Source organism: Silene latifolia, chromosome 7, assembly GCF_048544455.1.
Source record: "Silene latifolia isolate original U9 population chromosome 7, ASM4854445v1, whole genome shotgun sequence".
Classification (NCBI taxonomy): Eukaryota; Viridiplantae; Streptophyta; class Magnoliopsida; order Caryophyllales; family Caryophyllaceae; genus Silene; species Silene latifolia.
Window position 1 is genome coordinate 7,665,506 of NC_133532.1, and position 72,089 is coordinate 7,737,594.

At 41.9% G+C, this 72,089-nt stretch overlaps 2 protein-coding genes across 3 annotated transcripts; both read right to left on the minus strand.

Annotated features, from left to right (window-relative positions):
- Positions 1-2,980: 2,980 nt before the first annotated feature.
- LOC141591579 (protein trichome birefringence-like 25) lies at positions 2,981-35,888 on the minus strand. 2 transcript variants are annotated; one of them, XM_074411960.1, is made up of 3 exons: positions 35,593-35,888; positions 4,616-4,953; positions 2,981-3,841 (listed from the first exon to the last, which is right to left on the minus strand). In XM_074411960.1, exons 1-3 carry the CDS (start codon positions 35,828-35,830, stop codon positions 3,068-3,070), a joined length of 1,350 nt encoding a protein of 449 aa, XP_074268061.1. In that variant the 5' UTR covers positions 35,831-35,888; the 3' UTR covers positions 2,981-3,067. The 2 variants fall into 2 exon arrangements, with proteins under 2 accessions (XP_074268061.1, XP_074268060.1); XM_074411959.1 differs by lacking the exon at positions 35,593-35,888 and adding an exon at positions 7,576-7,876.
- LOC141591581 (protein trichome birefringence-like 25) lies at positions 31,936-34,418 on the minus strand. The gene is made up of 2 exons (XM_074411961.1): positions 34,087-34,418; positions 31,936-32,899 (listed from the first exon to the last, which is right to left on the minus strand). The coding sequence occupies exons 1-2, from the start codon at positions 34,381-34,383 to the stop codon at positions 32,126-32,128; spliced, it is 1,071 nt and encodes a 356-aa protein (XP_074268062.1). The 5' UTR covers positions 34,384-34,418; the 3' UTR covers positions 31,936-32,125.
- Positions 35,889-72,089: the final 36,201 nt, after the last annotated feature.

Below are 72,089 nucleotides of genomic sequence, written 5' to 3' on the forward strand. Positions count from 1 at the left end.
AATACACCAAATCTTTAGAATTAATCTTTATAAAATTACCGTGCTGTAGCACGGGTTGCTATACTAGTATCATAGTAGTAGAATACGAGATCCAGGTCAAGGCGGGTAAAAGGTGACCAGTGAGTTTAGGATGGGCCAGCGCGGGTCCGGATTGGGACGGGTCGGGCTTGATATTTGGGGACCCAAAATCGACCCATATAGAGGCCGAGTCGGGCCGAAAGTGACCCGATGGGCGAGTCAGGCTGGACTTACCCGCACTTTTTATGGTTCGGATACAATAACTTTTACATGCAACAACCTCAAGGCAGCAAGACGTTCTTGTTCATCAAATTATCCCAACCATTTTTAAAAGTAAGAATTATATCCAATACGTGGGTCTAAAAAAAAACTCATTTTAATTTGTGCCATGGAAAATTCTTGTTTAAGACCGAAGATATATGATTTGTACCTTGTCCCTGTTGATACCACCATGGAGAATTTATTGAACAAGAATTGATCGGATTCCGTTTTAACTTTCAATCAAACTAAAAATTAACTCACAAGCTAATAATAATGATGCGCATTAGTTAACAATTTATTAATGAGTATAATGATTCACATTAAAAAAACTACGGAGTAATATCTAATTTGATAATCTTAACTTAAATAACTGATGGCTTGATGATATTCGAATTATAAAATTGTCAATTCCAATTAAAATAGACAAATAAATGTCATAAATTAAACTAATTATCCGTACCAAAGTCGTATTTACGAGGGTCGAGTTGGCTCTATAGTCATTGGTAATCCAATACTAAACGAGTCCGAATTTTCTGTTCCATTTCTGTGTCCCATCTTATGTCCACTAGTTCTACATTTGACAAATATAAGCATAACTAAATAATAAGAGGATTATGAGCTAAAAGAAAAATGTAGTAGGATACCAGAAGAGACACGAAAAATGAAGAAATTAAGATAAAAAATTCTCAGATAAAAAATTAGTGCAAGATAAGAGTGCTTAGATTTGATGTGAAGAAATTAAGATAAAAAATTCTCAGATACATCGAGTGTGTCATATTATTCTACTCCCGAAACAATAACATGAAACACACAAACTTCTTTTTTTTTTTTTTTTTTTTTTTTTTTTTTTTTTTAATTCTGCTTGGTTATTTTGTGGAATTAATCACTTACACAAATTCGGAATATTTGTGGAATTAAACTCTTACACAAATTCGGAATATTTCACTTAATTCTATGACACAAATTCTCATAGATCCTATATAAAAATAATCCTATCCTATTTCGATATATTAACCTTCATCAATTAGGAGTAGAGTTTATCATACGTCCTTACCAAACACTATATAAACCCTTTCAACCTCAATCATAAACTCACAATTCTCTCAAATCAAGAAAAAAAAAAAAGAAAGAAGAGAAGAACGATGAAGTATTTTGCATTCACTTTCCTAGCCTTGTTTTTGGTCATTGTTACCGCCCAAGCACAACCCCAAGCTCAAACCGAACCCGGTTCCGAAAACGAAGACCAAGCATGGTCGTTGAGGCCACATCACCCACAATTATTCCCCGGAATTCACCCTTTCCCACATGAACCACACCACCCAAACCCGAATCCAAATCCAAACCCTAACCCAAACCCAAACCCAAACCCTAACCCGACCCCAAAACCAAAATCGAACCCAACCCCGAAACCAAAACCGAACCCAACCCCGAATCCGAAACCGAATCCAACCCCGAATCCGAAACCGAACCAACAACCAGGAATCCACTTCCCATACCCATTCCCTACACACTTCCCATACCCAAACCCTAACCCAAACCCTATCCCTAACCCAACCCCGAAACCAAAACCGAACCCAACACCAAATCCAAAACCAAAACCGAACCCAACCCCGAATCAGAAACCGAATCCAAAACCGAACCAACAACCAGGAATACAGTTCCCATACCCATTCCCATTCACACATATACCACCAATGCCATCAATACATTTCCCATACCCATTCCCTACACACTTCCCATACCCATTCCGTACCCAACCTCCTTCCTCCCCCGCCACCGCGGAAACCGTTAACACCCAAGACGAGGCGCTTTCCAACGACGAGGCGGTCCATAGTGAAGCCATGAAGGCTTGTTTGAGTGACCTACACTCTTATATTACGACTCACAAGATTAGTCACTCGTTACCAATCTTGGAAACTATTATCACCCATTATTGTTCTGATGCTGCTGCTCCATCGCCATCGCCATCAAATTAATTATTCGTTAAGTAGCATTTAGTTACAATAATTTTTTTTTTGTTTTAGAAATTTTTATATTTTTAATTAGTGATAATTTATGATTAGAAGGGTACGTATATATTATAGTTCGATGGAATAATGATCTGCATGCATGCATGCATAGTTTTCACTGTTGTTTGTATCGAACTTTTATTATAGTTTATTGATTTTTATATCTTTTTGCGTTTACAATTTTATTTTATTGTCGTTTTATTGCTCTGCCTTAATCCAAATTTTTATATATGGTAAACAATGTTCTACAATCAAAGTTTCTTTGTTGGTGTGAGCTCTAAAAGAGAACTTAGTAGCGCACACTACTAGGGATCTATAGCCCGATAACACGTCATAATTTGCAACACAACTACGGATTATTATACGGAGTACTATGCAATTTAGGATTTTAAAAATCAAATATAATAGGTGTTGATAATATGTAATTCGCTCCGTTTCACATAATCACAATACTTCCTCCGTAATTACATGTTCTTCGTGTTTGACTTTACCCAGTTTCGAGGAGGACACTTTGACCATGTTTTTACGCCTTCATATATAATTGTGTTTTGTTGAAAATACATCCTATTTTTTTTTTCTTTTTTTGCAAAATGTACATCTTTATAGCAATTGTACATATATTTTAATTTGTAACATACATTAATGTTTCATGATTTTCTACATATTTACGGGTATAGGAGTAGTTCTCAAACTTTTACCTCAAAAAATGAATGTTACCGAAAGATTTCCCATCACAATGAATAATTTACACATGAATTAATTTGGTGATAGTTGGGCTTTCAAATGTTGGTTAACATTTTGAACATGATTTCATTCCAAGTGTCTATAGGGCCAGGCAAACACCAATGCAAGCAATCATACTTATCCTTGGCCAAAGGATACGCGTACTTAGCCGGGTGGCCGTCCGGTCTCAGTGAACTCAGAAAGGTAGAGTCGAAAAGCCTCAACGTAACCCTTTTATCCGCCGTCACCCCCACCCGGCTTATTGCCTTATCAAATTCCTGCTTTTCAACCTGGTACAATATTCTGTCCGATTCACTCAAACTTATCTGATCACGCTTCTCGAAAACCGGCACTTTTCGATCACAACGGCCACCCTCGTCCCACTTCCCAGACTCGAAGTGACTCGGGGTGACCGTCCTGAAAAACACAGCCTGCGGTCTGTGACTCGAGCTTGTAATGAACTCCAAAGCTAAATTGAGTGCCTTGTGATACGAATAGGCGAGGCCAAGTTCGGTCAAGTTCTGCCCGGCCGGGCAGTTATGACATCCTATAACTCGGTTGTTTTCGTGGTATATATTAGTTCTCGTAAACCATGGGCCGCTTCCAATCATGACGTAGTCGAAGTCTCCGTATTTTGTTGTCCATGTGTTGTCTAGCTTGTCAAGATGAAGCTTGACATCGGTTTTTGCGACACCATTGCTGTCGTCGTTGATTTCGGCTTTTATGAGGTAGGGAGTCCAGAAGCCTTGGAGGGTGAAATTGTATGACGGAAAAAACCATTTACTTGCCTTTTTGTTCTCATCTTCCGAGATTAAGGTAGCCTCTTCCACCTGTTGAATAAGGTAGCTAGATATAAACCCGATATTTTATAAGGGTTTTTCTAAAATATGGCGTTGCAATTTGAAAGTGTAAATATTTCAATTCTTCATGATATTTGTTGTCAAACTTTCCATTTAAATTATCTTATCATGAGCCTTTAGGCTCATTTTAGAAAAACCCATTTTATAATGATAACATACGACACATATTTTAATACCGGGTAATTCTTATGGTATCTTGAGGTTTGCGCTTTTCTCCCAAATGTCCCTATTTTTCTCGAGAAAACTTTGAGGATTCATATCTATTAGTCACGAGTGTAGAAAGCCACGATATTTTTGTTTTAAATTATAGATCTCGTAAAGACAATTATTTGGAAAAAAAAATCATTTTATGAATGCAGGTCGAAAATTATAGTTAATCAAACTTCACTGAACGAATAAGCTTTGACTGGTCTTAACTATATCCCAAGATACTAGAAACCGGCATTTTGTTTTTAAATTATAGATCTTGTAAAGACAATCAACATAGAAAAAAATATCGTAGCCTTTTGAACTCGTACTAAGAGATATGAATTGTTTTAAAGTGTAATTTTATTTTATTTTTTAACAGAAAAACAGGTTATTTGGAGAAAACATTTAATGTGCAAGCGTACGTCCCCATTAGCACAAGAATTATCCATTTTAATATCCTGATCATCAATTCTCTTTTGTCTCAATTATTTGTTTACTTTTTTTAATTCCGCATTAGGACCATAGGAGCAATGTGCAAATGAAGAGGAAAATAACCTGTGAGAGAAGGCAGAGCAGGGATTTCATTTGATTCCGCAAAATAGAATCACCAATGAACGCAAAACCCTTATTTCTCATCAGATTAAGAAATTTGTCGGAATCGAACCCGGACAACTCACACTCCTTAGGCTTCCATCTCCAAAATTGATAACCATTGTCCGGACGTCCGTTTTTCTGGCAATTTAGAAAAAACTCGGTAAACCGGCATGTGTTATTGTATGTTGGACCATTTGGGTTCGGAACCCAATCTCCTTTGAACAAATCGCATTTTGGTTTCGCCTCGTGTTTAGACACTTCTTTTGAAGGTGATGGGGATGGAGACGAAGATTGAGATCCTACAATGGTTGAAACACTCGCAAATAAGATAAAAAATAAACGTAATTTATTTTCGCAGTACGTTTTTTACTCATTTCAGTACTTTTTGCGCAATATTTTCCATTTGCTACCCTTCCCTTCATTTCTTCAATATCGCTCTAAACCTAATTCTTTCAATTAGTACTAATAATACATCTTAAATTAATCATATTTTTTCAATTATGGATGATAATTTGAACATAAAACATGTATTTAACTTGTTAGTTGTATAATTATGAATCAAATTAATGTTCTTTATGTTCTTTTTAGAATTTTTTGGGTTTAGCTTAGGGTTTGTGGTTAGTCATAAATTATATATTTGGGAGATTGGTTGTTGTGTGGCGGTGGGTTGGTGGTGTGGGTAGAGGACGACCGGTTGGATGGCCCGGCGGTGGTCGGCGACGGTGAAGGGGTAGGGGCGGGTGGTAGAGGAGGAGGGTGGCTGGGCAATTGAAGGCTTTACAAATTTTGGTTCCACCATTGTTAGAGGATTCACAAAACTTTTACGGCTGTAGAATTGCAAATGAATAATTGCTTGTGATTTCCAATTTCTCAGATTTGTGACTATTGTTGACTTGTTGGGTTGATGGTGGTTGTCCATGGTGGTTAAACGTGAATGCAGTGCAACATTCTTCTCAATTTTCTTTTTCTTTTTTTTCTCTTGTTAGGATGCAGTACACAAGGGGAAGAAATGAGAGGGGTAAAATGGGAAAAAGCGTACTATACTGAGTAAAAAATGTACTGCGAAAATCAACACCCAAAATAAATAAGCTAAGTTTAGCTAATAAAGTCATAAAGCTTGTCAAATTATGACTCGCTTTATAACCCTGCCAACCTAAAACCTTTACTTGTAGTTTCGTTAGGCCTAAGAAACTTCACAAATCATCAACGTAGCGGGTAGCGGATGTTTGGTTAGACATTCAAAATCGAAAGGAACTAACATATTCTCCCTCCTTTCCAATCATTTATTTACCTTTGATTAAAATATCTCTTAGTTCAGGGGCGATTCTAGAATTTGATCATAGGGTGCAAGTTTAACAATGATTTCGGCTAGGGGAAGTCGGGAACTTAAATTTAAACACAAAAATTCGCGAGGGTAAAGTAAAATATTAAATTAAAATAAAATTGTATCCAAATAATTCGAGTAGTCTAATAATATGATATTTTTCTTTATGTGAAATGCAATAGATATTTGAATACATAATATTTTATGTAATTAAATAAATACGAGGATATTTGAAAGTCACGATATTAAACAGTTAACATTACAACCAACTTTAACTCTTGATTTCCTTAACTTAAATTTTATATAAAAATTGATGAAACTACCAAAAAACAATAGAACAAATTTATAACTAACACAATTCTGAAAATGAAAGACTATAAAACTAGGCATTAAAGACACAAATTATAACTAAATGAAATAAAATTGAAAAAATGACAGCCATAGGGGTTGAGAACTCAGGATCATTGGATTGAAGATTAAGTTTGCAACCACTAGACCACCAAACATTTAATGTTCCTTATTGAAACAAACTTCTACATATTTCTGAACAAGGGGATGCAGGTGAATCCCCTGCACCCCTTCAGAACTGCCCTTATCCTTCACAATATATAAAAAAGGTAAATAAAGGAGTGAAACGGAAAGAGTAACATTTTAATAAAAGAACATACCGTTGTTAGCATTAGATACAAGGAGATCGATTCCCTGAGAATTATTAGCAATCGATGTCCGAGACGAAAATGGAGATCCTACAATGGTTGAAAGTCAAAACACATGCGAATAAGTTTAAAAAATAAATAAGTTTAGCTCATGAAGTTATGGAACAGTCAAAATGTCAAATTATGATTTTGGAATAAAAGCCTACCAACTTAAAAACATTACTTGTAGTTTCAGTTATGCCTAAAACACTTCACAAATTATCAACGTAGCGGAAGTTTGGTTGGATGAGTTAGGTAGTATTTTATTGTTAAAAATACTAACTACTTCATTTGTGTTTTTCTATGTTTTTCTTCATTTTATTTTACAAATTATTCAAGACAATAACTTTTAATTGATCTTTTGATAATAAAAGTAAGTAAATATTTTAATTTTATAAATAATAAATTAATACGGAATATTTATATTTTTGAATTTTCTTGTCATATTTTTCAATTTTGAAAAAGACGAGAAGATAGTAAAAATGGAGGAAGTACTACTACCGAAATTACATCAATCTAGTTTTCTTACCTTATCAAAAAAAAAAAGAAGGAATGATACATCAATGCAATAATACTCACTTTTATGACAAATACTTTCCATATTATTCAGATATACCCCCTCCAATCCACATCAGAAATAATTTGTAATGAGGTTAAACTTGACAAATTTGAAATTTTATAAGACAAAACTTGTATTATTTTGGATTATTCAAATTTATTACAAAAAAATTCTATAAAATTATTCAAAGTTGACTAAAAAACAACCATTGCATACACAAATAGTTTTTACAATTGGTGTGGATGGAAGGGAGTATATGACAGAACGTATTTTCATTACTTTTACTCGATCATATTCTAAGAAATTCAAAATCGAACTTTCACATTTGAATAAAAGAACATACCATTGTTAGCATCGGATACAAGGAGGTCGATTTCCCGAGAATTATGAGCAATTGATGTCGGAGTTTGGAAAGGCGAAGAAGATGAATGATCAATAGAAAAGGTTGAGTAGAGAAAAATAGTGAGACTCAACAATAGAATTAGATATAAAAGTTGAACGTAAATTGGGTTGTTTTGATTGCTAAATGATGAAGATAATGATAATGGCTGCTTCACTAATGGTGTTGTTTCCCTCTTCATTATTTTTCTTACGTACTTTTAATTTCTTTGTTTGTTTAAATGGAAGAAGACTTCCTAAATAAGGTGTACTCTCTAAAATGAGATGCGTAAAAGTCAGCTTATAGATGTACTATAAATAACTTCAAGAGGGAATAAAATAATACTCTTACGATTTCATTTAATTATTTACTTACATTTTTTATTTAAAGATTAACAAATACTATTGATTGGAGCACATAACTTCAATAATTGAACTTCAATAATTGAACGTAGAAATTATATCATAAACTTAATACGAGAAGTGTAATGTTTAAACTTTATTTTTATTTCGACAATAGATTATAGAATTACGATGTTATTGGGTAAATAAATCATTACACTAACGTGAACTCGGAACGGTACCTTACTAATTGATTAAGCTCCACATATAAGCGGTCACGTAGTCACTTGTCAAGCAACAACCAAATATGAACAAATAATGAAGTATAAAATAGATATGTTTCCATCTTTTATTTATTTATTTATAAATTAGCATAAATTAAAATAAGGTTAATTTGACCAATACGAGTAAAATATTTTCAATATTGGCTTTTAATTTTACCTAAATGGAGACCAGTAGGTAGGCAGTACTATCAAGTAGAAGCATCGACCATTCATTATAGTACATGAATAATAACTTAAGACAAGTATTTATCGTGTGCAAATAAACTACTCTCTTGGACTTTTGGTGGTGATCGAAGAAATAAAATTTTGTGAAAAATATCTTCAGAATAAATCTAAATATGTCAATGTCATATTTGAATTTTTCACATTTTCTATAAAAAAATAAATAAAGTGCTAAAATTTGACAAAGTTGATTTCAAATAGTGACTGGGCAGGTTGGACTGGATTTGAGAGAACACAAGATATGAAGTTAATATTCATTTAAATCATCATTTCAATCACATCTGCTCAAATACTTAGCCCACCCTGTCAAATCCCAATTTTTTTATTTTTTTATTTTAAAGTTGTACATAGAATAACTTACAATATTGCTCATTGAGCAAGAGCATGAGCTATTCTATTAGCTCCCCTAGGATAAAAGCTAAGAGAACAACAATGGTTGATATATACTCCCTAGTCCCGATAAAATAAAAGCTATGCACTTCCATTTTGGAGTATATATTAGTTACGCATAGATATTATTTTCATATTTGGCAAGAAGTTGCTTTTTTTCCGCAAAGTGACATACCTGTCCAAAAACCATCTTAAACAAAAACTTAAACTGATAATTGGAGTTTCAATATCGGTTTTATATTTAACACACCCCCTCATACGAATACCCGTTAGACTTGAAGTGTGAATTCAAATGCAGGCCCCCTCCATACCTATAGCTGATGTTTAATATTCCACTTTAAAAATAGAGACGATGAGATTTAAACCCATGACCTTTTTACACATGAACTAAATTCTTAAGCTCGTGATTGTAGTCGGTTTTATATTCTAACAATACCCTTTCTAATTTACTGATTTTACAACCTTTTTTTTTTTTTTACTTCTTCCGCAGATGGAGGGAATAGGAGACAAAGAGTCAGAATGTTTGTGAAATGCTTGGCAAAAGTGTCTTGGCATTAAGTAGTTCCACCACATATATGGATGAGATAAACTCAAGAACATTTTGGAAAAATAGAATTATTTGCAAATCCAGCAGTTTTTTGTAGTGTAGTCATGTGGGACAAATCAGCTGAGTTCATAACAGAAGAGTCACGTTTTGTAAGCATCTCCAACTTATTTGTTGGTTACGCGCGCATGTTATTTTACAACTCATGGTGGTTGCCATTTCCCTATTTGGAGTAGTTAGTGGCGAAGCCATAATTTCTCGTTAAAAAGGGCGAAAAATCTCAACGAATGCGAATTTGTAATGTTGTAAAGTAAACCTTGAAAAAAAAATCGAAATTTTTAATATTTAGCAAGAGCGAGCGCCCTTGCTAACCCTCTTAAAGGCTAAATCCGCCACTGGGAGTAGTCATTTTTTCTTTAAATGATTAGGGAATTTGTAATAGTTATTTTTATTTACGGGCGAGTGGTGACAGGTGTGTACTGGTTAAGCCCTTAGACTTACGTAATATTTCGTTAAGTGTAAAACACAAATCATGAGTTATCAGATCAGGTTATCTACCTTTTTTACCAGCGTGATAAGTTTGAAATTTACAAGGCAAAGCCTCGGACCACACAACTCGCACAAGACTACTCTTTGTAGTAATATTTGTTTTATTGATCGAAGTCATATTTTTTGTTTCTAGATTATGTATACTATAATGGAATAAATTATGATGGTTTTAACTTCCGAGAATCCTTAACTCCGTAGCATTTATTAAAAATTGTCATGGAAAACCCCTCAATATTTTAACAAGGGGTAGAATCAAATACATTTGTCTTCCTTTCCCGTTTCTAAGTCTGTAAGACATATCAAGAATCTTAAATTACAAATGTAACACGTATAAATATGTTGTCTTAAATTTAAAACGAATCAGGTAAGATAAATGAAAAAAAAAAAAAGAAAAAAAAAGAATGTTTAGAACTAACTAAATAAATTGTCTCCTCTGTCCAGGTAAGATTTTATTTAACTCCTTAATTTCAAAATAAATATATTTATCTTAAAAGAGATCAATATCTAAAATACCGTAAATGTTGTTGATAGTAGATTGGTGTTTGGTAGTTTGGTAACTGGTCAATTGATGAAACTTAGCTCTCAACAATCAAATGTGGACTTCACAACAAACACATTACTTTTGTATTACTTACGACTCATTAGTCACAAGCGTAAACATTGACTACAATCAATCACCAAGATGATTAATTCTTCTGTCAAATGGTTTTACGATATAATATTATAAAATTATATAATAAAATATCTTAATTCCCATATAAAATACTCCATACTTTCTCCATTCCAATCAATTCTATACATTTGCTTTATACACGCATATAAAATGCTCGTTTTCTTTTGTTTACTGTATATCTTTAGCTCTATCTTTTATGTTATTAGAAGTTATATCGAAGATTTTCCTCACAGGTGAATAGTGCCCAAAAAGCAAATGTTAACTAGTGGGAAAAAAGATTATGCATCGGATGTATTACATCATACACCTTCTAATAATTGAGTTTATATGTATTTTTTTAGCTTAATGTTTAAGTGAACGAGCTTAAAAATTTTATAATAAAAACTTATATTCTATAAAATAAAACTCAAAAAGTTTATTATAAAACTCAGAAAATACGCAGCAAGATGTATTACCTTTGATGTATAATCTATGAACTGCAGCTAGTGAGTATGATACGTGTCTTTAACACTTGCATAAATACGCGGGCATATAAAGAATCACCTCAGTATAAAGGCCAGAAATAAAAATCATATGTATCTAAAAATAAAAAATGGGTGATTAAAATTTTTACTTTTTCTTTTAACGAGTCGATAATTATACATGTACTCCGTATATCTTAATACTCATACTATTATAATTTAATGTCACTTTTTGGACCAAATATAATAAATCCTGAGATGGGACTTTGTTGACCTGTGGAGTACTGTGCTAAATTGTTTGATTTGCAACTATTTCAACTACTATATGAAGGTTAGGAAAAGGAAAATAACAATTTTTTTAGTTGGCTATACACTTATACGTCGTATGATTATCTATTGCATGCACACTACGTACAGTAGGGTAATATATATGTTCTGTTTGGTATATGACATATTGGCCAAATTTCAGCATATTGGAGATGTTTAACATGTTTGACTTACGAATATGTTATTTAGAGCGTTTGGTTAATGGCATTGAAATAGCATATTGAGGTCCAATATGCTATTTTGCAATATGCTGCTCGTACTAGCATATTAGGTTAGCGGATTGGAATGAAAAAATATTGTTGAGGCTTTTCGACTCTACCTTTCTGAGTTCACTAAGACCGGACGGCCACCAGGCCAAGTACGCGTATCCTTTGGCTAAGGATAAGTATGATTGCTTGCATTGGTGTTTGCCTGGCCCTATAGACACTTGGAATGAAATCATGTTCAAAATGTTAACCAACATTTGAAAGGCCAACTATCAACAAATTAATTCATGTGTAAATTATTCATTTTTTGAGGCATAAAAACATGTAGAAAATTATGAAACATTAATGTATGTTACAAAATATATGTAGAATTGTTATAAAGACATTTTGCAAAAGAAAAATTTTCAACAAAACACAATTATATATATATATATATGAAGGCGTAAAAACATGGTCAAAGTGTCCTCCTGGAAACTGCGTAAAGTCAAACACGACGAACATGTAATTACGGAGGAAGTAGTGTAGACAATTGTGTGTATACCTTCCAAAAACTAAAGAGAATAATAACTTAATATGAAAAAAAACTGAAAAATTAGATCAAAAATATTGATAGGCTTATTGTAGTCATTCACATATATGTACGACTACAATATATATGTGATTATTTGAAACGGACTGAATTACACATTATCAACACCTATTATATTTGATTTTTAAAATCCTAAATTGCATAGTACTCCCGTATAATAATCTGTAGTTGTGTTGCAAATTATGACTTGTGTTCTCGAGCTATAGAGCCCTACTCCCTAGTAGTGTGCACTAAGTTCGCTTTTACCGCTCACATCAACAAACTTTAGTAAAACACTGTTTGCCATATATGAAAATTTGGATTATGGCCGCAATAAAATAAAATAAAATAAAAATAAAATAAAATAAATTAAAATTGTAAACGCACAAAGATATAAAAATCAATCAATCAATAATAAAAATTCGATAGTCGATACAAACAAGAGTGAAAAACTATAGTGTCATGCATGCTCGAGCATGCATGCACATCATTATTCCATCGAACTATAATATATACGTACCCACCCTTCTAATCATAAATGATCACTAATTAAAAATATAAAAATTTCTAAAACAAAAAAAAATTATTGTAGCTAAATGCTACTTAACGAATAATTAATTTGATGGCGATGGCGAGGGAGCAACAGCATCAGAACAATAATGGGTGATAATAGTTTCCAAGATTGGTAACGAGTGACTATTCTTGTGAGTCGTAATATAAGAGTGTAGGTCACTCAAACAAGCCTTCATGGCTTCACTATGGACCGCCTCGTCGTTGGAAACCGCCTCGTCCTGGCTGTTAACGGTTTCCATGGTGGCGGGGGAGGAAGGAGGTTGGGTACGAAATGGGTATGGGAAGTGTGTAGGGAATGGGTATGGGAAGTGTATTGATGGCATTGGTGGTAGATGTGTGAATGGAAATGGGTATGGGAAGTGGATTCCTGGTTGTTGGTTCGGTTTCGGATTCGGGGTTGGATTCGGTTTCTGATTCGGGGTTGGGTTCGGTTTTGGTTTCTGATTCGGTGTTGGGTTCGATTTTGGCTTCGGGGTTGGGTTAGGATTAGGGTTTGGGTTTGGATTTGGGTTTGGGTTTGGATTCTGGTTTGGGTTTGGGTGGTGTGGTTCATGTGGGAAAGGGTGAATTCCGGGGAACAATTGTGGGTGATGGAATATAGGATGTGGCCTCAACGACCATGCTTCGTCTTGGTTTTCGGAACCGGGTTCGGTTTGAGCTTGGGGTTGTGCTTGGGCGGTAGCAATGACCAAAAACAAGGCTAGGAAAGTGAATGCAAAATACTTCATTGTTTTTCTCTTCTTCTTTTTTATTTTTCTTGATTTGAATTTGTTTGTGTTTTCACAAATTGAAGATTTGAGAGAATTGTGAGTTTATGATTGAGGTTGAAAGGGTTTATATAGTGTTTGGTAAGGACGTATGATAAACTCTACTCCTAATTGATGAAGGTTAATATATCGAAATAGGATAGGATTATTTTTATATACGATCTATGAGAATTTGTGTCATAGAATTAAGTGAAATATTCCGAATTCGTGTAAGAGTTTAATTCCACAAATATTCCGAATTTGTGTAAGTGATTAATTCCATTACTCTCCGGACTATAGCCTCACAACTCCACCCACGTCCATCAAAAACCATCTTATTCCGCTGCTCCCATATTACCCAACAAGTAGTCATAAACAACACCCTCTCCTTCTCCCCCATATCACGAATTAACAGCTCCACCCACTCCCTAACACTCCCGCCACCAACCAATCCTTGTACATCTAAGCCGACACCGTCCCATACATCATCATTCCACCCACAATCCCTCAGACATGGACACAAGTCTCAGCTTCGAAATGACACCGAGGACACGAGCCATCCACCCCTCTTAAACGAGCTGCTATATTAGCCTTGACCGGCAACGCATTGTTACACAGCTGCCACATAAAGGCTTTGATACGCGGTAAAACTGGGGCAGCCCATAACGCCTTCCACAACCAACCTCCCATCGAGCTATATATCCGACTGCTCCCCCTCCCCTCCCTCATCTGCTGCTAACAACCGATACCCTTCCTTCACCAAGTACTCCCCATCCTTCGCCTTATCCCAACACCAACTATCCTCCCTAGAATGCTCGCTCAGACGGATACTCATAATCCTTTCCACCTCAAAAGGCAGAAAAACCGCCTCCACCTTCTCCCTATCCCACCGTGACTCACCCTCCACCATGAGCTCTGCTACTCTCATCTCAAGAGCATTATCCCCTCGTGGCGAGACAACACACCTAGAAGAAGTATTGGGTATCCACGGATCCAACCAAACTCGCGTATCAACTCCATTGCCCACTCTTTTCCTTAAGCCCAATCCCATAACACACTTTGCCTCACAAATACTCCGCCAAGTATAGCTCGGGTTGTTCCCTAATGACGCATCCATAAACGTGCCATTCGGGAAGTACTTTCCCTTCAAAACCCGCACCATCAAGCTACCATCATCACAAATTAACCGCCAAGCCTGCTTCGCTAACAGCGCCAAATTGAAATTTTCAAAATCACGGAAACCCATACCCCCTCTCACCTTAGCCCGACACATAAAATCCCAGGACAACCAAGATATCTTACGCGCACCCCCAGCTGAACCCCACCAAAATCTCGATACAATAGACCGAAGCTCATTGCAAAAATTAACTGGTAACTTAAAAACACTCATCGCATAGGTAGGGATAGATTGGGCAATTGCCTTTATCAAAGTTTCCCTACCTGCTCTGCTAAATAACTTACCACGCCAACCTTGCATCTTATTATTAAGTTTATCACGAATAATTCTGGTGAGAGCATGCTTCGATTGCCCAATAACCGTCGGTAAACCTAGATACCTATCCTGCTCCGCAACAACCGTCACACCCAAAACTCTCGCCACCTTCTCCTTTCGCCACTCCACCGTGCCCTTACTAAAAGATACCGTCGTTTTCTCCTTACTTACAAGCTGTCCTGACGCCCTTTCATACTTACTCAAAACATCCTTGACAACACGCGCCTGACTCTCATTAGCCTTAACAAAAATAATACTATCATCTGCAAAAAACAAGTGAGAAATCACTGGTGCCCTAGGTGCCACCCGAATCCCATTCAAGGCCCCCTCCTCCACTTTCCTCCTAATCAAGCTAGAAAGCACTTCAGCGCAGAGAATAAACAAATACGGAGACAAAGGATCACCCTGTCGCAGACCTCGCTCAGGAACAAAAGGCTCACACGGAGCCCCATTAACTAACACCTCATAAGACACCGACCGCACACATCGCATGACATTAAAAATCCACTGCCCTGCAAACCCCATCGCATGACATTAATTTGAATTTAGATAAGGCTTATCATGTGCTTATTGGGCACATTATAAAAAGGGAACTTGCTAAATCCTACACTCATTTTACTATATCCTACACAAAATCTCCGACCTTTACCGAGTTCGCCCCTCTCATTTTATACCCAAAAAAACAATCGTTAGAGGGAGAAGAATAACAAGCCCATGTCTCCTCGCCCCAACCGACTGACAAAGAAGAAGAGTCACGGACCACCGACGGAGAATCATATGATTTTAGTTTAGTTTGTGTGATTTGTATCTGCTATTTCGAGATTAGTATAATCGATTTATGCAATTGATCAATTTGCGGAATTTGAGACTTTGGATTAGTCAATTAATGGTTTGGTTTCCATAAATTCAAGTTCGGCAAAATATGTTGATGATTAGTTGAAGTTTTAGGGAAGCTTGCTGTTTGATTTGCTAATTGAATTGGAAATTTGGCAGAACTTGTTTTCAAAGTGAGTTGACGAATTGATTTACGACTTCAAATTGTGTAATTTGATAATCAAAATCAAATCCATTCCTTGAACTATCAACTTTAAAACCCTAATTGTAAAAAAACTCAATAGAAAAAGAACATTACTACAATCAATCAAAAGACGAATATTAATGAAATTGTTAATCAAACGAAAAAATTACTTATGATATGTACGAATGAAGATCCTAATTATCAAATTACACACAAATTGGTTAGGGTTTGAGAGGGAGAAAAAGAATTTTTTTTTTCATTTTTTTAATAGGAAGGGTAGTATTGGAAAAAAATTGACAAAGTGTGTAGGAAATAGTAAATGAGTGTGTTGGATTTAGCTATTACGTATAAAGAAACCCAATTAATAATAATCCTATTCCTATTTCGATAATTTAAACTTCATCGATTAGGAGAATGTTAATAATCCTAATCCTAATCCTATTTCGATAATAATAATCCTAATCCTATTTCGATGATAATAATAATAATCCTAATCCTAATCTTATTTCGATAGTTTTCATCTACCTAAATTCACCATACGTCCTTACCCAAACACTATATAAACCCTTCAACCTCAATCATAAACTCACAATTATCTCAAACTTCAATCTTAAATTTGTGAAAACACAAACAAATTCAAATCAAGAAAAAAAAAAAAAAGAAGAAGAAGAGAAGAACGATGAAGTATTTTGCATTCACTTTCCTAGCCTTGTTTTTGGTCATTGCTACCGCCCAAGCACAAGCTCAAACCGCACCCGGTTCGGAAAATCAAGACGAAGCATGGTCGTTGAGGCCACATCCTATATTCCATCACCCACAATTATTCCCCGGCATTCACCCTTTCCCACATGAAACACACCACCCTCGATCCCGATTCCCGAATCCAAACCCAAATACCAACTCTGAAAAGATCGAAGTATTCGACGAACAAGTGAAATTACCAAAGATCATGAGTGCTTCATGGCGGTCCACAACAAAAAGATGGGTGCTTGTTTACACTATTTCCGCAACTATATAATGACTTGTAATATTAAACTTAGTGCAAAATGTTGCAGTGCTCTTCAGAAGTTCGAAGATGCTTGCCAACCTCTTGTTAAACGCCCATTTTTGGAGAGCATCATCACCCACCACTGTTCTGCTGCTGCTGCTTCTCCGTCGCGCTCGAGTTAATTAGTCTTAATTACAATTATTATTATTATTATTATTATTATTATTATTATTATTGTGTATTAAAAAGGTTTATAATACTATAGTTTTTCTGTATTAATTACTGATGGGGCATATTCTGCACCGCTGACCAAGTCAACACATTGAGCAAGGTCAAAGATATCCACAGCAAAGTCAACGACTTAGACAGTCTAGCCGATGCAACCCATCGGCCTGTCACTTGGGTCTCGGCAAGGCAACCAACCAGCCGAGACACATATCCGCGTACTCATATCCAAGACCCTCGGCCAGCCTGCCATAGGTCCATCGGCCGAGGGTACAACGGTCTTTCCACCTGATAGCCACTTGGCCACTTGGCCACTACGTGACAAAAGGTGAAAGTCTATAAATACTCCTCAACCTTCATTGAGGAAAGGATCCAACTAATCCACAACTTGACCTAATATCACACATAAACTGGTATTATCTTCCTCATCTCTCTACAATATATCGCTCTAAATAACATACAACTTAATCCTTTAAGTTTACTGACTTGAGCGTCGGAGTGAGTACGCTTGGCGCAAAGCCAAGCCCTCAGTTTGTCCATTGTTGCAGGAGAGGCCGAGAGGAACGATAAAGACAAGAAGAATCAAACCAAAGACATTATTCTACAAGCCAAGGGTGGTAACGAATATCTGCTCCGGAATTACGCCCGGAACAATTGCAATATATTTTTTGTATCTATTTTTAATGATATTGTGTTGTGCTATTATTTTTATTTGACGAAACGTAGCGACCAAAATAATATTAATAATAATGCATATAATTAATTTGAGAATGGATACAATTCAGAATAATAAATTAGACGTATGAAATAATTAAATTGTTTGAAGAACAACAAGACGCAGTCGTAACCGACGAAACCGCATTTTACCAAGATGACACTTTCAACAACTCTGGAGTCATACAGCCCTCCACCGGCGGTGTAATCCAACCGGAGTTCGGGATACCATCAATACCCGACACGCCGCTGCCAGCCAACCAGGTCACCATCATGGGACACGTGGTTGACGTAGCAAAGCTGAAAATGCTCCTAGACCTAATTAGTAGTACGCCTGCTCACATTGTCACGCCGACAAGAGCGGCGGAAACTGTCCAGGAGACCAGGGCCCAAAATGTGACTCCGAGAAATTTGAACGGAGCGCTAGGAGAAGCTGATCCAGCCAAGTCGCCGGGGGAGCCCAAAGTGGGCGCGGTAGACCTAAGTCCTTCCCGTACTCATGGGAGGACAGCGTCCCCGCCGCACGAACGAGGCTTACCCCAAAGGAGCCAGAGGAGTCCGACTCAGCAGAGTTGGAGGAGAAGTCCGAGTCGAAGAAGGAGTCCTTCCCGCAACGAGGGGAGGAGCCGGATTAGGAATGCGAGGAGCGGTCGCGCGTATAGTTCGACACGTGGTCGACGGCCCCTCGGCGCCTCGTCCTAGAGATCCGGTGCCAACCAAGCTCAAGCTACCACCTCTATCATACAAAGGAGATAGTGATCCAGCCGACCACGCTGAGGCTTTCGAGTCTTACATGTCGGTATGGGTGCAGCCCGATGAGGTCTGGTGCCGAGTTTTCCCAACAACTCTGCATGGGATGGCTCAAAGTTGGTACAAGGGGCTCTCCGACGGCTCGGTATACTATTACGCCGACCTAAGGGACGCCTTCCTAGCCCAGTACTCTTGCAATAAGAGGAGGGCCGTGGAGACGTCAGACCTCCTAACTATCAAACAGGAGGGGGGAGAGACCCTACGAAGCTATGTAAAGAGGTTCGACGGAAAGGTCCAGCAGATTCGAGAAATTAATCCCGAATTGGCGGCTTTCGCGCTGATGAAAGGCCTCCCAAGGGGAGAATTAAAAAATGAGCTCATCAAGTGCGGAGGCCTGGGTCTGGACGCCGCCAGAAAGTTGGCTGATCAAGCCATCAAGGTAGAAGACTATCACAAAACCTGGGTAGGCCCCAGCGAGGCCGAGCGCTCAGAAAAGAAGAGTCACCGGGAGGACAACCCGGATGAAAGACGCCGTGATAACAACGGGTCACGGTCCGATGAAAGGCGCCGTGAGAACAATAGGTCACGGTCGGACAAATCTTCCAGGAAACAGGACTCGGCGGGCGCCGGGTGGAGTTCAGGAACGTACCACCAGAGGCGGTATAGTGAAAAAACCCCTCTCGTCGTGTCAGCCGCCGAGGTCTTCGCCCTGAGCAAAGACGAGGGCCAGAAATGGGAGAGACCCCCCAAGCCAAAAAGCGACGGTGACACGAGCCAGTACTGTGAGTACCACGGCCACACCGGCCATTTAACCAACGACTGCCGGCATCTGAAGAACGCCATTGAAGAGCTGATCCGGAAGGGGAGCCTCAGCAAGTACGTTGCCAAAAGCCAAAAGGCTGACACCGACAGTTCAGGTAAGAAATCCGTCTTCGAACGGATAGGAGTGATCCATGTTGTCATCGGGGGCAACGAGAATGGAGGGTCCGCTCATGGGCATAAACGGCACCTGAACGAGCTATATCAGGCCATCAACTTTGTGCCCAACACAGCGACCCCTGCTTCAAACATCCCCGATATAACCATTGGAAGGAAGGACTACTAAGGAGTCATCGCTCCTCACAGCGACCCACTTGTAGTCAATTTGGACATATCAAACCACCTGGTCAAGAGGTGCCTGATCGACACAGGCGCGTACACGAACATCATGTTCAGGGAGTGCTTCCTCAGCCTCAGCCTGAAAGTCAAGGACTTGAGCCCCTGCACGAATCCACTGTACAGCTTCTCTGGGGCCGGCCTGGTACCACTGGGATCAATCAGACTCCCGGTGACATTCGGCGAAAAGAATGCGGCCAAGAACGTCCTAGCTGAGTTCGTGGTCATCGACGGCTCGTCCGCCTACAACGTCCTCATAGGCCGAATCACCTTGAGCGAGGCTGACGCAGTGATGTCCATCCGGGCCCTAACACTGATGTATGTCTCGGACCGGGGGGAAGCGCATAAGCTCGTCTCCAAAAACGAGAATGACGAGGTGGTCAACGTCCAGATAGCCGCCAGAGGATGCAACATGCAATCCCTCAAAGTGGCAAAGAAATCAGAAAAAGGGAAGAGTCTATCCTTACAACAGGACGACCTCATGGATGTAACTAACGGCTGACTAGAACGTGGTGCCTTTGATAGGCCATTAGGGGCGCTGGTAATCTTGGGAATACTCTATGTAGCGACGGAGGTGTCCAAAACAGCTGTGGGCACCCCGACGCGTGTTTTTACCTAAATGAAAAGTCATCCAAGTTCCATCGAAATGTCCGTTCCTCCCGCAGTGACTAGGAAGCAGCAGACGCCGATTCACACTGTCATACCGACAAGAGCGGCAGTCTTTATCAGAAAGCAGACGTCGGCTCACACTGTCATACCGACAAGAGCGACAGTCTCCATGAAGAAGCAGGCGCCGTCGCAGTCACCCCAAGTAGTAGACGCCACGGCGATCCCAAGAGGTTTGACGCCGTCGCAGATCACTCCAAGTGGTAGACGCCACTAGCCGATCTCCATGAAGAATCGAGCGCCGTCGCAGTCACCCCAAGTAGTAGACGCCACGCGATCACCCCCAGAGGTTTGACGCCGTCGCAGATCCTCAAGTGGTAGACGCCACGGCGCTCCATGAAGAATCAGCGCCGTCGCAGTCACCCCAAGTAGTAGACGCCACGGCGCCACCCCCGAGGTTTGACGCCGTCGCAGTCACTCCAAGTGGTAGACGCCACGTAACACGCTATCAAGAAACAGACGCCGGCTCACACTGTCATACCGACAAGAGCGGCAATCTCTACCAAGCAACGGTAACGGCCAGTGCGATTTACACGCAAAAACAATCGAAGTGCCTTGGAAGCGTTGAAACACAGTTGAGAGATGCACTCTAAAACTGCCCCGCCCAAGCCAAGGCGGGAAAAAAGAGGCGCTCAATTAGTAATATAGGAAGACAACTCGGACGAAGATGAGATAAAGGCCTCGGCCAGGTCGAAGGCGAAAGAAACGAACTCTTATTAAAAGCTGAGTTACAAGTAAGATTACAAGTAAAAAGAATACAGACGACGACCGTCCCCACAAGGATAAGCCGAAACACAACCTACCAAAGTTGTACAAAATACGGAAAGAAAAGCAAAAGCTACAATTATGTCATTTGAAGCACCCAAAAGGTAGCGGGGAGGAAGGGCTTAATAATTGGCCCCCGAACAGCTGAAGCGGATCTGCTGTAAACTTGTTCTCATCAAGCAGCACACGGTAGTATGTGAGGAGCTGAAGCAGATCTGCTGTAAACTTGCTCTCCTATGCTCGCTCGCCGCCATTAGCAAACAGAGCCGCATCTTCTTCAATGAGGCAGCCCAAATGACTTTTCTAGCGCCTCGGCTTTGGCCTCGCGGATCGGCCGCCCTCATCCTTTCGGCTTCCTCCTTGGCCGCCTTAGCCTTCTCAAAGAAGAGTCGCTTTCTCCGCGGCCGCCTCCTTCTCCAACTTCGCCCTCACCGCCTCTTTGGCCTCCTCCACCACGCTCTCTCCTTAGCCTCGAGCTTGTCATCAAGCGGCTCGTCAAATCGCCCCCACGGAAGGAACCATCAAGAGGGAAAAGCTCCCCGATCACTTCCCTAGCAGCTCCTTCGGACAGTCCCGGAACTCGAGACACGGGTTGGGGAGCATGACGGTTTGGAGCATCTCAATGTCCTCCTCCTTCTGCTTGATGATGGCCTCTTTGCTCCGAATCACCTCCGCCTGGGCCTTAAACAGGCCCCTGGACTCGTTCCTCTGCTGGAGATAGAGGTCGGCACGCCTTTGAACAAGGTCACACTTCCCCAGCAGCTTCGCAGTTTCGGCCGCCGCAGCCTCGGCCTTGGCTCTCTCAAAGAAGGACCTCCTTTTCGCGTCCTCCTAAGTTTTCTCTCGGCCAAGAGCGCCTTCTCGGCATCTCCCCTAAGCCTCTGCTCGTTGAGGAGATCCATCTTCGCCGACGCAGCCACCTTCTTAGTGGCATTACGCTCGTAAACAGCTCGAGCCACGGCCTTCTCCTGCTCCATGAGACGAGCACCGGTAACTACGTTCCACCTCGCCAGTTCCCTAATTAGCTTCGTGCCTTCCTCTATAAGCTGGGAGACGGAAGCCTTCTGGGATGAAGGGACGGTGGTTACAATTTGACCACCAGCCTGCGGCTGGGAGACGGAAGCCTTCTGAGATGAAGGGTTGACGGTGGCGCCTTGATCACCAACCTGCGCAGAGGAGCCCTCCACCTGCTGCCCAACGAGAGCAAAAGCCGACTGCGGTTGGTCTGCAAAAATTTAATAAGGACATCAGTATCAACGCGTATCGGCATATCAGAAAGCCTGGCTAAATTTGAGCCGCGGAATAGATAGGTACCATGCTTGGCCTTCTTGGCCGGAGGAGGCACTTCCTTGCCAGCAGTAGAGGCTGTCTCTTTCCTCTTGCGGATGAGGGGAGATCCCTCCGCATCAGAGTCCCCCTCATCGGGAATATCAACAATCTCCACCTCCTTAGGGGGGGGGGATAGGAGGTGGAACCAGGGTCGACGCTGTCGCCGCCGAAGACTGTGTTTTCCGAGTCCGACGCACTACACCGCTAACAACCCTCGCCTGGGCCTCCTCCCTGCTCAAGCTCTTCAACTGCTGCTCCATGAGATCATTCGGCGACGTCCTGCGGTCATGAACTAGGGCCTTGGGATGCAAGTTAGCAACGGTTTTATCTTTGTGCAGCCCCATTCTCCGGAGGATATCCTCAGACAAGTCCGGTCCGAAGTAGTCTGCGAAAGAAACAAAGCAAGAGTTAAATAGAAGAATAAATCGAAGTTCGAAAAACAGGAACATTGAGAGCGGTGACGAGCCTCACACCGACCCCACTCACCCTGCGTTAGGGGCCGGTATGAGGCCGACATATGAGCGGCTCATCTGAAGAATGATCTCGTCGGGGAATCCATCTCTTCGGCACCCCACTCTTGTCCACCTCAAAAAGCCTCATCCCCAGCTTCTCATCCTCCGAAAGAAGGACCTTGCTGGCATCCATCTTAAGCTTCTTCCGGCTGACCCATCTGTCATGCTCCGCCCTAGTCTCGCACCGCAAATTAACTTGGTGCTGGAAGGCGCAGGGCAGCGGATAGTCACCCGGCACCTTAACGTACACCCACCGACCTTGCCAGTCCTTGCAAGAAGAAAGTTTGTCAACAGAGACATAACCCTGCTCCGTTTGCACACTATACCATCCGACGCGGCCAGAAAATGGTTTGAGATGGTGAAGCCGGCGGAATAAATTCACCGTTGGAGCCTCTCCCTTGAAGAGACAAAGCCAGACGGGTTTACTATGGTCCTCATAGCCAACGGTGTAGTTGGGCAACAAAGAACGTTCATGGCTTTAATGATGGCCATAACGTATCCATTTAGCGGAAATCGGAGCCCGTACTCCAAATGTCGCATATACACGCCGGTGTAGCCCGGTGGAGGGCAACAGACGGCCTGACCCTCCTCAGGGATAACAATCTTGTATCCCCTACCAAAGAAAAAATGGCCCTCGAAGAATGTATCACCGGAACAATTGGCGAGCTTATGAGTCCAAGTACGGTCAAGACAGACCTTACAAGCATCACCATGGTCCATAACGTACTGCCTCCCCTCATTAGGGCAAGGCCTTTCCACATCATCACCAAAATCATCACCAAGATCACCAAAGGAATCATCATCTTCCCATTCCTCCAAAACTTGGGGATCAACTTCAGGAGAAGGAGACCTAGGGCCCCCCGACGCAGGTTTACTAGGTCCAAAGATCGTGAAAGACATGATTCACAACAAATTATTAGCAAGAAAAATAAAAAGTTTGCTTGTTTACCTTAAAGAAAAAACACTCGCCGGATCAAATCCTCCAAAAATTAAGAAGACAAAGGCAGCCCTTGAAAGTTTGGAGAGATGAAGATTTTGGAGAAAAATTTTCGAAAATGAAATGGAGGCCAAAATCACGGAATAACTGCCCTATTTATAGAGAAAAGCCCATGAAGAAGGACCAATCAGGGCACAGCCCATGAAGCGTCAACCAATCAGCGAGCATACACGTGTCAGACATGCAACCGCGGAATGTCAATCGTTGCAACAGTTGAGTGTCAATCAATACAACAGTGACCAAGCGTCTTCAACACGCCCTTTCACATCTCCTCGCCTGTTCATCTTCCTCAACAAATTCCTAGGCACCTGCTCTCCGCCGGCCACATGATCAACCAAGCTAGGAAGCACCGGCTTGGGGGCAATCAAAAACAACCGGCACTCTCAACCCTGGTCTCGGCCAGCGTCACTTTCTTTTCCACATCAGATGCCCTTTTACGCATCCATGTGGAGGGGGGATATGGTACGACCTACGAAACCTACGAATGATCAGGCCGACGTAGAAATAGTCGATGCATCAGAAGAAGCCGACACAGAAAAATTTTACAAAATGCTTGCGCAGAATATACGCTCAACATACATCGGAGCCCATACCACGGCATAGACTACGCTGGGGGCAAATTGATGGGGCATATTCTGCACCGCTGACCAAGTCAACACATTGAGCAAGGTCAAAGATATCCACAGCAAAGTCAACGACTTAGACAGTCTAGCCGATGCAACCCATCGGCCTGTCACTTGGGTCTCGGCAAGGCAACCAGCCAGCCGGAACACATATCCGCGTACTCATATCCAAGACCCTCGGCCAGCCTGCCATAGGTCCATCGGCCGAGGGTACAACGGTCTTTCCACCTGATAGCCACTTGGCCACTTGGCCACTACGTGACAAAAGGTGAAAGTCTATAAATACTCCTCAACTTTCATTGAGGAAAGGATCCAACTAATCCACAACTTGACCTAATATCACACATAAACTGGTATTATCTTCCTCATCTCTCTACAATATATCGCTCTAAATAACATACAACTTAATCCTTTAAGTTTACTGACTTGAGTGTCGGAGTGAGTACGCTTGGCGCAAAGCCAAGCCCTCAGTTTGTCCATTGTTGCAGGAGAGGCCGAGAGGAACGATAAAGACAAGAAGAATCAAACCAAAGACATTATTCTACAAGCCAAGGGTGGTAACGAATATCTGCTCCGGAATTACGCCCGGAACAATTACAATATATTTTTTGTATCTATTTTTAATGATATTGTGTTGTGCTATTATTTTTATTTGACGAAACGTAGCGACCAAAATAATATTAATAATAATGCATATAATTAATTTGAGAATGGATACAATTCAGAATAATAAATTAGACGTATGAAATAATTAAATTGTTTGAAGAACATCAAAATAAACTAGGCCACACAATCCCCTATAGAGAATTTATTGAAGAAGCATTGATCGGATTATTGTCAGTATGTGACCGTGAGTTGATAGTTGATACCGCCCTTGGAGAATTTATTGAAGAAGCATTGATCGGATTTCGCTTCAACTTTCAATCAAACTAAAGTTAAGACACGAGGTAATAATGATGCGGATCAGTTAACAATTTATAATTTATTGACTTGCTAAATCCCGCACACCAATTTACTTAATCCCGCACATTTTTTTCCCTTATTCCGAATATACCCCTTTCATTTCTCACCATGACTGAAACAAGAGAGAGAAACCAGAGAGAATTAAAAACGCAAAAATAAGAAACGCCAATTTAATGAATCCCTTCATCGCCTCCTAATCACGACCTTCCTCCCTGCACCTGAAACTATTGTACTGATTATAATATCATCAAACAGAGACAAACATGATTGGACCTTTCTCCTTCTCGTCTGAAACTATCACACAACCTTCATTAACGTGAAGTGCAAGCAATTTATGAACACAATTCAACGAACAGCCTGGAAAACAAAACTAAAAATGAATCCTCTAGATATTTATTAATTAATTATCGTTATCGAAAGTTGAGTATGAGTATCAATCATCGCCGTTTCATTTATCGCAGCTTCCAAAGGTTTAATTACACCTGCTGTAAAGCCGCCGAGAAAGTGATGGGCGTCGTCGGAAGAGGGAGGAGGAGATCGGCGGCGACGTTTGAGGAGGGCGGCTGGAGGCAAAGTGGCGGGATTAGAGTTACGGTGTTAACGGAACTCATGATTTAGGGTTATTTTTGTGGGTTAAAAATGAGAGGGGCAAAGTCGGAAATTTGGGAAATTTTGTGTAGGATTAAGTAAAAATGTGTGTAGGAAATAGCAATTACGTTCATTAATGATCTAATGATTGAAATTAAAAAAAACTACTCCGTAATATTTAATTTGATAATTTTAACTTAAATAACTCACTGAGATCAAGAGTTAGATCAAGTGGTCAGAACTCTCTTATTCCAACCATGAAATTAGGGGTTCAATTCTCACCCATAACATAAGTGAGCTCATTTGGATCAAAAAAAAAAAAAAAAAAAACAGGCTTGATGATATTCGAATCATAAAATTGTCAATTCCAATTAAAATAGAGTAATAAATGTCATAAACTTATGGACTTGATTCGTACCAAAGTCGTATATTACCCGAGTCGAGTTGGCTCTGTGGTCATTATTGTTAATCCAATTTTAAACTATTGTCAATTTTGAATTTTTGATAACTTTGTGTCAATGTCTTGTTTAATTTAGCTTGGTTTAGTTATCGTTGAACTTGGTTTACTCTCTCTGTTCCACTTATTTGTTTTCCTATTTTATTTTGGGTGTCTAAATCAATTGTTATTCTCTCTATTTTAGGATTGCATTGATTAACAATTAATCCTTCACACTCAAGTTAATCTACTTGTCATCTTATAATTGACCTTCTTCTCTTTCTTTATCTTTATACCAAAATCAAAGAACAACATTAACCGGGACGAGGGACAGAGGGAGTATTACACACCCTAACCAAATTATGTGAAACATGTGAACTCTCTGTTCTTATTCTACTTTGATTGTGTTTAGTTATTTCACGAATTCGGAACACTTCACTTAATTCTATGACACAAATTCTCATCGATCGTTTATAATAAATTAATAAGGTTTTTTCTAAAATGTGCCTAATAGGCACATGTTAGTAATTATTTAAGCATAGGTTAACCCTTATTTCATGATTGATTTATTTAAACTTCCTTAATTTTCTCAAGTTAAATCACCCTTTCCTTATTTATCTCCACTCATAATTGGGTGAGATAATATTTTAGTTGATAAAAAAAATTAATTAAGAAAAATAATTTGAATTTAGATAAGGCTTATCATGTGCTTATTGAACACATTATAAAAAAAACCCAATTAATAATAATCCTAATCCTATTTCGATAATTTAAACTTCATCGATTAGGAGAATGTTAATAATCCTAATCCTAATCCTATTTCGATAATAATAATCCTAATCCTATTTCGATGATAATAATAATAATCCTAATCCTAATCCTATTTCGATAGTTTTCATCTACCTAAATTCACCATACGTCCTTACCCAAACACTATATAAACCCTTCAACCTCAATCATAAACTCACAATTATCTCAAATCTTCAATCTTCAATTTGTGAAAACACAAACAAATTCAAATCAAGAAAAAAAAAAAAAAAAAAAGAAGAGAAGAACGATGAAGTATTTTGCATTCACTTTCCTAGCCTTGTTTTTGGTCATTGCTACCGCCCAAGCACAAGCCCAAGCTCAAACCGAACCCGGTTCCGAAAACGAAGACGAAGCATGGTCCTTGAGGCCACATCCTATATTCCATCACCCACAATTATTCCCCGGAATTCACCCTTTCCCACATGAACCACACCACCCTCGATCCCAATTCCCGAATCCAAACCCAAATACCTACTCTGAAAAGATGGAAGTCTTGGACGAACAAGTGAAGTTCCCGAACCACCACCGGCGTCGTATGGCTAGCAAAGATCATGAGTGCTTCATGGCGGTCCACGACAAAAAGATGGGAGCTTGTTTACACTATTTCCGCAACTATATAATGACATATAATATTCAACTTAGTGCAAAGTGTTGCAATGCTCTTCAGAAGTTCGAAGATGCTTGCCAACCTCTTGTTAAACAACCATTTTTGGAGAGCATCATCACCCACCACTGTTCTGCTGATGCTCCGCGCCCTCGAGTTAATTAGTCTTAATTACAATTGTTATTATTATTATTGTATTTTAGGAAGGTTTATAATACTATAGTTTTTCTGTATTAATTACAATATATTTTTTGTATCTATTTTTAATGATATTTGTGTTGTGCCATTATTTTTAATTGACCAAATGTAGCGACCAAAATAATATCAACGGTTTTTCTAACCTATGCCCACTAGGCATAGGATAAGAAATCAAAAAAAAGAAAGAATTAAATGTGTTTCTTGTAAATAGAAGTAAAAGTGATGAGATATTGCAATTTCCCATAAAAATAGCATTTAACTCTTTTCTATTTTGTTTCTTATCCTATGCCTATTGGGCATAGGTTAGAAAAACCCTATTACTAATAATACATATAGTCCCTCCCATCCAAACCAAAAGTAACAATTGCTTTATCACATTTGCCGAGACATGTTTTGCAACTTGAATATTTTTAGTTACACATTATTAAAAATTATAAAAATTTGATATTTTTATAGCATTCATGACAATAAATCAAACAAAATCTCATATGACTATATTTTGTAAAAATTTTCTACGACCATAAATAGTGCCAAAAACAAGTGTTACATTTGGTTTGGATGGGAGAGAGTAATTAATTTCAGAATGCATACAAATTCAGAATAATAAAAATTGGACGGGAGGGAGTAATTAATTTGAAAATGCATACAATTCAGAATAATAAAAATTAGACGTATGAAATAATTAAATTGTTTGAAGAACACCAAAATAAACTAGGCCACACTATCATAGTAGTAGAATACAAGATCGGCTAAATATGATAAAAATAGGCTACGTACCGTCATAAGCAAGACTGTATGTAATAATAAGCCCAACCTTGTATAACAACATGATATCATTAACTTTGCCCACACATCTCGATTCATTATCTTGCGATGTAACACACTACAAAAGAACAAGGGAAAGTGACGGATTTTCCCGTCAGAAACAGGCTTTTTCCATCAGGAATACGGGTTTTAAGTGAAGAAGTTAAATAACAAATTTTTTTGAATAGAGAAAAGATGTGGGCGCGGGTCAGCCGAGTCGGGGGTAAAATAACAAATTTCGTTTCAACTTTCAATCAAACTAGTACAATGATTCACATTAAAAAACTACGGAGTAATATTTAATTTGATAATTTTAACTTAAATAACTGATGGCTTGATGATATTTGAATCATAAAATTGTCGATTCCAATTAAAATAGACAAATAAATGTCATAAATTAAACTAACGGACTTAATCCGTACCAAAGTCGTATTTACCTAAGCCAAGTTGGCTCTATAGTCATTGCTAATCCAATAGTAAAGGAGTTCGGATTCTCTGTTCCATTTCTGTGTCCCATCTTATGTCCATTAGTTCCACATTTGATAAATATAAGCATAACTAAATAATAAGAGGATTATGAGCCAAAAGAAAAAGGTAGTAGGATACCAGATGAGACATAAAAAATGAAATAGAAGATCCAGACTCTAATTAGTGCAAGATAAGAGTGCTAAGAATTGATGTGAAGAAGAAATTAAGATAAAAAATTCTAAGAAACATCAAGTGTGTCATGTTATTCTAGCCCCGAAACAAGACAAATTCTCATTATAGACGGATAGTGTCCGTCTATAATGAAAGACTGGCCAAATACAATATCACTTTCTTAATAGGACAAACAACAAGTGGGATGGTAGGGGCAAAAAATGTTACCACTTTCATTGTATTTGACCCGTCTATAACAATAGACGGATATACCCGTTTATAACAATAGACGGATATACCCGTTTATAGCAAGACTAATTGCCGAAACAATAACATGAAACACATGAGCTTTTTTTTTTTTTTTTAATTCTTCTTTGATTCTAGTTAGTTATTTTGCGGAATTAATCACTTACACGAATTCGGAATATTTGTGGAATTAAACTCTTACACGAATTCGGAATATTTCACTTAATTCTATGACACAAATTCTCATAGATAGTATATAAAAATAATCCTATCCTATTTCGATATATTAACCTTCATTAATTAGGAGTAGAGTTTATCATACGATCCTTACCAAATAAACACTATATAAACCCTTTCAACCTCAATCATAAACTCACAATTATCTCAATCTTCAACTTGAGAAAACACAAACAAATTCAAATCAAGAAAAAAAAAAAAGAAAGAAGGGAAGAACGATGAAGTATTTTGCATTCACTTTCCTAGGTTTGTTTTTGGTCATTGCTACCGCCCAAGCACAACCCCAAGCTCAAACCGAACCCGATTCCGAAAACCAAGACGAAGCATGGTCGTTGAGGCCACATCCTATATTCCATCACCCACTATTATTCCCCGGAATTCACCCTTTCCCACATGAACCACACCACCCTCGATCCCAATTCCCGAATCCAAACCCAAATCCAAACCCGAATCCAAACCCAAACCCAAACCCTAACCCGAACCCGAACCCGAACCCTAACCCTAACCCTAACCCTAACCCAACCCCGAAACCAAAATCGAACCCAACCCCGAAACCAAAACCGAACCCAACCCCGAATCAGAAACCGATTCCAACCCCTAATCCAAAACCGAACCAACAACCAGGAATCCACTTCCCATACCCATTCCCATTCACACATCTACCACCAATGCCATCAATACACTTCCCTTACCCATTCCCTACCCACTTCCCATACCCATTCCTTACCCAACCTCCTTCCTCCCCCGCCACCACGGAAACCGTTAACACCCAAGACGAGGCGCTTTCCAACGACGAGGCGGTCCATAGTGAAGCCATGAAGGCTTGTTTGAGTGACCTACACTCTTATATTACGACTCACAAGATTAGTCACTCGTTACCAATCTTGGAAAGTATTATCACCCATTATTGTTCTGATGCTGCTGCTCCGTCGCCATCGCTATCTAATTAATTATTCGTTAAGCATTTAATTACAATAATTTTTTTTTGTTTTAGAAATTTTTATATTTTTAATTAGTGATAATTTATGATTAGAAGGGTACGTATATTATAGTTCAATGGAATAATGATGTGCATGCATGCATGTCACTATAGTTTTTCACTGTTGTTTGTATCGAATTTTTATTATAGGTTATTTTTTTTTTAATATATTTGTGCCTTTACAATTTATTTTATTTTCATTTTATTGCGGCCTAATCTATAAATTTTTATATATGTAATGTTCTACGATCAAAATTTGTTGGTGTGAGCTCTAAAAGCGAACTCCCTAGTGTGCACACTACTAGGAATCTATAACCCGAGAACACAAGTCATAATTTGCAACACAACTACGGATTATTATACGCCTATGCGGAGTACTATGCAATTTAGGACTTTAGAAATCAAATATAATAGGTGTTGATAATATGTAATTCGGTCCATTTCACATAATCACATACGGAATATATATGAGCTCGGCTACAACTACAATAACCCTATCAGTATGATATCAGAAAATTGTATTATGAAGTAATAATTTTGATCGATTTTCAGTTTTTTTTTTTCATAAAGTTATTATTCTCTTTAGTTTTCGGAAGGTATACACAATTGTCTACAATACTTCCTATGTAATTACATGTTCTTCGTGTTTTACTTTACACAGTTTTCACTTTTCAGGTATGATTGTGTTTTCTTGAAAATACATTTTTTTTTTCTTTGTAACAATTCTACATATATTTTGTAACATACATTAATGTTTCATGATTTTCTACATATTTACGGGTATAGGAGTAGTTCTCAAACTTTTACCTCAAAAAATGAATGTTACCGAAAGATTTCCCATCACAATGAATAATTTACACATGAATTAATTTGGTGATCGATAGTTGGGCTTTCAAATGTTGGTTAACATTTTGAACATGATTTCATTCCAAGTGTCTATAGGGCCAGGCAAACACCAATGCAAGCAATCATACTTATCCTTGGCCAAAGGATACGCGTACTTGGCCGGGTGGCCGTCCGGTCTCAGTGAACTCAGAAAGGTAGAGTCAAAAAGCCTCAACGAAACCCGTTTATCCTCCGTCACCCCCACCCGACTTATTGCCTTATCAAATTCCTGCTTCTCAACCTGGTACAATATTCTGTCCGATTCACTCAAACTTATCTGATCACGCTTTCCGAGTACTGGCACTTTACGATCACAACGTCCGCCCTCGTCCCACTTTCCAGACTCGAAGTGACTCGGGGTGACCGTCCTGAAAAACACGACCTTCGGTCTGTGAATCGAGCTTGTAATGAACTCCAAAGCTAAATTGAGTGCCTTGTGATACGAATAAGCGAGCCCAAGCTCGGTTATATTCTGCCCGGCCGGGCAGTTATGACATCCTATAACTCGGTTGTTTTCGTGGAAGATATTAGTTCTCGTAAACCACGGGCCGCTTCCAATCATGACGTAATCGAAGTCTCCGTATTTTGTTGTCCATGAGTTGTCTAGCTTGTCCAAGTGGAGCTTGACATCGGTTTTTGCGACTCCGTTGCTGTCGTCGTTGATTTCGGCTTTTATAAGGTAGGGAGTCCAGAAACCTTGGAGGGTGAAATTGTATGATGGAAAAAACCATTTACTTGCCTTTTTGTTCTCATCTTCCCAGATTAAGGTAGCCTCTTCCACCTGTTGAATAAGGTAGCTAGATATAAACCCGATATTTTATAATGATAACACACGACACGTATTTAAATACGGGACAATTCTTATGGTAACTCAAAGTTTGCAATTTTCTCCCAAATGCCCCTATTTTCTCAAGAAATTAAAACTTTGAGGGTTTATATATATCTAGGGGTGTTCATTGGTCCGGGACCGGATCGGATCGGACCAAACTTTCTGAACCGAAGAACAAAGAAGGGTTAAGGGGTGGACCGAGGACCGGACCATATTAATATTGGTCCGGTCCAGTCTGGACCATAAAAACGCGTGGACCGGACCGGACCAAATGGACTAAAGTGGACCAAATATTATTGTTATTGACATGTTTTAGCATATAAAATTAGAACTCGAGAAGTTCGTAACGATCAAAATAAACAACATTATATTCTTACTAGATTTAACTAAATAATTACACATCTTATAATACGTGTAAACAAAGTAGAAAATAAAATCAATAATATTACAATTTAAAAAAATCTTTTCTTACATAACTTCGGTCCATGGTCCGGTCCGCGGTCTATTCGGTTTGGTCCAGGACCGGACCGAAGACCAAAGTAGAGTAAATAGGTGGACCGTGGACCAGACCAAACAAAATTCGGTCCGGTTTGATCCGGACCAAATGGTTCGGTCTGGTCTGGTCTTTGGTCCGGACCACTGAGTGAACAACCCTATTTATATCTATTAGTCACGTGTGTAGAAAGCCACGATATTTTTGTTTTAAATTATAGATCTAGGAAAGACAATCATTTGGGAAAAAAAAAGTTCATTTTATGAATGCGGGTTGAAAATTATAGCCAATGAAACTTTATTGAACGAATAAGCTTTGACTGGTCTTAACTCTAGCCCAAGATATCAGAAAATCGCATTTTTGTTTTCAAATTAAAGATCTTATAAAGACGATCAACATAAAGAAAATTACCGTAGCTTTCTGAACTCGTAAAGAGGTATGAACCGTTATAATTTTTTTTTTTTTTTTTTTTTTTTGATAAAAACAGGTATTTGGAGAAAACATTTAATTATGCATGCGTACGTCCGCATTAGCACGAGAATTATCCATCAATTCTCTTTCGCCTCAATCATTTATTTACTTTTTTTTTTTTTAAATTCCGCATTAGGACCATAAGAGCAATGTGGAAATGAAGAGGAGAAATAACCTGGGAGAGGAGGCAGAGCAGGGATTTCATTTGATTCCGCAAAATAGAATCACCAATGAACGCAAAACCCTTATTTCTCATCAAATTAAGAAATTTGTGGGAATCGAACCCGGGCAACTCACAATCCTTAGGCTTCCACCTCCAAAATTGATAACCATTGTCTGGGCGTCCGTTTTTCTGGCAATTTAGAAAAAATTCGGTAAACCGGCAAGTGTTGTTGTATGTTGGACCATTTGGGTTCGGAACCCAGTCGCCTTTGAACAAATCGCATTTTGGTTTCGCCTTGTGTTTAGACATTTCTTTTGAAGGTGATGGGAATGGAGACAAAGATTGAGATCCTACAATGGTTGAAACACTCGCAAATAAGTTGAAAATTAAATAAGCTTAGCTGATGAAGTCATGAAGCTGTCAAATTATGATACGGTTTAAAAGCCTACCAACTTAAAAACTTTATTTGTAATTTCGAAAGGAATTAACATATACTCCCTTCTTTCTAATCATTTGTTTAACTTTGATTAAAATATCCCTCACAATATATATAAAAAAAAGGTAAATAAAGGACTGAAACGGAAACAGTAACATTTTAATAAAAGAACATACCGTTGTTAGTATCAGATATAAGGAGGTCGATTTCCTGAGAATTATTAACAATTGATGTTGGAGACGAAGATGGAGATTCTACAATGGTTGAAAGTCGAAACACTCGCGAATCAGTTTAAAAACCTAAATAAGCTTAGCTGATGAAGTCATGAAGCCGTCAAATTATAATTTGGACTAAAAGCCTACCAACTTAAAAACATTACTTGTAGTTTCAGTTAGGCCTAAAACACTTCACAAATTATCAACGTAGCGGATGTTTGGTTGGATGAGTTAGGTAGTATTTTATTGTTAAAAATACCAACTACTTCATTTGTGTTTTTCTATGTTTTTCTTCATTTGATTTTACAAATTATTCAAGACAATACTTTTGATCTTTTGATAATAAAAGTACATATTTTAGTTTTATAAATTAATACGGAATATTTATATTTTTGAACTTTCTTGTCATATTTTTCAATTTTGACGCTATAAAAAAAGACGAGAAGTTAGTAAAAATAGAAGAAGTACTACTACTGAGATTACATCAATCTAGTTTTCTTAACTTATCAAAAAAAAAGAATGATACATCATCAATGCAATAATACTTACTTTTATGACAAATACTTTCCATATTATTAAGGTATACTCCCTCCAATCCACATCACAAATTTTTTTTAAAGAGGTTAAACTTGACAAATTTGAAATTTTATAAGACAAAACTTGTATTATTTTGGATTATTCAAATTTATTACGAAAAAAATATTCTATAAACTTATTCAAAGTTGTCTCAAAACCATACACAAATAGTTTTTGCAGTTGGTGTGGATGGAAGGGAGTATATGATAGAAACGTATTTTCATTACTTTTACTCGATCATATTCTAAGACATTCAAAATCGAACTTTAACATTTGAATAAAAGAACATACCATTGTTAGCATCGGATACAAGGAGGTCGATTTGTTGAGAATTATGAGCAATTGATGTCGGAGTTTGGAAAGGTGAAGATGATGAATGATCAATAGAAAAGGTTGAGTAGAGAAAAATAGTGAGACTCAACAATAGAATTAGATATAAAAGTTGAACGTAAATTGGGTTGTTTTGATTGCTAAATGATGAAGATAATGGTAATGGCTGCTTCACTAATGGTGTTGTTTCCCTCTTCATTATTTTTCTTACGTACTTTTAATTTCTTTGTTTGTTTAAATGGAAGAAGACTTCCTAAATAAGGTGTACTCTCTAAATCAGATGCGTAAAAGTCAGCTTATAGATGTACTATAGATAACTTAAAGAGTGAATAAAATAATACTCCATCGATTTCATTTATTTAATTACTTAGATTTTTTTATTAAAGATTAACAAATAATTGATTGGAACGCATAACTTCAATAATTGAACGTAGAAATATTTTCATAAACTTGGCTCCGATTGGTAAAACTAAATAAAAGCTACCCAAACTCAAAACTCAAACCTGAAACTAAAAGGTAATTAAACCTAAAAGGAAATCGAAAAGGTAAATTAAAAATTACGACCTGAAAAGGTACCTGATTTTTATTAAAACTGTTTGGAAGACTAGCTGAAAAAGTAGTTGATATTTGGTCAAATGACGTAAAAGGACATGGCTTATTATTGTTATCATTTGTGTTTTTATTATTATTATTGTGTAATTGTCGTTGGCATTATTATTAATTAGAAGAAAATGCAATTTTTTTCACTATAATTGCACAAGTGTTCAACATGTTTCAAAATGACGGAAGCAATAATTAAAATATCACGATAACGTAAAAAAAAAAAAATCAAACAGTATATCAAAAAAATGTATTTATGGATACTAAGTAAGTTTTTTATTAAACCATACATAAAAATAGTTAATTAAATTGCACCCTAAATTAAAGTATTGATATTATCACGGACGCTTTTCATTTCCGTAGAAACTATTTAATTGGGTTTATTTGAGATCATAATATAAAAAAAAATAATATTGGAGTAATATATAAAAAGTGGAAGGGTAAAAAAGGTAAGCAAAATATAATCAGGTACCTGAAATCTCAAATGCTACCGTAGGTAGCATTTTATTTCAGATACCTTTTTTACTATAAAATGCTACTTGTCAAACGCGTTCAAGAAAATAAGCTACTTGAAATTTTTGTGAAAAAAGCTAATTCGATTAAAAAAGGTACCTGAAATGCGCTACCAAATAGAGCCTTACGAAAAGTGTAATTTTTAAACTTTATTTTTATTTTGACAATAGATTAGTAGAATTACGATGTTATTGGGTAAATAAAATTGAGTTTCAGTATCATTATGCTAACGTGAAATCGGAACGGTACCTTACTATTTGATTAAGCTCCACATATAAGCGGTCACGTAGTCACTTGTCAAGCAACAACCAAATATGAACAAATAATGAAGTATAAAATGGATATGTTTCCACCTTTTTTTTATAAGTTGGCATAAATTAAAATAATGTTAATTTGACCAATAAGAGTAAAATATTTTCACCTAAGATTCTAACCACCATCTGCTCAATATATAAAGTGAGTGTTATAATTTGGTAGTGCATCGTTGTTTATACTCCGTATTTGTTATGTTGTAAAGCGGGGGTTTAAAAGTCGATATCAGAGTAATTTCCTTGCCGTGGTCACGATTATTATCTTTTTGAAGTAATTCTCGATCTTATGATGAAAGTAGGCTAAGGCTCTGTTTGGTAAAACTACCTGAAAAGGTAGCTGAAAACTGAAAAAATAACTGAAACCTGAAAAGGTAACTGATAAGGTAGCTGGAAATTAGGTACTGATAAGGTAGCTGATTATATAAAAAAGTGTTTGACAAACTAACTGAAAAGGTAACTTATTTTGTTGAAAGACGTAAAAGGATATGATAATTATTTTATAGTATAAATTTAAGGGGTAAAAACGAAAAATTAAATCAAATCAAGTACCTGAAATCTCAAATGCTAGTTTAGGTAGCATTTCATTTCAGATAACTTATTTGGTTAAATAAGCTACTTGCCAAACGCTTACATTAATTGGGTATTGCTCTTTCACATACGAATTTTACTCTATCCGATACGCAATTTCCAATTTTACCCATGGCATTTACTACACATTTTCTCCTCTCATTTTCCTTCAATACTCAAATACTTCAAAAATAAATGGAAATTGAAAAGCACCCCACCATCACCATCCTTTGCCAGACAACCATTGTTGGTTGATCGACAACCACCATTCCGTGGCAAACATGTTGCCCACCCATATTGGACTACCTATAGCGCCACCCAAACACCCACCACTGTCGGACTACCCCCTTGTCGGGTGGACCTGCCACCATTCTTGACTTTATCACTTTACCACCACCTCTAATTGGGGGAAAATCCAAATTAAAAACAAACCCTAATTTAAAAAAACAATTAATTCAATAGAAAAAATAGTCGATATGATATAATTATTAAAATGGAGTAATTACTTGTTTAATATGCAATTTAGATAATCCGTACTCTGAAAGCGAGTACAATAACCTCCTAATCAAATTAACGACAAAAACGCATGGGTGGCCGCATATTCAATAGAATTGTTGGCATGCCAATCATATTGTTTATGTTATTAAATGGCTCTAATTGCACCGTTACAGTCACCTTTAGGCTTTAACCCTTGTTAAAGTTGATAGTTACCTCTGTTTTTACTCCATTTAGGGTTAAAAAAATTGATTTGAGTTTTGAGAGGGAGAGAGGAGGGAGGGTTTGGTGAAGGGTAGTGCATGGAAAATTAATGAAAAAATGTATGTGATTGAGTAAAATCCGTATGTGAAAGAGTAACACCGTAAAAATAAGGTACCTGAAATTTTGGTCAAATAAGCTACTTTGACCAAATCAGTTACCTGAAATGTTTTGCCAAACGGAGTCTAATACTTCTATGATTGAATCCTAATTGAGATTTTCTCAAAGGTGTCAATCATTATTAAAATCATGGTTGTTAAAATCTCGATTCGATCCTATAATTCTACGATTTTACGATCTAAAAACGTTTGACCGATTCCGGATCCTACGATTCTATCATGTTTGTAGAATCTTACGATCCTATCTATTTGAAATTTTCTAGAGGTAGGATCATAATACGATTCTACGATCTTACGACCCTACGATCCGAATCCATACTAACCATATTAAAATATATTTTTATATAATGATATCGTAAAATCCTAATTTCATGTAATTTGTAGAAACAGGTCATGAAATGATACTAAAACTCATTTTTTATCAATATTTTGTGTATAAATAAGTGTTTTAATTTTCAATTATATATTTTTACCAAATAAAAAACTATATTTAGTGAATTTGTAGAATCTTACGATTCTACGATCCGATTCTGCGATTCGATCCTACCCTCCATCAATTCAAAATAAAATCCAAATCCTAACAACATTGATTAAAATTACTATTAGTATAATTTTCATTATTGCTTTTAGTTTTACCTAAATGGAGACCAGTAGGTAGGCAGTACTATCATAGAACTAGAAGCATCAACCATTCATCATAGTACAAGAATAATAACTTAAGACAATTATTTATCGTGTGCAAATAAACTACTCTCTTGGACTTTTGGTGGTGATCGACGAAATTAAATTTTGTGAAAAATATTTTCAGAATAAATCTAAATATGTCAATGTCATATTTGAATTTTTCATATTTTCTATAAGAAAATAAATAAATGGATAATGGATAATGATAACTCAACGCTAACTCATCTTCCTAAATAAAGTGATAAAATTTGACAAAGTTAATTTCAAATAGTGACTCGGCAGGTTGGACTGGATTTGAGAGAACACAAGATATGAAGTTACACAAATTCTTACTTAAGACGGGCACTATCCGTCTTAAGTTGTAGACGGATACCATTTTGTGAGACAAAATGCCCAAATAGAGGATAGTGGGAGGCACATGGGGGTGCCCCCACCTTGTCCCCCATATTCGTTTTGTGAGTGTAACTACCCGTCTTAAGATTTGACCCGTCTTAAGCAAGACCTACTCATGAAGTTAATATTCATTTAAATCATCATTTCGATCACATCTGCTCAAATACTCAGCCCACCCTGTCAAATCCCAATTTTTTTATTTTATATTTTAAAGCTGCACATAGAATAACTTACGACATTGCTCGCTAAGCAAGAGCATGAGCTATTCTATTAGCTCCCCTAGTACAAAAGCTAAGAGAACAACAATGGTTGATATATACTCCCTCAGTCCCGATAAAATAAAAGCTATGGACTTCCATTATGGAGTATATTAGTTACGCATAGATATTATTTTCATATTTGGTAAGTTGTTTTTTTTTTTTTCGCAAAGTGACACGCAAGTGACATACCTGTCTAAAAACCATCTTAAACAAAAATTTAAATTGATAATTGGAGTTTCAATATCGGTTTTATATCTAACACACCCACTCATACAAATACCCGTTAGACTTGAAGTGTGAATTCAAATGCAGGCCCCCTCCATACCTATAGCTGATGTTTAATATTCCACTTTAAAAATAGAGGCGGTGAGATTTAAACTCATGACCTTTTTACACATGAACTAAATTCTTAAGCTCATGATTAAAGTAGGTTTTATATTCTAACAATACCCTTTCTAATTTACTGATTTTACAAACTTTTCTTTTACTTCTTCCGCAGATGGAGGGAATAGGAGACAAAGAGTCAGAATGTTTGTGAAATGCTTGGCAAAATTGTCTAGGCATTAAGTAGTTCCACCACATATATGGATGAGATAAACTCATGACCATATTATACACTGTGGAAAAATAGAATTATTTGCAAATCCAGCAGTTTTTTGTAGTGTAGTCATGTGGGACAAATCAGCTGAGTTCATAACAGAAGAGTCACGTTTTGTAAGCATCTCCAACTTATTTCTTGGTTACGCATGTTATTTTACAACTCATGGTGGTTGCCATTTCCCTATTTGGAGTAGTTAGTGGCGAAGCCATAATTTCTCGTTAGGAAGGGTGAAAAATCTCAACGAATGCGAATTTGTAATGTTGTAAAGTAAACCTTGAAAAAAATCGAAATATTTAACTAAGAAATTCGAAATTTTCAATATTCAGCAGGACCGAGCGCCCTTGCTAACCCCCTAAAGACTAAATCCGCCACTAGGAGTAGTCATTTTTTCTTTAAATGATTAGGGAACTTGTAATAGTTATTTTTATTTATGGGTGAGTGGTGACGGGTGTGTACTGGTTAAGCCCTTAGACTTATGTAATATTTCGTTAAGTGTAGAACACAAATCATGAGTTATCATATCAGGTTATCTACCTTTTTTACGAGCGTGATAAGTTTGAAATTTACAAGGCATAGCCTCAGTCCCTCGGACCACACAACTCGCACAAGACTACTCTTTGTAGTAATATTTGTTTTATTGATCGAAGTCATATTTTTTGTTTCTAGATTATATATACTATAATGGAATAAATTATGATGGTTTTAACTTCCGAGAATCCTTAACTCCATAGCATTCATTAAAAATTGTCATGGAAAACCCCTCAATATTTTAACAAGGGGTAGAATCAAATACATTTGTCTTCCTTTCCCGTCTCTAAGTCTGTAAGACATATCAAGGATCTTAAATTACAAATGTAACCCATATAAATATGTTGTCTTAAATTTAAAACGAATCAGGTAAGATAAATGAAAAAAAAAGAAAAAAAAAATGTTTAGAACTAACTAAATAAATTGTCTCCTCTATCCAGGTAAGATTTTATTTAACTCCTTAATTTCAAAATAAATATATTTATCTTAAAAGAGATCAATATCTAAAACACCGTAAATGTTGTTGATAGTAGATTGGTGTTTGGTAGTTTGGTAACTGGTCAATTGATGAAACTTAGCTCTCAACAATCAAATGTGGACTTCACAACAAACACATTACTTTTGTATTACTTACGACTCATTAGTCACAAGCGTAAACATTGACTACAATCAATCACCAAGATGATTAATTCTTCTGTCAAATGGTTTTACGATATAATATTGTAAAATTATATAATAAAAGATCTTAATTCCCATATAAAATAATACTTTCTCCATTCCAATCAATTCTATACATTTGCTTTATACACGTATATAAATGCTCGTTTTCTTTTGTTCATATCTTTAGCTCTATCTTTTATGTTATTAGAAGTTATATCGAAGATTTTCCTCACAGGTGAATAGTGCCCAAAAAGCAAATGTTAACCAGTGGGAAAAAAGATTATGCATCGGATGTATTACATCATACACCTTCTAATAATTGAGTTTATATGTATTTTTTTAGCTTAATGTTTAAGTGAACGAGCTTAAAAATTTTATAATAAAAACTTATATTCTATAAAATTGTTCCGGGTGTAATTCCAGAGCAAGTATCGTTACCACCCGTGGCTTGTAGAATAATGTCTTGAGTTGAACCCTTCTTGTCTCTGTCGTTCCTCTCGGCCTCTCCTGCAACAATGAACGAACTGAGGGCTTGGCTTTGTGCCAAGCGTACTCACTCCGACGCTCAAGTCAGTAAACTCAAGGGATTAAGTTGTGTAACTTGGCTAGGTATGTATTGTTGAGAGATAAGGAAGATATTACCAGATGAATAGTGTATTTAGGTTCAGTTGTGGGATCCTTTCTTCAATGAAGATTGAGGAGTATTTATAGGCCTTCACCTTTTGTCACGTAGTGGCCAAGTGGCCAAGTGGCTAGCAGGTGGAAAGACTGATCTACCCCTCGGCCGAGGGACCTATGGCAGGCCGGCGGGCTATGTTGACTCACCGCCGAGGGGTCTTGGATATGAGTACGCGGGTATGTGTCCCTACCGGCGAGTTGTCACACCGGACCCAGGCTAACAGCCGATGGGTCGCATCGGCTATCTTTGTCTAAGTCGTTGACTTCTTTGTGGATATCTTTGACCTTGTTCAATATGTTGACTTGGTCAGCGGTGCAGAATATGCCCCATCAATTTGCCCCCAGCGTAGTCTATGCCGTGGTATGGGCTCCGATGTACGTTTGAGCGTATATTCTGCGCAAGTAATTTTGTAAAAAAATTTTCTGCATCGGCTTCTTCTGCGGCGGCTTCTTTTACCTCGGCCTGGTCTTTCTTAGGCCGTACCATATCCCCCCTCCACATGGATGTGTAAAGGGCATCCGATGTGGAAAAGAAAGTGACGCTTGCCGAGACCAGGGTTGAGAGTGCCAGCTGTTTTTGATTGCCCCCGGCCGGCGCTACTTAGCTTTGTTGATCATGTGGCCTGCGGAGAACAGATGCTTGAGAATTTGTTGAGGAAGGTGAATAGGCGGAGAGATATGAATGGGCGTGTTGAAGACGCTTGGTCACTGTTGCATTGATTGACATCTAACTGTTGCAACGATTGACATCCCGTGGTTGCATGTCCGACACGTGTCTGCACGCTGATTGGATGACGCTTCATGGGCTGTTCGCTGATTGGTCCTTCTTTATGGGCTTTTCCCTATAAATAGGGCAGTTATTCCGTGAAATTGGCCACTATTTTCATTCTCCAAAATTTTCTTCTCTCTAAACTCTCAAGGGCTTCCTTTGTCTTCTAAATTTTAGAGTTGTTACTCCGGCGAGTGTTTTTCTTCAAGGTAAACAAACTTCCCAATTTCTTAACTTTGTAAGTTTTTATTGTAAACATGTCTTCTGCTGATGCCGAGCCTAGTAAACCGGCGCTGGGGGGTTCCCCGTCGTGTCTTGATGAGGGGGAGAAGTTGGACGCCCTCCTGATAAGGCCTGGGGGCCCTAGGTCTCCTTCTCCTGAAGTCGATCCTCGAATTTTGGAGGAATGGGATGATGACGATTATGTCGATGATGACGCAGACGATTTCAGTGATGATGCTGAAAAGGCTCGTCCCCAAAGAGAGGAGGCGATGCGTTATGGATCACGGTGACGTCCTCGTAAGGCAAGCGTTGACCGAGCTTGGACCCATAAGTTGGCCATTGTTCCGGTGAGAAATTTTTCGAGGGCCACTTTTTCTTTGGCGGGGATATAAGATTGTCATCCCCCGAGGAGGGTCAGCCGTCTGTTGCCCTCCACCGGCCATACCGGTGTATATATGCGACACTTGGAGTACGGGCTCCGGTTCCCGCTGAACGAGTACGTCATGGCTATCATCAAAGCTATGAACGTCGCTGTGGCCCAACTGCATCCGTTGGCCATGAGGACGATAGTCGGCTTTGTATGGCTTTGTCTCTTTAAGGGGGAGGCCCCGACGGTGAATTTATTCCGCCGGTCGCATTATCTCCACCACAATCTCTGCGGCGCGTTGGTTGGTACGGTGTGCACATGGAGAAGGGTTATGTCTCTTGACAAACTTACTTCTTGCAAAGACCGGAGAGATCGGTGGGTGTACGTTAAGGTGCTTGGATGACTATCCGCGCCCGCCGTTTCAAAGACCAAGTTAACTTGCGGTGTGAGACTAAGGCGGAGCATGACGGATGGGTCTCCGGAAAAACTCAAGATGGATGCCAGCAGGGTCTCTCTTAGGGAGGATGAGAGGTTGGCGATGAGGCTCTTTGAGGCGGACAAGAGTGGGGTGCCGAAAAGATGGATTCCCCAACGCAGATCATTCTTCGAGATGAGCCGCTCTCATGCCTCGGCCTCATACCGGCCTTAGCACAGGGTGAGTGGGGTCGGTATGAGGCCCATCAACGCTGTCAATGCTCCTGTTCTTCGAACTTCGGTTTAATTCCTCTATTTATTTCTTGCTTTGTTTCCTTCGCAGACCACTTTGGACCGGATTTGTCTGAGGATATCCTCCGGAGAATGGGGCTGCACAAAGATAAAACCGTTGCTAACTTGCATCCCAAGGCTCTGACCCACGATCGCAGGACGTCGCCGAATGATCTTATGGACCAGCAGCTGAAACGCTTGAATGTGGTGGAGGCCCAGGCGAAGGTTGTTAGTAATATGCCGCGCCATACGCGAAAAACAAATCCTTCGGCGATGATGGCGTCGACATCGGCTCCGCCTTCCACCCCCCCTGTACAGAAAGAGACGGTGGAAGTCGTTTATATCTCCAATGGGGATGACTCCGGTGAGGAGGGGTCTCCCCTTGTCCGTAAAAGGAAGCAGACAGCCTCTACCGCTGCCGTTGCTTCTGCTGCTGACGAGGAAATGCGTCCTTCGGCCAAGAAGGCCAAGCACGGTATTGATCTATCCTGTGGCTCGGATTTAGCTGGTTCATTAGGCGCTGCCGGTGACAGGCTTTCCGGCATGTCTATGCATGTTGATACTGATGCTTTCTTTAAATTTTGTAGATCAGCCGCAGTCGGCCGCCGCTCTTATTGAGCAGCAAGTGGAAGAGAAACCCGCGCAGGCTGGTGATCGTGACGTCGCCATTGGGTCTTCATCCCAGAAGGTTTCCCTTTCCCAACCGCAGACTAGTGATCGAAATGTCACTGCTGACTCCTCATCCCAGAAGGTTTCCCCTCCCGGCTCGTGGCGGGAGGTGCGAGGTTGGTCGAGGAGTCAAGAGGTGGAACGAGCTGGCCGGTGCTCGCATTATAGAGCAAGAGAAGGCCGTGGCTCAGTCCGCTCTTGAGCTTGATGTCACTAAGAAGGTGGCCGCGAAGGCGAGGCTGGATCTCCGCAATGAGTAAAGGCTTAGGGGAGATGTCGAGAAAGCGCTCTTGGCTGAGAGAAAGCTTAGGGAGGACGCTGAAAAGGAGGTCCTTGCTGAGAGAGCCAAGGCCGAGGCTGCTGCGCCGAAGTTGCAAAGTTCTTTGGAGAAGTGTGACCTTGTTCAGAGGCACGCCGACCTTTATCTCCAGCAGAGGAATGAATTTAGGGGTAAATTTCAGATCCAGGGGAAGGTGATCCGGAGCAAGGAGGCCATCATCAGGCAAAAGGAGGACGACATTGAGATGCTCCAAACCAAAATGCTCCCTGACCTGTGTTCCGAATTCCGGGATCTGGCCGAAGCTGCTGCCAGGGAAGTAATTGAGGAGCTCTTTCCTCTTGAAGGTTCCTTTCCGTGGGGCGATTGTGACGAGTCCGTTTGACGACAAGCTCGAAGCTAAGGAGAAGGCTGTGGAGGAGAAGGTCAAGGAGGCGGCGAGAGTGAAGATAGAGCAAGAGGCGGCCGAGGAGGCAGCTGCTATCGCTGAGAAGGCTAAAGCGGCCAAGGAGGAAGCCGATTGGGCAAGGGCGATTGAGGCCGCCGAGGCTAAGGCCGGGGCCGCCGAAGGCCGAGGCCGCTAAGGGAGTCCGCCGGGTTGCCCCTCGAAGAAGGTGTTTGCTACCGCTGATGGCGAGCAACAAAGCAGACATAGGGAGATGATATCCGTAGCCTTGTCTTTTGGTTTGTCCTTGTAATTTCTTGTAATTCGTTGAACATTTTTAATAAGAGCTCGTTTCTTCGCCTCCCGGCCTGGCCGAGGTTTTTACCTTACTTCCTTTTCTTGCGCTAGTATTCGAGCCTCAACCGTACTTTTTTAGCGTCTTTGTCTTCGTCTAGGTTGTCTCCTTACGTTATTAATTGAGGGTCTCTTTTGTTTCCGCCTCGGCTTGGCCGAGGCGCCTAGAGCGCGTATCTCAATTGTGTTAACGCTTCTAAGGCATTTTGATTGCTTTGCGAGTATCAATCGCGCTGGTCGTGATTGCCGCTCTTGTCGGTGTGACAGTGTGAGCCAACATCTCGCTTCTTGTTCTTGATCGCTGTGTAAATGTCTACCACTTGTGGTGTCTGCGACGGCGCCTATTTCTTCATGAGACTGCCGTGGCGTCTACCACTTGGAGTGACTGCGACGACGTCCAACCTCTTGGGGTGACTAGGCGTCTACTACTGGGGTGATCGCGACGGCGCTACTTCTTCATGGATCTGCCGTGGCGTCTACCACTTGGAGTGACTGCGACGGCGTCCAACCTCTTGGGGTGATTGCCGTGGCGTCTACTACTTGGGGTGACTGCGACGGCGCCTACTTCTTCATGGAGATCGCCGGCGTCTACCACTTGGAGTGACTGCGACGGCGTCCAACCTCTTGGGGTGGATCTAGCCGTGGCGTCTACTACTTGGGGTGACTGCGACGGCGCCGCTTCTTCATGGAGATCGCGCTCTTGTCGGTATGACAAGTGTGAGCCGACATCTCGCTTATTGATAAAGACCGCCGCTCTTGTCGGTATGACAAAGTGTGAGTCGGCGTCTGGCCGCTTCCTAGTGACTATGGGAAGAATGAACATTTTGATGGAAGACTTGGATGGTTTTTCATTTAGGTAAAAACATGCGTCGGGGTGCCCACAGCTGCTTTGGACACCTCCGCCGCTACATAGATTATTCCCGAGATTACCAGCGTCCTAATGGCCTATCAAAGGCACAACGTCCTAGTCAGCCGCTAGTTACATCCATGAGGTCGCCCTCCTGTTGTAAGGATAGACTTTTCCCTTTCTCTGATTTCTTTGCCACTTTGAGGGATTGCATGTTGCATCCTCCGCGGCTATCCGGACATTGACCACCTCGTCATTCTCGTCTTTAGAGACGAGCTTATGCGCTTCCCCCGTCCGAGACATACATCGTTGTTAGGGGCCCGGATGGACATCACTGCGTCAGCCTCACTCAGGGTGACTCGGCCTATGAGAACGTTGTAGGCGGACGAGCCGTCGATGACCACGAACTCAGCCAGGACATTCTTAGCCGCATTCTTTTCGCCGAACGTCACCGGAGTCCGATCTACCCTGGGTACCAGGCCGGCCCCGGAGAAGCTATATAGTGGGTTGGTGCGGGGGCTCAAGTCCTTGACTTTCAGTAGCCGAGGCTGAGGAAGCACTCCCTGAACATGATGTTCGTGTACGCGCCTGTGTCAATCAGGCACCTCTTGACCAGGTGGTTGGATATGTCTAAATTGACTACAAGTGGGTCGCTGTGAGGAGCGATGACTCCTTCGTAGTCCTTCCTTCCGATGGTTATATCGGGGATGTTGGAAGCGGGGATCGCTGTGTTGGGCACAAAGTTGATGGCCCGATATAGCTCGTTCGTGTGCCGTTTGTGCCCGTGAGCGGACCCTCCGTTCTCGTTGCCCCGATGACAACATGGATCACTCCTATCCGTTCGAAGACGGATTTCTTACCCGAACCGTCGGCGTCGCCTTTTGGCCTTTGGCAACGTACTTGCTGAGGCTCCCCTTCCGGATCGGCTCTTCAATGGCATTCTTTAGATGCCGCGGTCGTTGGTTAAATGGCCGGTGTGGTCGTGGTACTCACAAGATCTTGGCTCGTGTCACCGTCACTTTTTGGCTTGGGGGTCTCTCCCACTTCGGCCCTCGCTTTTGCTCGGAGCAAAGACCTCGGCGGCTGATACGACGAGAGGGGTTTTATCACTATACCGCCTCTGGTGGTACGTTCCCGAACTCCACCCGGCGCCTGTCGAGTCTTGTTTCCTGGCAGACTTGTCCGACCGTGACCTATTATTCTCACGGCGTCTTTCATCGGACCGTGACCCGTTGTTGTCACGGTGTCTCTCATCCGGGTTGTCCTCCCGGTGACTCTTCTTTTCTGAGTGCTCGGCCTCGCTGGGGCCTACCCAGGTCTTGTGATAGTCCTCTACCTTGATGGCCTGGTCGGCCATCTTCCTAGCGGCGTCCAAGTTCAGGGCTCTGCACTTGATGAGCTCATTTTTCAAGTCTCCCCTTGGGAGGCCTTTCATCAGCGCGAAGGCCGCCAATTCGGGATTAATTTCTCGAATCTGCTGGACCTTTCCGTCGAACCTCTTCACATAGCTTCGTAGAGACTCGCCCCCCTCCTGTTTGATAGTTAGGAGGTCCGATGTCTCCACGGCCCTTCTCTTGTTGCAAGAGTACTGGGCTAGAAAGGCGTCCCTTAGGTCGGCGTAGTAGTATACCGAGCCGTCGGGAAGCCCTTTGTACCAACTTTGAGCCATCCCATGCAAAGTTGTTGGGAAGACTCGCACTTCCTCGTCGGGCTGCTCCCATACCGACATGTAAGACTCGAAAGCCTCAGCGTGGTCGGGTGGATCACTATCTCCTTTGTATGATAGGGGTGGCAACTTGAGCTTAGTTGGCACCTGGACTTCTAGGACGTAGGCGTTGAGGGGCTGTCTGACCACGTGCCGAACGACACGCGGCGATCGGCTTCTCGCATTCCTAATCCGGCTCCTCTCCTCGTAGCGGGAAGGACTTCTTCTTCGACTCGGACTTCTTCTCCAACTCTGCTGAGTCGGACTCCTCTGGTTCCTTTGGGGTAAGCCTCGTTCATGCTGCGGGGACGCTGTCCTCCCATGAGTGCGGGAAGGACTTAGGTCTACCACGCCCACTTTGGGCTCCCCCGGCGACTTGGCTGGGTCAGCTTCTCCTAGTGCTCCGTTCAAATTTTTCGGAGTCACATTTTGGGCCCTGGTCTCCTGGATGGTTTCCGCCGCTCTTGTCGGTGTGACAGTGTGAGCAGGCGTATTACTAATTAGGTCCAGGACCATTTTCGCTTTTTTATGTCAACCACATGTCCCATGATGGTGACCTGGTTATTGGCGGCGTGTCCGTATTATTGGCATCCCGAACTCCGGTTGGATTACTCCGCCGTGGAGGGCCGCACGACCTGCACTTGTTGAAAGTATCATCGTGGTAGAATGCGGTTTCGTCGGTCACGACTGCGTCTTGTTGTTTTGACATCTTCTTAGCTTTTGGGTGGGTTTTTGTTGTTTTTTTTTTTGTTTGGGAATGAATGTGACTAGCTTCTAGTGTCTCATCCCCACAGACGGCGCCAATTGTTCCGGGTGTAATTCCAGAGCAAGTATCGTTACCACCCGTGGCTTGTAGAATAATGTCTTGAGTTGAACCCTTCTTGTCTCTGTCGTTCCTCTCGGCCTCTCCTGCAACAATGAACGAACTGAGGGCTTGGCTTTGTGCCAAGCGTACTCACTCCGACGCTCAAGTCAGTAAACTCAAGGGATTAAGTTGTGTAACTTGGCTAGGTATGTATTGTTGAGAGATAAGGAAGATATTACCAGATGAATAGTGTATTTAGGTTAAGTTGTGGGATCCTTTCCTCAATGAAGATTGAGGAGTATTTATAGGCCTTCACCTTTTGTCACGTAGTGGCCAAGTGGCCAAGTGGCTAGCAGGTGGAAAGACTGATCTACCCCTCGGCCGAGGGACCTATGGCAGGCCGGCGGGCTATGTTGACTCACCGCCGAGGGGTCTTGGATATGAGTACGCGGGTATGTGTCCCTTACCGGCAAAGTTGTCACACCGGGACCCAGGCTAACAGGCCGATGGGCTGCATCGGCTATGCTGTCTAAGTCATTGACTTGCTGTGGATATCTTTGACCTTGTTCAATATGTTGACTTGGTCAGCGGTGCAGAATATGCCCCATCAAAAATAAAACTCAAAAAGTTTATTACTCCGTATAAAACTCAGAAAATACGCAGCAAGATGTATTACTTTTGATGTATAATCTATGAACTGCAGCTTGTTGGAGAATATTACGGTATTATACCGTAATCGTAATAATATTATAATGATAGGATGAATATCTTCACCTTCCTACTTTAGAATATTCTAGGTCGAGATTTAAATTATTTCGAATGCTATATAAATGTCCGATCTCTTATTGTAATGGGCACGGTCGAACGATTATCAATAATGAGTTTTGAGGTTGTCAGAATTTGAACCCGTGACCTTCGGTCACACTGGCTCTGATACCATGTTAGAATCGCATATGGGCCTGGGCCGCGCCCGTCGAGGAGGAGAGAGTGTCCGCTTTACAAGTCCAAGGAGGTTCCATCCCAAAACCAATTGGCGATGGGAGGAGTAGCCCCTTGGGTTATAAGCTTGATCACTCTTCTTTATTTCTCCGATGTGGAGACCTACATGTGATTCTTCACACGCCCCCTCACATGTAAGGTCTCCTTTCGATCAATCGACAGGAACGCCGCAATTTTTCGAACCTGTTTCGTCAGGCGGGAACGTCGTCGCTTTTCGGACCCGCTAAATAGTGGCCCAGTCTTTCGTCGGACGGGAACGTCGTCGCTTTTCGGATCCGTCTTCGTCTCACAACCCAGGATTAAACCTTGGGCTCTGATACCATGTTAGATCGCACGCGGGCCTGGGCCGTACACGTCAAGGAGGAGAGAGTGTCCAGTTTACAAGTCCAAGGAGGTTCCATCCCAAAACCAATTGGCAATGGGAGGAGTAGCTCCTTGGGTTATAAGCTTGATCACTCTTCTTTATTTCTCCGATGTGGAGACCTACATGTGATTCTTCACACGCCCCCTCACATGTAAGGTCTCCTTTCGATCAATCGACAGGAACGCCGCAATTTTTCGAACCTGTTTCGTCGGGCGGGAACGTCGTCGCTTTTCGGACCCGCTAAATAGTGGCCCAGTCTTTCGTCGGACGGGAACGTCATCGCTTTTTGGACCCGTCTTCGTCTCACAGTCCAGGACTAAACCTTGGGCTCTGATACCATGTTAGATCACACGCGGGCCTGAGCCGTACCCATCAAGGAGGAGAGAGTGTCCAGTTTACAAGTCCAAGGAGGTTCCATCCCAAAACCAATTGGCAATGGGAGGAGTAGCCGCTTGGATTATAAGCTTGATCACTCTTCTTTATTTCTCCGATGTGGGAGACCTACATGTGATTCTTAACACACCTAGTGAGTATGATATGTGTCTTTAACACTTGCATAAATACGCGGGCATATAAAGAATCACCTCAGTATAAAGGTCGGAAATAAAAATCGTATGTATCTAAAAATCAAAAATGGGTGATTTAAAATGTTTACTTTTTCTTTTAATGAGTCGATAATTATACATGTACTCCGTATATCTTAATACTCATACTATTATAATTTAATGTCACTTTTTGGACCAAATATAATAAATCCTGAGATGGGACTTTGTTGACCTGTGGAGTACTGTGCTAAATTTTTTTTTTTTAATTTTTTTTTTTTGATTAGGTAAGAAAACCTGTGCTAAATTGTTTGATTTGCAACTATTTCAACTACTATATGAAGGTTAGGAAAAGGAAAATAACATTTTTTTTAGTTGGCTATACACTTATACGTCGTATGATTATCTATTGCATGCACACTGCGTACAGTAGGGTAATATATAGGCTCTGTTTGATAAATGACATATTGGCCAAATTTCAGCATATTGGAGATGTTTGACATGTTTGACTTACGAATATGTTATTTAGAGCGTTTGGCTAATGACATTGAAATAGCATATTGAGGTCCAATATCCTATTTTGCAATATGCTGCTCCTACAAGCATATTAGGTTAGCGGATTGGAATGAAAAAATATTGTTGAGGCTTTTCGACTCTACCTTTCTGAGTTCACTAAGACCGGACGGCCACCCCGCCAAGTACGCGTATCCTTTGGCTAAGGATAAGTATGATTGCTTGCATTGGTGTTTGCCTGGCCCTATAGACACTTGGAATAAAATCATGTTGAAAATGTTAACCAACATTTGAAAGGCCAATTATCAACAAATTAATTCATGTGTAAATTATTCATTTTTTGAGGCATAAAAACATGTAGAATATTATGAAACATTAATGTATGTTACAAAATATATGTAGAATTGTTATAAAGACATTTTGCAAAAGAAAAATTTTCAACAAAACACAATTATATTGTTCCGGGTGTAATTCCAGAGCAGGTATTGTTACCACCCGTGGCTTGTAGAATGACGTCTTTGCTTGAATCCTCCTTGCGGTCTCCTGAAACGATGAACAAACTGAGGGCTCGGCTTTGGCCGAGGGTACTCACTCCGACGCTCAAGTCAGTAAACTTAGAGAGGTAAGTTGTCGTTACTTGGCTAAGGATGTATTGTAGAGAGATAAGGAAGATATTACCAGATGAATAGTGATTCTTAGGTTAAATTGTGGATCCTTTCCTCAATGAAGGTTGAGGAGTATTTATAGACTTTCACCTTTTGTCACGTAGTGGCCAAGTGGCCAAGTGGCTAGCAGGTGGAAAGACCGTTCTACCCTCGGCCGATGGACCCATGGCAGCCGGGCGAGGGTCTTGGATATGAGTACGCGGATATGTATCCCGGCTGGCTAGTTGCCGTGCCGATACCAGTGACAGTCCGATGGGTTGCATCGGCTAGACCGTCTAAGTTGTTGACTTGCTTTGTGGATATCTTTGACCTTGCTCAATGTGCTTGACTTGGTCGGCGGTGCGAATATGCCCCATCAATTTGCCCCAGTAGTAGTCTATGCCGTGGTATGGGCTCCGATGTATGTTGAGCGTATATTCTGCGAAAGTAATTTCTGAAACTTTTTCTGTATCGGCTTCTTCTACCTCGGCATGGTTCTGCTTAGGCCGTACCATATCCCCCCTCCACATGGATGTGTAAAGGGCATCCGATGTGGAAAAGAAAGTGACGCTGGCCGAGACCAGGGTTGGGAGTGCCGGTTGTTTTTGATTGCCCCAGTGCCGGTGCTTCTTAGCTTGGTTGATCATGTGGCCGGCGGAGAGCAGATACCTAGGAATTTGTTGAGGAAGATGAATAGGCAGAGATATGAAGGGGCGTGTTGAAGACGCTTGATCACTGTTGCATTGATTGACGTTCGACTGTTGCGACGATTGACATTCCGTGGTTGCATGTCCGACACGTGTTTGTTCGCTGAGTGGCTGACGCTTCATGGGCTGTTCCCTGATTGGTCCTTCTTCATGGGCTTTTCCCTATAAATAAGGCAGTTGTTCCGTGAATTTGGCTACCAATTTCATTTTCTGAAATTTTTCTCCGAAATTTTCATCTCTCTAAACTTTCAAGGGCTTCTTTGTCTTCCGATTTTCGAGTTATTACTCCTAAGCGAGTGTTTTTCTTCAAGGTAAACAAACAAATTTTCTCACTTCTTATTTTGTTACGTAATCATTGCTATCATGTCTTCTCACCGACGCCGGACTAGCACTTCGCGCGGGGGTTCCCCGCCGCGTCTTGACGAGGAGGGGGTACTAGATGCCATCCCGATAAGATCTGGGGGCCCTAGGTCTCCTTCTCCCGTAGTCGATCCACCAATTTTGGAGGAATGGGAGGATGAGGATGATGATGCTGATGATGATGAGAGGACTCCTTCTGATGGTGAGAGGACTCCTTCTGATGGTGAGAGGCCGCTTATCCCGGATCATGGCGAGGCCTGCAGGACTGGTCTTGACCGTGTCCGACCAATAAATTCGCCACTGCTCAGGTGCGACTGCTTTTTCGGAGGCCATTTCTCCTTCGGTGAGGGGTACAAAATTGTTATCCCCCGAAGAGGGTCGGGCGGTATGTTGCCCTCCCCCGGGTCACGTCGGCGTATATATCAGGCACATGGAGTATGGGCTCCGGTTTCCTTTGAATAGACACGTCATGGCCATCATCAAAGCTATGAACGTCGCTGTGGCTCAACTGCACCCGTTGGTCATGAGGACGATAGTTGGCTTTGTGTGGCTCTGTCTCTTTAGGGGGGAGGTCCCAACAGTTAACCTATTCCGCCGCCTTCATCATCTTCGGCCGTCAATCGCCGGTAAAGTTGGGTGGTACAGCGTGCAGACGGAGCCAGGCTACGTCTCCGTGTCCAAGCTTACTTCTTGTAAGGACTGGCAACGGCGATGGGTGTACGTCCAAGTGCCGGAGGACTACCCATTGCCTCGGTCCTTCCAGAGCCCTGTTTACTTGCGGTGTGAGAACCGGGAAGAATATGAGAAATGTATTTCCCGGGGTAAGGTTAAGATGGACGCTTTGATGGTCCCTCTTACTGCGGAGGAGAAACGGGCGATGCAGCTGTTTGATGCTGAGAAGGGATGGCTGCCCCCGACTCAGATTATCCTTCAGGATGAGCTGCTTTGCCGCGTCGGCCTCATACCAGCCCTCAATCAGGGTGAGTGGGGTCGGTGTGAGGCCCATCTTTGCCTGTTGTATTCCTGTTTTAGAGCTTTGTTTTACTTCCTTTACGTAACTCTTGTTTGATTTCTTGCAGACCGGTTTGGCCAGGATCTGTCTGAGAGGACCTTAAAGAGGCTAGGGCTTGATAAGGACGGGAAGGTTGTTCAACGGCATCCTACGGCTGACGCGCGTGATCGCAGACTGGCTCCCAACGAACTGATGGACAAGCAGCTGAAGGCATTAGATTCGGAGGCGGCCCATGCACGGGTTCTCGGAGGCGTGCGAAGAGAACAAAGAAGGCAGCGTCAAATTGGCGGCGGCGCGGTGCCAACCCCTCTTCGACCCCAAAGTGGTCCGTAAGGATCATGTGGAGGTCATCGATATCACCGAGGGGTGGTGACCGTTGCTAAGGACCCTTCTCCTCTCGAAGAAGAAAAGTGCCACCGTCCGCTTCCACCGTTGCCGGGAGAAGATCGCCCAACCGCCCTCCGCCTAAGAGGGTCTAGACTGGTACGGATCTAACTTGCGGTTCAGACTTAGCTGGTTCGTTGGACATTCCCGATGACCGACTCTCTGATGTGTCGATGCATGTTGACGTGGATGCTCTGTGTAAATTTTTTGTAGATCCGCCGTCGGCAGCTGCCGTTCTCACTGAGCGGCAGTTCGAGAAGCAGCCTGAGAAGACGGGTGATAGAAATGTCACCGTTGACTCCTCAGTTCAGAAGATTCCTTCCACCGAGCTCGTGGCGGAGGGTGAGAGAATATATAAGAGGCTGGCGAAGTGGACCCGTCTAGCCGGCTCCCACATCATGGAGCAGGAAAAGGCCGTGGCCCAAGCTGCGCCGCTGATCGCAAAGCTTAAGCTTGATCTCTCCGCTGCGAAGGGGGAAGCCGGGAAGGCTAAGCTGGATCTCCTTGCTGCCAAGAAGCGTGTGGAGGAAGCTGAGAAGCTGCTGGTGGCCGAGAGGGCCAAAGTTGAGGATGCTGATGCTGCCACCGCCAAGTTGATGGAGGAGCGGGACAGGTATAAGGGCGCTTATGACGCCGTGGTTGCCAAGAGGGAAGAGTGGAAGGGTCCAGACGATGCCCGATCGGAGGCGCACAGGGCTATCCTTGCTCAAAAGGAGAAGGATATTGAGATGCTTCAAACTGAGCTTCTCCCTAAAATGTGCGCCGAATTCCGAGACCAGGCCGAGGAAGCGGCCAGGGAGGCAATCAAGAAGCTCTTCCCCGACGGATCCTTCCCATGGGATAAATTCGACAATCTTCTGGACGAGATGGCCGAGGTCATGGAAACAATGCGCAGAGAAGGCGGAGGCGGCGAAGGTGGCTCAGATAGCTGAGGCCAAGGCGGCCTACGATGCGAAGGTGAAGGAGGCTGAGAGGCCAAAGGTGCTTGAAAATGTCGAGCCTTCTCCTAAGCCGGCCACCGAAGATGCTGCCGCTACCGATGGAGAGCAGCAACAGGCATAGGGAGACGGGCGGTCGTCACCAGACTCACCCGGCATCTCGGATAGCTTTAGCTGTTCGGGGGCCAACTATTGAGCCTTTCCTCCCTGCCATCTTTTGGCGCTTCAAGTGACAAGTTTGTAATCTTTTGCTTTTCTTTTGTTTTGTTAGTAAAACTCTTGGTAGGTTGTGTTTAGGCTTATCCCTATGGGGACGGCCGTCGTCTGTACTCTCTTTGTAATTGTTTTCAATAAAGTTCGTCTTATTGGCCTTTGGCTTGGCCGGGGCTTTGATCACAATCCTTCACTTGTCTTCTTGCGTTATTAATTGAGTGCCTTCGTTTTTACCTTCGGTATGACCGAGGCAGTTTGAATGCATATCCCAACTGTGTTTAACGTCTTTAGCGTGTCGACCGACGTATCCCCGTCGCTCTCGGCTTTGGCCGAGGTAATCGGGGTTGCGGCTCGACAGCGTTCGTAACTGTGTAGGCATATTGATCGCTAGATTTGCGTCTCAATTGCACTGAGTGTACGTTTATTCTAGCGTATCGGTCGATGTGTCCCCGTCGCTCTCGGCTTTGGCCGAGGTAATCGGGGTTACGGCTCGATAACGTTCGTAACTGTGTAGGCATATTGATCGCTAGATTTGCGTCTCAACTGCACTGAGTATACGTTTCTTCTAGCGTATCGACCGACGTATCCCTGTCGCTCTCGGCTTTGGCCGAGGTAATCGGGGTTGCGGCTCGACGGGGGTTCAGAATCGTGCGGCATATTGATCGCTAGATTTGCGTCTCAATTGCACTGAGTGTACGTTTATTCTTGCGTCTCAACCACGGAGGGGATAAACACTGACGGAAAACTTGGATGTTTCTTCATTAGATATAAACACGCGCCGGGGTGCCGACAATGGTTTTGGACACCTCCGCCGCTTATACAAAGTACTTTCTTAGGTTGTCAGTGTTCCAGTGGCTCATCAAGGGCACGCCCCCCATGTCCGTCAGCCGGTATGTACCCGGCCTCATCTCTTCAACTACTTTGTAGGGTCCCTCCCAGTTGGCCGTTAATTTACCATGAATATTCCCTTTGTTGGTGGCGGCCGACTTTCTTAGGACTAGATCTCCTATTTTTAAGTCCCTTTTGTGGACTCTTCAGTTGTAGGTTCTTCTCATCCGGTTTTGGTATACTGCCAAGTTGAGGCGTGTCGTATCTCGACTTTCTTCGACCAGGTCTAGGGAGGCTTTCAGGCCTTCCTCATTTTCAACTGGGTTAAAAGTAGCCGTTCTGAATGTTGGCACCGTCGCTTCAATTGGTAGGACTGCTTCGGACCCGTAGACTAAGTGGAAGGGGGTGTATCCCGTTGCTTCTTTCTCCGTGGTCCGAAGGGACCACAGACGCCGGCGCTTCATCGGCCCATCTTCCTTAAGGTCTTCAAATCGTCTTTTTCAAACCGTTGAGGATTGTTTTATTTGCTGCCTCCGCCTGCCCGTTGCTCTGTGGGTGGCAGACGGAGGAGTATGCAAACTTGATGCCAAGCTCTTCTAACCAGTTCATTATTAGGTCACTCCAAAACTCTCGGTCGTGGTCGAATACCATGACTTGGGGTAACCCAAAACGAGTTATAACATTTTCCCAGATTACCTTTCTGACGGCCGCTGTGGTTTTCGCCGGTACTGCTACAGCTTCAACCCATTTGGTGAAGTAATCAACGACGACGATCAAAAACTTTCTTCCTCCGGAGGCCGTTGGAAATGGCCCTAGCATATCCATCCCCCACTGTGCGAAAGGGAGGGGATTAAGCACCGGTTGTAGGTCCCGGGAAGGAGCGTGTATCACCGGAGCATGCATTTGACAGTTCGTGCACTTCTTGGTTTTAGCCTTGGAATCCGCAAGCATGGTGGGCCAGAAGTAGCCGGCTCGGAGAGCTTTGTGGGCCAGCGTTCTTGCCCCCATGTGATGACCACAGATGCCTTCGTGAATTTCTCAAAATTAGCTCGTCGGCTGGGCCGACGCATTTCAAGAGTGGTCTTATTACGGACCTTCTGTATAATTCTCCTTCAAACAACAAGTACCTGGCGGCGATCCTCTTTATCTTGGCCGAGAGATTGCGGTCCTCCGGCAACTCATTTGCAAGTTTGTATTTCATTATGGGAGTCATCCACGTTGTCACGGCCTCGATGTTGCCCACCGTGCAGAGTGCGTCAGTAATGCTTTTAGCGGTCCTGATATCCACTAGCACGGTTCGGCTGATATTCTTGATGGTTGAACTGGCAAGTTTTGAGAGAGCGTCGGCTCGGTTGTTCTCGGACCTGGGGATGCACTGAATTTTGAAGAACTTTAATTTTGCTGTGTCTGTTTTCACCCTTTCCAGGTATCTTACCATTCCGTCGTCTCGAGCCTCATACTCTCCTCTGATTTGGTTAGTTACCAAGAGAGAGTCTGTCTTCAACACGATATGCTCTGCCCCGGCAGCTCTTGCTAGCTCGACTCCTGTTATCACCGCCTCGTATTCGGATTCGTTGTTTGAGGCCGGGAAGGTAAATTTCAAGGCGTACTCAAACTCGTCCCCGTTTGGGGCCGATGATAAGGATGCCGCACACCGAGCTGTTCGTTGTGGAGGACCCGTCGGTGAATACTTCCCATACACCGGGATGTACTTCTTCTTGATATGTGCATTCGGCCAGAAGTCCGCAAGTGCCCGTCCCTTTATCGAGGGCCTCGGCTTGTATTGAATGCCGAAGCCGGATAGTTCTACCGCCCATTTGATAAGCCTACCAGATTGTTCGAATTTTTCTAATGCCTTCTCCAATGGCTGGTCGGTTAAGACCGTCACGGGATGTGCGTCGAAGTAAGGTTTCAGTTTCCTTGCGGCTATGACGACAATCAGCGGGTAATTTCTTTCGGCGGGTAGTAATGTATGGCTGATAAAGGAGATTGGGTGCTGCTGCTTGTCTTCTTCTCTGACGATCACGGCACTGACCGTGGCCGAGGTAACCGCTATGTATAGATATAGCGTCTCCCCCAGCATTGGCCTAGACAGGGTTGGCAGTGTCAGAAGGTGAGCTTTCGGTTGCACGAAAGTCGTGCTCGTTCCTCCCCACCAAATCTTTATTCCCCTTCAATACTTTGAAGAAAGGGGTGCTCTTGTCGGCGGACCGAGAGATGAAGCGGGCTAGGGCCGCCATCCTCCCGGTCAGTATCATGACCTCCTTTCGATTTCTCGGTTCCGGCAGGTCTAAGATTGCTCGGACTTTGTCTGGATTGGCATCAATTCCTCTGGCGCTGACAAGTACGCCGAGGAATTTACCCGCCCGACACCGGTTGCATTTCATTGGGTTGAGCTTCATCTTGTATTTTCTTAGTGAACAAAATGTCTCGTGTAAATCGGCCAAGTGCTCGCTGTCAGACTTGCTTTTTACAATAGCATCGTCGACGTAAGCCTCAATGTTTCGTCCTTTTTGATTTTGGAACACTTTGTCCACCAGCCTTGTGTACGTTGCACCGGCGTTCTTCAAACCAAACGACATCATTTTGTACATGTATGTGCCGTTAGCAGTGATAAATGCGCATTTAGGCATGTCTTCCTTGGCCATGAATACCTGGTGATACCCCGAGAAGGCATCCAGCAGCCTCAGCATGGTGTAGCCTGCCGTGGCGTCAATTAAACTATCTATTCGAGGCAAGGGATAACAATCTTTGGGGCATGCTTTATTAAGGTTGGTAAAGTCTACACACATTCTCCATGCCCCCGATGACTTCTTCACCATTACATTATTGGCTAACCACTCAGGATAAGTACGAGGCATGATGAAGCCCGCCGCTAGTAATTTATCTACTTCGGCTTTGATGGCCTCATCCTTCTCGGCCGAGGAGTTCCTCATTCTCTCGCTTGATCAAGGGCGGCGGTGGAGAGTACGTTCGGCTTGTGAACAATCACCTCCCGCTCACGCCCGGCATCTCACCACGAGTAGGCGAAAACATCTTTATTCCTCCTCGGCAGTCCAGGAGGTCGGCTCAATTTTGGTTCCAGGTTGACACCGACGATTCTGGTGCGGCCCGGATCAATCTCTACCTCCTCGGTCTCTCTCCTTCGACCATGCCGATGGTCCCACAAGTCGTTCCGGATCCGGGGTGTATCGTATCCGGAAGGATTTTAGTTTTGAAGCGCCAGCTCTCACCCTCTCTAGATACTTTATCGTCCCGTAGTCCCGAGCCTCGTACTCTCCTCTGATCTGGTTGGTCACTAAGAGTGAATCTGTTTTCACCATGACACGCTCGCCCGGCGGCTTTAGCTAGCTCAACTCCGGTTATCACCGCCTCGTACTTGGATTCATTGTTTGGGGCCAATGAGGTAAGCTTCAAGGCGTGCTCAAACACGTCTCCGTTTGGGGCGATAATAACGATGCCGGCCTTCGAGCTATTCGTCGTGGAAGGGCCGTTAGTGTAAACCTCTCATACGCCGGGATCCTCCTCGTTCTTCGAGACGAGCTTATGCGCTTCCCCGGTCCGAGACATACATTAATGTCGGGGCCGGATGGACATCACAGCGTCGGCTTCGCTCAAAGTGACCCGGCCTATGAGGACGTTGTAGAAAGTGACGAGCCGTCAATAACCACGAACTCGGACATAACATTCTTGGCCGCACTTCCCTCGCCGAACATTACTTGGCGGCTTGATTGATCCCGGGGGTACCAGTCGACCCCCGGAAAAATTGTACAACGGTTTGGTGTAGGGGCTCAAGTCTTCAACCTTCGGACCGAGGCCGAGGAAACATTCTCTCGTACATAATGTTTGTGTAGGCGCCCGTGTCAATCGGCATCTCTTCACCAAGTGGTTGGCTACGTCCGTGTGGACCACAAGTGGGTCGCTGTGAGGAGCGATGACTCCCTCGTAGTCTTTCTTCCCAATGGTCATATCAGGGATGTTGGAAGCGGGGGTTGCTGTGTTGGGCACAAAGTTGATGGCCTGATATAGTTCATTCAGGTGCCGTTTGTGCCCATGAGCGGACCCACCGTTCTCGTTGTCCCTGACGACGACATTGACTACTCCTAACCGCTCAAAAACGGATTTCTTATTTGACCCGTCGATCATCTGTTTTTGGCCTCCGGCTATGTATTTGCCGAGACTCCCCGTTCGGATCAGATCTTCAATGGCATTTTTCAAATGCCGGCAGTCGTTTGTTAAGTGGCCGGTGTGGCCGTGGTACTCACAGTACTGGCTCGTGTCACCGTCACTCCTCGCCCTAGGGGGCCTTTCCCACTTCCGCCCTCGTTTTGCTCGGGCGAAGACCTCGGCGGCGATACGACCGGGGGTGCGATTTTTATACCGGCCGTAGTACGTTCCCGAACTCCCCACCAACCGTGTTCGTTTCCTGGCGTTTTGTCGACCGTGACCTATTATTGTCGCGACGTCTTTCTCCGCACCGTGACCGATTATTGTCACGGCGTCCTTCATCCGGGTTGTCCTCCCGGCGCTCTTCTTTTCGAGGGTTTGGCCTCGCTAGGGCCTACCCGGGTTTTGTGATAGTCCTCCACTTTAATGGCTTGATCACCAATTTTAAGCGCGCGTCTAAGGTCGGGCCGCCGCATTTGATGAGCTCGTTTTTAGGTCTCCCCTTGGGAGGCCTTTCATCGCGAAAGGTCGCCGGGTTCATTGCTCGGCTCACGAATTTGTTAACCTTGGCGTCGAACCTCTTCACATAGCTTCGCAGAGATTCGCCGCCCTCCTGTCTGATAGTCAGGAGATCCGATGTCTCTACGGCCTTCCTCTTATTGGAAGAGTACTGGGCTAAGAAGGCGTCCCTTAGATCGGCGTAGCGATATCCGAGCCATCGGCGACCCCTTGTACCCGCTTTGAGCCATCCCATGCAAGGTCGTTGGGAAGACTCGGCACTGACCTCATCGGGTTGCTCCCACACCGACATGTACGACTCAAAGGTCTCGGCATGGTCGGTGGGGTCGCTTTCCCTTTGTATGTGAGTGCTTGGCAATTTCGGCTTGGTTGTACGGCGGTTTCAAGGACATAGGCACCGAGGGGTGTCGACCAAATGTCGAACGACACGCGGCGATCGGCTCCTCGCATTCCTAGTCCGGCTTCTCTCCTCGTAGCGAGAAGGACTTCTCCTCCGACTTTGGTGAGTCGGGCTTTTCTCCAACTCGGCGAGTTGGGCTTCTTTCGCTCCTCCGGGGTGTGCCTCGTTTGTGCCGCGGCGACGCTGTCTTCTCACGAGTGCGAGAAGGACTTAGGTCTACCACGACCACTTTGGGCTCCTCCGGTGTCTTGACAGGGTCAGCTTCTCCTATTGCTCCGTTCAAGTTTCTTGGGGTCACATTTTGGGCCCTGGTCTCCTGGACGGTTTCCGCCGCTCTTGTCGGCGTGACAGTGTGAGCCGGCGTACTCCCAATTAGGTCCAGGAGGATCTTCAGTTTTGCTTGCTGCATCAACCACATGTCCCATGATGGTGACCTGGTCGGCAGGCAGCGGAGTGTCTGGTATTATTGGCATCCCGTACTCCGGTTGAATCACTTGACCGTCGGAGGGTTGCACAACTCCAGATTTGTGGACGGTATCATCTTGGTAGAATTCAGTTTCGTCAGTCACGAATACCTCTTGTTGTTTCGACATCTTCTTAGCTTTTGGGGTGGGTTTTTTTTTGTTTGGGAATGAATGTGACTAGCTTCTAGTGTCTTTCCCCACAGACGGCGCCAATTGTTCCGGGTGTAAATCCAGAGCAGGTATTGTTACTACCCGTGGCTTGTAGAATGACGTCTTTGCTTGAATCCTCCTTGCGGTCTCCTGAAACGATGAACAAACTGAGGGCTCGGCTTTGGCCGAGCGTACTCACTCCGACGCTCAAGTCAGTAAACTTAGAGAGGTAAGTTGTCGTTACTTGGCTAAGGATATATTGTAGAGAGATAAGGAAGATATTACCAGATGAATAGTGATTCTTAGGTTAAATTGTGGATCCTTTCCTCAATGAAGGTTGAGGAGTATTTATAGACTTTCACCTTTTGTCACGTAGTGGCCAAGTGGCTAGCAGGTGGAAAGACCGTTCTACCCTCGGCCGATGGACCCTTGGCAGGCCGGCTGAGGGTCTTGGATATGAGTACGCGGATATGTATCCCGGCTGGCTAGTTGCCAGGCCGATACCCAGGTGACAGGCCGATGGGTTGCATCGGCTAGACTGTCTAAGTTGTTGACTTGCTGTGGATATCTTTGACCTTGCTCAATGTGTTGACTTGGTCAGCGGTGCAGAATATGCCCCATCATATATATATATATATATGAAGGCGTAAAAACATGGTCAAAGTGTCCTCCTGGAAACTGCGTAAAGTCAAACACGACGAACATGTAATTACGGAGGAAGTAGTGTAGACAATTGTGTGTATACCTTCCAAAAACTAAAGAGAATAATAACTTAATATGAAAAAAAACTGAAAAATTAGATCAAAAATATTGATAGGCTTATTGTAGTCATTCACATATATGTACGACTACAATATATATGTGATTATTTGAAACGGACTGAATTACACATTATCAACACCTATTATATTTGATTTTTAAAATCCTAAATTGCATAGTACTCCCGTATAATAATCTGTAGTTGTGTTGCAAATTATGACTTGTGTTCTCGAGCTATAGAGCCCTACTCCCTAGTAGTAGTGTGCACTAAGTTCGCTTTTACCGCTCATACCAACAAATTTTAGTAAAACACTGTTTGCCATATATGAAAATTTGGATTATGGCCGCAATAAAACAAAACAAAAATAAAATAAAATAAAATAAAATTGTAAACGCACAAAGATATAAAAATCAATCAATCAATAATAAAAATTCGATAGTCGATACAAACAAGAGTGAAAAACTATAGTGTCATGCATGCTCCATGCATGCATGCAGATCATTATTCCATCGAACTATAATATATACGTACCCTTCTATTCATAAATTATTATCACTAAATTAAAAATATAAAGATTTCTAAAACAAAATAATATTTATTGTAATTAAATGCTTAACGAATAATTAATTTGATGGCGATGGCGAAGGAGCAGCAGCATCAGAACAATAATGGGTGATAATAGTTTCCAAGATTGGTAACGAGTGACTAATCTTGTGAGTCGTAATATAAGAGTGTAGGTCACTCAAACAAGCCTTCATGGCTTCACTATGGACCGCCGAGTCGTTGGAAACCGCCTCGTCCTGGGTGTTAACGGTTTGGGTGGTGGCGGGGGAGGAAGGAGGTTGGGTACGGAATGGGTATGGGAAGTGTGTAGGGAATGGGTATGGGAAGTGTATTGATGGCATTGGTGGTATATGTGTGAATGGGAATGGGTATGGGAAGTGTATTCCTGGTTGTTGGTTCGGATTTGGATTCGGTTTCTGATTCGGGGTTGGGTTCGGTTTTGGTTTCGGATTCGGTGTTAGGTTCGATTTTGGTTTTGGGGTTGGGTTCGATTTTGGTTTCGGGGTTGGGTTAGGGTTAGGGTTAGGGTTCGGGTTAGGGTTAGGGTTTTGGTTTGGATTCGGGTTTGGGTTTGGATTCGGGTTTGGGTGGTGTGTTTCATGTGGGAAAGGGTGAATTCCGGGGAATAATTGTGGGTGATGGAAGATAGGATGTGGCCTCAACGACCATGCTTCGTCTTGGTTTTCAGAACCGGGTTCGGTTTGAGTTTGGGCTAGGGCGGTAGCAATGACCAAAAACAAGGCTAGGAAAGTGAATGCAAAATACTTCATCGTTCTTCTCTTCTTCTTTTTCTTGATTTGAATTTGTTTGTGTTTTCACAAATTGAAGGTTTGAGATAAGTGTGAGTTTATGATTGAGGTCGAAAGGGTATATATAGTGTTTGGTAAGGACGTATGATAAACTCTACTCCTAATTGATGAAGGTTAATATATCGAAATAGGATAGGATTATTTTTATATACGATCTATGAGAATTTGTGTCATAAAATTAAGTGAAATATTCCGAATTCGTGTAAGAGTTTAATTCCACAAATATTCCGAATTCGTGTAAGTGATTAATTCCACAAAATAACTAAGCAGAATCAAAGAAGAATTTTAAAAAAAAAAAAGAAGCTCATGTGTTCCATGTTATTGTTTCGGGGCTAGAATAATATGAACACTCGATGAATCTGAGAATTTTTTATCTTAATTTCTTCACATCAATTCTAAGCACTCTTATCTTGCACTAATTAGAGTTCGGATCTTCTATTTCATTTTTCGTGTCTCATCTGGTATTCTACTACCTTTTTCTTTTAGCTCATAATCCTCTAATTATTTAGTTATGCTTATATTTGTCAAATGTAGAACTAGTGGACATAAGATGGGACACATAAATGGAACAGAGAATCCAGACTCGTTTAGTATTGGATTAGCAATGACTATAGAGCCAACTCGACTTAGGTAAATACGACTTTGGTACGGATTAAGTCCATTAGTTTAATTTATTTGTCTATTTTAATTGGAATCGACAATTTTATAATTCGAATATCATCAAGCCATCAGTTATTTAAGTTAAAATTATCAAGTTAAATATTACTCCGTAGTTTTTTAATGTGAATCATTGTACTCATTAATAAATTGTTAACTGATGCGCATCATTATTAGCTCGTGAGTTAATTTTTAGTTTGATTGAAAGTTGAAACGGAATCAGATCAATTTTTGTTCTATAAATTCTCCATGGCGGTATCAACAGGGACAGGGTACAAATTATATATCTTCTGTCTTAAACAAGAATTTTCCATGGCACAAATTAAAATGAGTTTCTTTGAGACCCACGTGTTGGATATAATTCTTACTTTTAAAAATGGTTGGGATAATTTGATGAACAAGAACGTCTTGCTGCCTTGAGGTTGTTGCATGTAAAAGCAATTGTGTCTGAACCATAAAAAGTGCGGGTAAGCCCGGCCTGACTCCCCCACCGGGTCACTTTTGGCCCGACTCGACTTATATATGGGCCGGTTTTGGGTCCTCAAATATCAATCCCGGCCCGTCCCAATCCGGACCCGCCCTAGGCCTGCGCCAGCCCACCCTAAACTCGCTTCACCGGTCACCTTTTACCCGCCTTGGCCCGGCCTGACCCGCCTGATTTCGGGTCTCCGCCCCCGACTCGGCTGACCCGTGCCCATATCTTCTCTATTCAAAAAAAATTGTTATTTAACTTCTTCACTTGAAACCCGTACTCGGTACTCCTGATGGAAAAAGCTTGTTTCTGACAGGAAAATCCATCACTTTTCCCTTTTTCTTTTGTAGTGTTTGTTACATCGCAAGATAATGAACCGAGATGTGTGGGCAAAGTTAATGATATCATGTTGTTATGCAAGCTTGGGCTTATTATTACATGCAGTCTTGCTTATGACGGTATTTAGCCTATTTTTATCATATTTAGTTGATTTCGTATTCTACTACTGTGATAGTGTGGCCTAGTTTATTTTGATGTTCTTCAAACAATTTAATTATTTCATACGTCTAATTTATTATTCTGAATTGTATGCATTCTCAAATTAATTATATGTATTATTATTAATATTATTTTGGTCGCTACGTTTCGTCAATTAAAAATAACAGCACAACACAATATCATTGAAAATAGATACAAAAATATATTGTAATTAATACACAAAAACTATAGTTTCATAAACTTCCTAAAATACAATAATAATAATAACAATTGTAATTAAGACTAATTAACTCGAGGGCGCGGAGCATCAGCAGAACAGTGGTGGGTGATGATGCTCTCCAAAAATGGTTGTTTAACAAGAGGTTGGCAAGCATCTTGGAACTTGTGAAGAGCAGTGCAACACTTTGCACCAAGTTTAATATCATATGTCATTATATAGTTGCGGAAATAGTGTAAACAAGCACCCATCTTTTTGTTGTGGACCGCCGTGAAGCACTCATGATCTTTGCTAGCCATACGGCGCCGGTGGTGGTATAGTAATTTCACTTGTTCGTCCAAGACTTCCATCTTTTCAGTTGGGTTTGGATTAGGGAATCGCGATCGAGGGTGGTGTGGTTCATGTGGGAATAATTGTGGGTGATGGAAGATAGGGTGTGGCCTCAACGACCATGCTTCGTCTTGGTTTTCGAAACCGAGTTCGGTTTGAGCTTGGGCGGTAGCAATGACCAAAAACAAGGCTAGGAAAGTGAATGCAAAATACTTCATCGTTCTTCTCCTTTTTTTTTTCTTTTTTTTTTTTTCCTCTCTCTCTTGATTTGAGATAATTGTGAGTTTATGATTGAGGTTGAAAGGGTTTATATAGTGTTTGGGTAAGGACTTATGGTGAATTTAGGTAGATGAAAACTCTACTCCTAATCGATGAAGGTTATATTATCGAAATAGGATTAGGATTATTATTATTATATATGATCGATGAGAATTTGTGTCATAGAATTAAGTGAAATATTCCGAATTCGTGTAAGAAATTTATTCAACAAATAACTAAACACAATCAAAGTAGAATAAGAAAAGAGAGTTAACATATTTCACACTATTTGGTTAGGGTGTGTAATGCTCCCTCTTGTCCCGATTAATATTGTCCTTTGATTTTGGTATAAAGATAAGAAAAGAGGATGATGTCAATTATAAAATGACAAGTGGATTAAACTTGAGTGTGAAGGATTAATTGTTAATCAAATGCAATCCTAAAATAGAAAGGACGACAATTGACTCAGACACCAAAAATAAAATAGGAAAACAATTAACCGGAACAGGGGAAGTTTTTGTGTAGTTTAAGACACATACAAAAATACAACCAAGTTCAACCATAACTAAACCAAGCTAAATTAATCAAAGACATTGACACAAAGTTATGAAAATTGACAATAGCTTAAAATTGGATTAGCAATGACCGTAGAACGAACTCGACTCAGGTAATATACGACTTCGGTACGAATCAAGTCCATAAGTTTATGATATTTATTTGTCTATTTTAATTGGAATCAACAATTTTATGATTCGAATATCATCAAGCCAGTTTTTTTTTTTGGTTGAAATGAGCTCACTTATGTCGCGGGTGAGAATCGACCCCCAATTTCATGGTTGAAGTAAGAGAGTTCTTATCACTTGAGCTAACTCTTGTTCTCAGCGAATTATTTAAGTTACAATTATCAAATTAAATATTAGTTTTTTTTTTTAATTTCAATAATTAAATCATTAATAAATTGTTAATTGATCCGCATCATTATTACCCCGTGAGTTAATTTTAGTTGAAAGTTGAAACCAAATCCGATCAATGCTTGTTCAATAAATTCTCCAAGGACGGTAACAACTATCAACTAGGACAGGATACAAATTATATATTTTCTGTTGTGAAATATAGAGTAAAGAGAAGAGAAGGTAGAGAGAAAGTAAGGGAGAAAAAAACTCTGTATTATTGCATTACTAGTTTGGATGCCCGTGCGTTGCAACGGGCTAATTAACTTAGTAAAAAAAAATGGTTGTAAGGTCTATCTTAATATTTACATCTTATGTCTAATCATTTATTTAGATATGATCAAAAGTCAACATTTAAAGAGGTTGGGTTGATACCTAAACTCCAAGGATGCCTCATATTTATAATCATAAGACTACCACATCTTATGTTAATATTTTGATGTGGGACAATTCTATTATTTTTATATAATCCTACATTATTTTTCAATGTGGGACATATAACTTACTAAGAAATACACAATTTTATATATGTACAAATTATATGAAATCTATACGCTAATGATAGCATTTTTATCACGAATCAAATTATGTTATTTTTATAATTTTCTTAACGATATTTTGTTGCCAAATGAAATGTAAGAGTTTTTATATAAAAATTAGAAATATCACTTGAATATAATATAAGAATAAATATTATAATAATTAAAAGATTCTCCACTTTATTTTTTACATCAAAAAATATTATTTATGAAACTTTCCTAAATTAATTTTAGGATCAGCCCACCTTATGATAATTGTTCCGGGTGTAATTCCAGAGCAGATATTTGTTACCACTCGTAGCTCGTAGAATGATGTCCTTGCTTGAATCCTCCTTGCGGTCTCCTGAAACGATGAACAAACTGAGGGCTCGGCTTTGGCCGAGCGTACTCACTCCGACGCTCAAGTCAGTAAACTTAGAGAGAAGTTGTCGTAACTTGGCTAAGAGTGTATTATAGAGAGATAAGGAAGATATTACCAGATGATTAGTGGTTATTAGGTCAATTTTTGTGGATCCTTTCCTCAATGAAGGTTGAGGAGTATTTATAGACTTTCACCTTTTGTCACGTAGTGGCCAAGTGGCTGGCAGGTGGAAAGACCGTTCTACCCTCGGCCGACGGACCTATGGCAGGCTGGCCGAGGGGTCTTGGATATGAGTACGCGGGTATGTGCCCCGGCTGGCGGGTTGTCAGGCCGAGACCTAGGTGACAGGCCGATGGGATGCATCGGCTAGGCTGTCTAAGTCGTTGACTTTGCTGTGGATACCTTTGATCTTGCTCAATATGTTGACTTGGTCAGCGGTGCAGAATATGCCCCATCAATTTGCCCCCAGCGTAGTCTATGCCGTGGTATGGGCTCCGATGTATGTTGAGCGTATATTCTGCGCAAGTATTTTTGCAAAATTTTCTGTATCGACTTCTTCTGATGCGTCGGCGTGGTTCTTGTTAGGCCGTACCATATCCCCCCTCCACATGGATGCGTAAAGGGCATCCTATGTGGAAAAGAATGTGACGCTGGCCGAGACCAGGGCTGAGAGTGCCGGTTGATTTTGATTGCCCCCGGCCGGTGCTTCCTAGCTTGGTTGATCAGGTGGCCGGCGGAGAGCAGGTACTTAGGAATTTGTTGAGGAAGGTGAATGGGCGAAGAGATGTGAATGGGCGTGTTGGAGACGCTTGGTTACTGTTGCATTGATTGACGTTCAACTGTTGCAACGATTGACATTCCGTGGTTGCATGTCTGACACGTGTCTGTTCGCTGATTGGTTGACGCTTCATGGGCTGTGCCCTGATTGGTCCTTTTCCATGGGCTTTTCCCTATAAATAGGGCAGTTTTTTCGTGATTTTGGCCATTACTTTCATTTCCTCAAATTTTCTTAAATTTTCTCCCAAAATCTTCATTTCTCTAAACTTTCAAGGGCTGCTTTTTCTTCCAATCTTTAGTCTTCGATCCGGCGAGTGTTTTCTTCAAGGTAAACAAACCAATCTTCTTCTATTTTGTTAGTATTTGTTGTGAATATGTCTTCTGCTGGTGCTGGACCTAGTGAACCTGCGTCGGGGGGCCCTAGGTCTCCTTCCCCTGAAGTTGATCCTCAAATTCTGGAGGAATGGGAGGATGATGATTCCTGTGGTGATTTTGGTGATGATGTGGAAAGGCCTCGTCCTAGTGAGGGGAGGCAGTACGTTATGGATCACGGCTACGTCTGTAAGATCCGTCTTGACCGTACTTGGACTGATAAGCTCGCCAGTTGTTCCAGCGAGAAACTTTTCGGGGGCCATTTCTTCTTTGGTAGGGGATACAAAATTGTTATCCCTGAGGAGGGCCAGGCCGTCTGTTGCCCTCCACCAGGCCACACCGGCGTATACATGCGGCATTTGGAGTACGGGCTCCGGTTTCCGCTGAATGGATACGTTATGGCCATAATTAGAGCCATGAACGTTGCCGTTGCCCAACTGCACCCGTTGGCTATGAGGACCATAATTGGTTTTGTCTGGCTTTGTCTCTTCAAGGGAGAGGCCCCGACGGTGAATTTATTCCGCCGGCTTCACCACCTCAAACCATCAATCTCTGGCCGCGTCGGATGGTACAGTGTGCAAATGGAGCAGGGTTATGTCTCTGTTGACAAACTTTCTTCTTGCAAGGATTGGCAAGATCGGTGGGTGTACGTTAAGGTGCCGGATGACTATCCGCTGCCCCGCTCCTTCCAGCAACGAGTTAATTTGCGGTGTGAGACTAAGGCGGAGCACGACAGATGGGTCACCCGGAAGAAGCTCAAAATGGATGCCAGCAGTGTCTATCTCAAGGAGGATGAGAGGCAGCAATGAGGCTCTTTGAGGCGGACAAGAGTGGTGTGCCGAAAAGATGGATTCCCCCGACGCAGATCATTCTTCAGGATGAGCCGCTCTGCTATGTCGGCCTCATACCGGCCCTGGCACAGGGTGAGTGGGGTCGGTGTGAGGCCCATCACTGCTCTCAATGTTCCCGTTTTTCGAACTTCGGTTCACTTCCTCTACTTAACTCTTGCTTTGTCTCTTTCACAGACCACTTTGGAACGGACCTGTCTGAGGATATTCTCCGGAGAATGGGGCTGCACAAAGATAAAACCGTTGCTAACTTGCATCCCAAGGCTCTAGCCCACGACCGCAGGGCGTCGCCGAATGACCTTATGGAGCAACGGCTGAAGGGCTTGAGTAGGGAGGAGGCCCAGGCGAAGGTGGTTAGCGGCGTAGTGCGTCGGACGCGGAAAACAACGTCTTCAGCGGCGATGGCGTCGACACCGGTTCCACCTCCCATCCCTCCCCCTAAGAAGGTGGAGATTGTTGATATTCCTGATGAGGGGGACTCTGATGCGGAGGGATCTCCCCTTATCCGTAAGAGGAAAAAGATAGCCTCTGCCGCTGGCGAGGAAGTGCCTCCTCCGGCCAAGAAGGCCAAACCTGGTACCTATCTATCCTGTGGCTTAATTTTAGCCAGGCTTTCTGATATGTCGATACATGTTGATACTGATGCCTTTATTAAAATTTTGTAGACCAGCCCTCTGTCGGCTTTCGCTCTCATTGGGCGGGTGGAGGGGACCTCTGCGCGCAGTTGGTGATCAAGGCGCCACCGTCAACCTTTCATCCTGAGAAGGCTTCCTCTCCCAGCCCGCAGTCGTCGGTCAAAGTGTCACCACCGTCCCTTCATCCCGAAGGCTTCCGTCTCCCGACTTATAGAGGAAGGCACGAAGCTAATTAGGAGCGGCGAGGTGGAACGTGGTTACCGGTGCTCGTCTCATGGAGCGGAGAAAGCCGTGGCTCGGAACATTTATGAGCGCAATGTCACTAAGCGATGATGGCGTGTCGGCGCCGGGTCTCCTCAATGAGCGAGAGGCTTAGGGAGATGCTTTGAGAAGGCGCTCTCGGAGAAAAACTCGGGGAGGACGCCGAAAAGG

Excerpts from the sequence above, each read along its gene's own strand:
- LOC141591581 (XM_074411961.1), bottom strand. The coding sequence starts at position 34,383 with ATGTCTAAACACAAGGCGAAACCAAAATGCGATTTGTTCAAAGGCGAC. Across the intron at positions 32,900-34,086 it reads TGCTCTGCCTCCTCTCCCAG|GTGGAAGAGGCTACCTTAAT; the intron begins GTTATTTCTCCT and ends CTTATTCAACAG.
- LOC141591579 (XM_074411960.1), bottom strand. The coding sequence starts at position 35,830 with ATGAAGAGGGAAACAACACCATTAGTGAAGCAGCCATTACCATTATCT. Across the intron at positions 4,954-35,592 it reads TGTATCCGATGCTAACAATG|GATCTCAATCTTCGTCTCCA; the intron begins GTATGTTCTTTT and ends CAACCATTGTAG. Across the intron at positions 3,842-4,615 it reads TGCTCTGCCTTCTCTCACAG|GTGGAAGAGGCTACCTTAAT; the intron begins GTTATTTTCCTC and ends CTTATTCAACAG.